Genomic DNA, 72,089 nt, shown 5'->3' with positions numbered 1-72,089 from the left:
TGTTATCTGATCTGTATTGATAGCCATGTCTTGAAATAATATTGTTTTGAATAAACCGTTTACTTAATATATAGTATGTAAGGTTACAATATATATTCATTTTAGGAATAAAAAAAAAACTTAAATTATCATGGAATACCGGAAAACCATACCCAGGTCATACATACAATTATCACTCTTTACCCATCATCAGTCATCCATCCCTCACCCATCTGCCCCTGGCACTGGCACTGGTACTGGTTCAAGAGCAAGGGTCACTAATTCTCTTCAACTTTGAGGAAATAATAAGTAAAGTTTATTTATCTTTCCTTCTAATTTTTCGACATTTTAAAACTACTAAGGGACCTTGGGTATCCCCACTACCATCAACATCAACATTATTATCAGAATCTTCATCATCATCATCACCCATATTTCTATGGATATCAGTGTCATTAATTTCACAAGTATCTCTATTGATCTTTGCATATCTGAAATTATACTTAATATTATTAGTATTCATTTTTTGGGAAGATGCATTATCATAGTCTAATGCACTGTACAAAATATATTTCTGTAAACGTACTACTGCCTGTTGATGTGTAGCAGCAGTTAGTGAATCAAACACAGTAAGTAATTTGAAGTGTAATTTAGTGGCATCTCTAGAATTGATCTCTTTGATATCATGATCACAAATTACAGTGTCCGTCAATTTTCTAACAAATTTGTAAAATAATTCACTACTTTACATGTTTGCTTTTTCAATATAATTTACCATGTATAAGCTATTATTATCTATATACTTTTTATTGTTAAATTGAATATGTTTTCTTAACTTACCAATTTCATTAATAAGATATTTATAAATTAACTTTTGATCCTTCCGGTCTTGTTTTACCATTAAAAATGTCCATAAATTTGTTAACATTCTAATATATAATATTATGTATTTATATTCTAACGAAAAACCTTCATTTTTAGGTATTTGTTCAATGTATTTAGACAAATATTGTTTTAAAGTTTTCATGTCAAAGAAACGAGTATTAAATTTCAGTTTGAATCCTGGAAAGCCCAATCCAGCGATTTGATATATTTTTCTAACTATAAAGTTATTTTTATTGGATTCCGATTGAGGGAAAATATAAGTACCATTGTTTTGAATACCCCTTGGACGAGAAGAAGAATTGAGATTTCTATGAGAGGGGGCATTTATTCCACCCTTCTGGAGTAGACCATAAGAAGATTTATTTCCATTAGATGGACCAGGATCACTGATCTCGTCTACTTCATCTTCAATATTATCTTGTATGACATTTCTATGAATTTCATCATCTTCTGTTGGACTGTTTCTATCTTCTCTTACTTTGGCTCTTTTGAATCTCCTAATTAATCCATAATTCATTCCCCCTTTTTTTACTGATCCTAATCCCTCTCCTGTAAATATATTAAGTGAAATATAGTAATGAATTAACAATCTTAGTGGTATTTCTTGTTTTACTGTTAACAGTGGGAAAAACTTTTTATTAAAATTACCAGTTGAATATGTTTTTGAAATTCTTATTTGGAAATATTTTTCTTTTCCATTACGATTTTGTAAATTAAAAACAATTAATTGACTCCTAGTTGAACTGGACATTTATTTTATACTATTTATTTTTATATATTTTATAAAAAAAAAATTATTTTTTAATAATTTTACATACACTTTCTAAATTTAATAAAGTCGAATCATCCAAATTAAAAAAAATTAAATCTTCTGTTTTTATTTGTTTTTTAATATCATTGAAAAGGTTTTCTAATTTGTTATGTTTGTTATTATTGTTTTCTCCATTTTTTGGAGATTCTGTTTCAATTTGTTGTTTAGGGGACGATTTATTATTTCCAGGTGAAGAAAACATTATATGTTTTTCAGTATATTTTCATTTCACACACACATATAAATATAGAGTATATATATATTTTTTTTTTTAATACCTGTTTAATTTAATTTTGAGTTAATCTAGCAAGATTTCTACCATTTATTTCACAATTTTGTTCACAAATTCCCTCTATGATACTAATAGTTGGTTCATTAATTGGTAAATGGGATTGTGGAATATTTGCCAAACGATTGCTGTTTATTGGTAGCCATGATACCTGGTATACGTTTTCAAAAAAAAGATGAGCATCTGCCAATGAAATATTTTTAAGGGCCTTGGGGAAACTACGCAAAAGAACTGATAGACGATGTAGGGTAATAAACCCACTATATGGTTTCTCTACCAGATGGCACTCTTCCATTATTTGGGCTACAATTCCACGTTCTGGTGAATATAACTCAGTTCCCTCCATAATGTTAATTGGGAGTGTGAGAAAGTTAACATTCTGGTTCATTGATACAAACCAGGGCGAATTGAGTTTATCATGACAGTTAGCATGAATAAAGAGTGCCATCATTCCTTCAGTCAGACGCTTTTTCTTTCGATCATCAGTCATGAGATGAAATTGGGGAAAAATTGAATATTGAAATGACGTAGGCACTTCAGAATCAAACCGCGCACGGAATGAAATGAAACGAAGTCGTTGCATCAAGGCTGAGTCATATTCGCTGAAAGTTGGGCAATTGTTGCCAAACAAAAAAATAGGTGTTGCTAAATTATTTGTATCCCCATCCATATAGTTTTGACGAATCCACATTGGGGCATGACCGCTCAATTGCTTTAAAAACAGAGAATTAAGGGTTTTAGTCGTACTCAGTTCATCCATGTACCACATTCTAACCATTTTTCCACCTCTTCCTAAATCATGGGTCCGTTCTTGGAGACCCTTATGAGCTGTATGTACTGAGAGAATACCTGTCAAATCACCAAGAGTTAGAGTAAGAGTATTTAATAAAGCAGTTTTTCCTGAATTTGAATCTCCAATACCCAAAGTTATCTTCTTGTCATTTTGTCGATGGCATGCTTTTACTATTAGTGAAAAAAAATAAATCATAGTAGTTGCATCATAGCAAAAGATCTGTGCTAGTGTTAACAAAATATCAACTAATTGACAATTATAATTAGGTTTCACTGGTTCACCAACATCATCTTTTCGTATAAACCGTCCATTTACCTTTAGATTTTCTTTTAAAATAGCATCTAGATGGTAAATACTTTCTTTGATTGGAATTTTACGATTTTTTATCCCATGACGGCATTCTTCAATGAGTCTATTAAGAAGATCTTGATATTTATTTTCTATATTAATATTTTCTGAAACTCGGTTTAGTGATTCTAAAGAAGTAACCATATGTTTTAGCACATAATATTTGACAAGTTGAGCTAATCTATTCATACCATCATTCCAAAATCGATCTATAAAGTTTATATGATATTGTTCACGACTAAGTAAGAGAATTTTATGTTTCTCTTCAACTGTCAACTTCTTATAATATTTCTTTTTTTCGCTTTCGTAATGTAGAATATCTTTTAATATTGGATTACATTGCTGCATAAAAAAGGTACATTTTGGTATGTGATCTAATAGTTTCAATACTTCACTCCAATCATAAATAGTTGGTCTTGTATCAGAATTTGTATTATTTGATGATTTGTACAGGGGAAGTGATAGGATATAAAAAATTTGGTTCATCTCACTACTGCTACTGCCGCTGATGATATAACATTGAGAAGAAGCAATAAAATATCGAGGTATATCCAAGATTTTCATGTTTGCATAAAAACTCTTTATAGAATTTAGAAGACTATTCTGAATAAGACTTCGTTTCTTGTAATTATTATTATTATTATTATTATTATTATTATTATTTGTAGAATCAGTAGTTTTTTTTTTACTCTACCTTTGGCTGAAGGAGAAGGAAGGTTTGAGTTTGAATTCGATGAAGAAATTGATGAGGTTATTGATGGAGAAGGTGACAACGGAGGAGGAGGTGGTAATAAGTTGCTGTTGGATTGTAGTGGTGTTGGTGGTAAGGTAAGTGAAAGAAACATTTCATTTTCCAGTAATTGTGGTTGTTGTTGTTGTTGTTGTAGTATGCTATCAATTAAAATAATTTGACGTGCAATGTAAGCTAGGTCTGGTGCTAGTAAAGAAGAATTTATGTGATTATTAGCTACAGACCACTTCTTAGTAGTATTATCCCAAACATTAATCTGGCTCGAATTCTTATCACATATAATAGGTTTATATATAGCTAAAAAAAATTTATATTCCGTTACACCAAAATTCTGTAGGAAAGAAAAAGCTATTATAATCCGAGGAATTTTAGTAGGACGTGAATTACTATTAGCTGATGGTACTACCCGATAAGTGTCACTGTCAAACTCTTCCACATTTATATTCATGACAAAATCCAATCTTTGAGAATCAATTTTTTCTACTAGATCAAAAGCTTCTTTCATTGATACCACATCACTAACAATTAGAAGATTTAGAAGACACAAAATTATCCAATCTTCTAATTCTTCTTTTACTTGCTGGTGTTCCTGATATCGGTTAAGAAGATAGATGATTTCATAAAGTGGTCCAGTATCTAAGTGATTAAAATTTAAATCTCTAATTATTTTGGCTATAAAATAATTGTAGTCAGGAAATGTCATTCCCAGGGACTTTTGACGGATCTTTTTAACATATAACAATGCTAAAAGATACAAGACAGTGTGAAGATGTTGTTTACTCTGCAAACATAAACGGGTTATATGTTCAATGGTAAATGGCTGAATTCGTTTCAAGAAAGAATTGGTATCTCGACTGATATTGCTACTGGCAACTGTTCCGCGAATAGATGTTTGCCTTAAAGGTTGAACTGTAAACACTTTTTCAATACGATTTGCTGTCATTTGTATTTTATCGTAGTCAAAGTTTGCCTCAGCGTCATTGTCATTTGTAAGAAGAATCAGGTAATGCGGAATTTCGTTAATATGTATAAAACTATTTGGATATTTTTCAAGTATAATTAAGAGTTGGTTATTCTCTTCTTCTTGTTCCTCTTGAAAATGAAGAGATTTATATATAGAAAGTTTATATTCCTTACTAAGTGTAACAAAAAATAAACCCACTATAATTTTATTGATAATATTGTTAACATTGGAAAACATGAAAAAATCTTCTTCTGTTATATCTGGTATTTTTTCTTCATCTCTCTCCCTAGAATTATCATAATTTTCATATATAGTAAAATAATTTTCGGCGTCATCAATATTTTCTTTGTTTTGCATAAATGTTTGAACATTTTTCTGAAAAACAACCAGAGCATATGTATCATCATCCAATCCGATAATAGTTGGGAATCCTCTAATGGATGAAGGTTCATGATATTTACAGATATTAAATAAGTCAAAAACTTCACCCATACTTGATAAAGTATATGAGGGTGGTGAGTTTGACATATCGTAAATATTATTTTTGTGGAAAACCGCATATGGTAAATAAGTGCAGTCCATTTCGTTTAAAGGTGTTTGCAGTTGAATTTTTTGAGAGCCAAAAATACTATAATTGGTAGTAATATCTACGAGGGTAGGTAAGAGTTCTTTACATGAATTGGACATTAGGGCAAAATCATAATAGGAAAGAGTTAGGTGGGGTATTTCAAGATGAAATCCTTGAGTAAACGTTTGTGATTTACCTAAAATATAAATTGGTAGCCAGTCTAGACCTAAATAATAAACAATATGAGAAACAAGTTCATATATGACATAATTTGTATTATAATAGATCTGTCCATTAACAATGGATGTTGTTAATTGTAAGGATGACCCTGATTGTTTAAGTGTTAGATATTCTAGGTACTCAGCTGTCGATAAACGAAATGATTCAAGAGTACACATTTTTTTTAAATCAACATCCAAGATAAAATGTATATAATCTAAACTAGGTAGACGTATGACATGGGAACCACTTATAGTGTTTGTCTCCCAAAATCTACGATATAAATGATGAACTGTTCCATTTGTTAATAAAATCAAATCAATTTCTCTTTTCCCACACATATCTGTTAGTGATCCAAAACCATATAAACTCGTCTTATTTTTTCTTGATGAAGTACAACTTATAGTTTGAAGATCACGAGTTATTTTATTAAAAGTCCCAGTATTGGGATTGATATGTGAGTCTTGATAAGTTCGTTTTAACGGATCATAATTTTGAATAAGTGGATAAGTATAATATCGATCATTCATTTTAAAGAGCAACATAGTGAAATTGTAGTATACTTATAGATGGGAAAATCATTTTTTTTTTTTTTTACTTTAAAATAATATACATCCGTCTTTAGCTAATAGGGAAGCTTTTGTGAGACGTTGGTCGAAAGGAATTTTGGTATTGACATTGCTCACCGATATAGTGTCCATTATCCATACAAGCACATATGGTGGTTATTAAATTAGTTTCCCCAACATAATTAATAGGAAATCCTCCATTTAAACATTTATGATCAGTGTCATAATTACAAACACTATTAATGCAAGTAACTCCTAAAGAAGAAGAGCAAAATGTTTGACAGTCTTCATTTTTCTGGCATGCTATATTGTTAATAGTACAATCCATCTTTCTTGTAATCTTTTCATATGGAGGGTGTGACATTAATATTAAATTAGAGTCTATCTTTGGATTATTACTCATATTTTTCTTATAAATGTAATTTAATATTATTGAATAAAGAATTAAACATATAAATATAATATAAAGTTTCATTATTTTTTTCTGACCACAGATAACAGATAAAAATACATTCGCCAATTGAACAAGACACTTTCAATTACTAATTTGAGTATGTTAAGAGGTGGGCGTTGTTTTTTTGTATTTAGTTTTCGATCATGGATAATAGCCCATTCTAAATTCCCCATGATAGATGTTGGAAATGGCATTAATGTTGACAATATATAATTGACTAAAAGACGTGTCAAACGACCATTTCCATCTGAAAAAGGATGGAGAGTAAGCATTTCTAGGATAAACCATGAAATTAATTTAAAAATCCATTCAAATTCTTCCTCTGGCCCTAAAAATGTGAATATTTTTTGGGTCAATGTAAAATTGTAATTGTCCAAAATAGCCAAAATACGATTTTCTCCATCCTGAATTGAATGGATATGTGGATAAACATACAAACCCTTGACACTTGTGTTATTACTAATCTTTGTACAGCGTATATTGGTACTTACATAACCACATTTTTCGGGTGATAACAATCCTCTCATTAATATTTTGTGTAAATTTAAAACACAAGTTTCAAGATCAATTAAACCTAATAAAGTGTACATATCCTTATCTCCTACTATCTCTTCCTTAATCTTTTTATGACCTCTAATGAAATTTAAATATTCTATTGCTCTTAGTAAGTTTCTAACCTCTCTAACTTTCCAATTAGTGATTAGAGTTTTCTTCTAGTTGTGTGGCCAAATCCCAATATTTTCATGTTTCATTAAATTAGTTAAAAAACCATATTCCGTGGTTTTTTCAACTAACCCTTGAACTTTTTTATTATTATCTAGACCTAAATATATTTGTTTAAATTTATTAATTTCAGATACTTTATTTTTTAAGTTTAGGCTTAATTCATATGAAAAAAACATCGTTTATATATTTTTTAAAAAAAGTTAAACAAGCATAATATACTATTATTTTATCTTTATGTTAAACGAATAAAATAAAAAGTGACACTTTTTTCTTTGTTTTAGGATTCGGATTTACTCTGTGAGCACACTGCACAACCTAAAAACTACAAGATGTCTCAATGCCAGTTGTATACACATGCATGATTCTCCAGCCTGTGGGATTCTTCTGCTTTATTGTTTTCAATGGCTCCAATTAAGAACAACGTGAATCGTCGAGATCCACTCCCCAGTGTGCCACCAACCACCTTTACATCAGAAGAACAACTCTATGATGGTCTCCCTAAATATTTTATATTAAAGGGGAATCCATCTGTACTCTAGTATAAGAACACTGACTTATGTTCAAGAATACCATAAGAGAATAAAAAAAATTATCTCCCCATCCTATCCAGAATTGGAAGATAAACAAAAATATAAAATATGGATAATTAATGATCAGTTGGAAAAATTATCCACATTTTCTTACGTGGATAATAACAATGGTTGGTACATTTGCATAAAATGTAATGGCATATTTATATCATTCCAGAAAATAATAGATCATGAGTGTAAGAGAGCGCCATTTGTAGTATATATAACTACATTAGATAAAATTAATGAAATATTATATATAATAAAGGCAATGAAAAAAAAGGATAAGCATGATGATGATGATGATATCGATGATGATGATAAATCTTTTGAAGAGTCAGCCTTTTTATTTAAAACCAAGTATGAAAATTTAAAGACTCAAATATCAAGAAATAAACAAACTTTCATACATGAAGGGTTTAGATTGAAGAATGAAATCATTCCAATTATGGAATGTAACTGCTGTGAAGTAAAATTCCCACTTCCAAAGTATAGAAATAATATACTGAAGATAATCGACTTACATAAGAATGAAGTGAAACCCAAATGTTCTGCAAAGAATATGAATTTGACAGAATCTTTTAAAATAATACTGGAAAGTTTACATTACATAATTAAGAACCAATTTCAGTATAAGAATTGTGATATAGATAAGAATAGATTATCCAGAATTATCCTACAAAAAATAATTTCATCTGGTTTTATACATCAAGATAAACGGGAAGTTTTAGAAGACTACTTTTTAGGTATACAAATCAGGAATTTATTCAAAAACGAAGGAAATGGAAATATTCTTCCCTCAGTCACTAAAACTACAACTAACATTACTGAATCAGCAACTACATTACAGGAGATAAATAATGATAATGATGATAAGGATAATGAAGATGATAGAAAAAGAAGAAACAGCAGAAGTAGAAGTGGCAACAGAAAAGACATCCGCATCATAAGAGGCAGCAGCAGCAGCAGAAGAATCAGCATCAGAAGAGACAGCAGCAGCATAAGAATAGGCAGCAGCAGCAGCAGCAGTAGAGGCAGCAGTAACAGTAACAGTAGTAGTGATGGTGGTGGCAGTGGTAGTAGTAGTAGTAGTAGTAGTAGTGGTGGTGGTGGTGGCAGTGGTAGTAGTAGTAGTAGTAGTAGTAGTAGTAGTAGTAATAGTAATAATAATGATGATGATGGTGGTAGTGATAACAGTAAAGAAGATAATAATGAGCATGATACAGGCAATAAGGAAGAATTAGGGTCATTGACAAACAAAGATTTAGATAAATCTGCTACTTCTACTACTACTTCTACTACTACTTCTACTACTACTACTACTACTACTACTACTACCACCACTAGTGCCACCACCACCACCACCACTACCCTGACCACCATCGTTGCCACTGCTGTTGCTGTTGCTGCTCCTGCTGCTTTGGAATCTGATGATGAAGAATCAGTTTTGGAAAATAAGGTGAAGAAAAATATAACAACATTTAAAAGAATTGCAAACAAAACTCAGGAAAATGGAGTTCATCATGTTCAACAACAACAACAACAACAGCAACAACAACAACAACAGCAACAACAACAACAGCAACAACAACAACAGCAACAACATAGAGAAGAAGATTTTTTGGATCAAATTCCTGATTTCATTGATGCCCTCTTTCCCTCAGAAACTAACACCACAAGAGGAGGAGAAAAAAATAACAACATTTATTTGCCATCTACTTCAAGCTCAAATTATCAACTAATATCAGAAACCACCAATTTACCAGCAGCCAATTTGAAGTGTAATTATCATCAACCTAACATACAAATTGAAGAAGAAGAAGAAGAAGAAAAAGAAACAGATCTGACTTATATAATTGATAAATATTGTAGTAAAACAGGTGAATCAATTAATAATGATTATCAACAACTAATGGTGTCGTTTCCTGAAAATACAATATTAAGTTCAGGTTTGAATGAAGATGCATATGTTAATCAACAACAACAACAACAACAAGATCAACAGTTTTCAAATACCTATTACAATGCACCTCCAAATTTATATCATGAACATTCATTGACATTCCTTAATCCAACAGTGTCACCATCTACCTCAGGAGCAGGAAATCCATTACCCACTTTGGGTTTATCTCTAAATACAATTTCAAGTTCAGATTGGAATGAAGATGTATATGTTAATCAACCACAACAACAACAATTATTAGTATCTAAAGATCAACAGCTTTCAAATACAAATACAAGCTACAATGTACCTCAGATACATGCTGATGGAAATTTAAAGCATGTACATTCATTGCCACCAACAGTGTCACCATCTATCTCAGGAGCAGGATCCACATCTGGAAATTCATCATCCACTTTGGGTTTATTATCTCTATTTCTTTCAAACCAAGATGAGAAAATAACAAGGAAGCGGAAAAAGGAAGAAAGGAAAAAGAAAAAGAAGGAAGAAAAGAAAAAAAAGAAGGAAGAAAAGAAGAAGAAGAAGGAAGAGAAAAAGAAAAAGGAGGAAGAACTTTCTGCAAAGCGAATAAAATATTTGGTTATACAAACTATAAAATAATCATTCCCAATATTATCTGAAGAACCTCCAACCCCATTGACTTTGTCAGTCTCCTCCTCATCATCATCATCATCATCATCATCATCATCATCATCATCATCATCATCATCATCATCATCATCATCATCCAAAAAAAGAAAAAAAAAAGAAAAATAGTTGTTAAAATTTAGTTGGTTTTGATTGTTAAGGTTTATAAAATTTTCTTCATTGTCAGTAGGATTTATAAATAAATAAAAGAAAAATTTGAATTAGTTAAACCATGTACTGTATATATTTTTTAGTACAAATTAACAAATTTATAGATCTACTAAAGAATTGGAATCTGCTAAAGCTCAAGTGCAACTATAATAGTATGAAATATTTTTACCATATGCAGCAAAAATAGAGCTGTATAGTCCTTCGAATGTAGAAGCTGGGTGTAGTGGAGTTTCGAGAATATAATAAGTTTTTTTGTTACAAAAGAATAAAATGAAACCTTTTTTCGAGGAACATTTTACTTTCATCCTAGACTGAGAGAGTGTGCTAGCCAAAGCTCCTCCGTTTTAAAGCTATTTATTATACATTATGGATGTCTTAATGATTGAACTATTGGTTTTAGTTGAAGCTCTGAGGACAGAATTAAATTACCTACGGGACGAAGTACAGCAGTTGAAAGAGCATCAGGCGAAAAGAAATGAGGAGACCAGCTTTAAAAAAACACTTGGAAAGTTGTTAAGGATAGAGGTCTTAAGAAAACTTTGGTAATAAATTATCTATCAGCTCACCCACAAGATGAACTTCATTCAGATTACAGTGCTTAAAGTAACAGTTACCTAATTTTTAATTAAAGCTCTTCTAACCTTTGATATATATTGATGAAAATATCCTTGAAAAAACAACTCTTCTAATAAAATTTTAATCATCACAAACACTTTATGACCTCTTGTTCTTTTAAGCTTTGTATAACAGCAATTATAAAAACTTAGCCCAGACTTGTCACTGGCTGTGCTTGTTCTGCCTGACTTGTCATTGGGTGTGCTTGTTCTGCCTGACTGACTTGTCACTGGCTGTGCTTGTTCTGCCTGACTGACTTGTCACTGGCTGTGCTTGTTCTGCCTGACTTGTCATTGGGTGTGCTTGTTCTGCCTGACTGACTTGTCACTGGCTGTGCTTGTTCTGCCTGACTTACTTGTCACTGGCTGTACTTGTTCTGCCTGACTGACTTGTCACTGGCTGTGCTTGTTCTTCCTGACTTACTTGTCACTGGCTGTACTTGTTCTGCCTGACTGTGACTTGTCACTGGCTTTATTTACTTAAATCATTATTACCATTGAGATGTTGAGGGTAATTATAACTGTATATAATTAAAGTCAGAATCATCCTTTATTAACTTATTTACCTTAAATTAAACCTCACATTAGTACAAGCCAGGAATTTTTTGGGGGTGCCTAATTTTAAAAATCAAAACTATTAATAATGTCATCAATTCTTATTATATATTTCTACACAATAATAACTCCAATAATCATATGTCTATTCTCATATAAAAATGAACAGTAGACCTAATAAAAATGGGCACACTAGATGTTTGTACATGAATGTATTTTTCATTTAAAACACTTTTAATAACCATAGGAAAGTTGGAACCAAACATTATCACTAGTCGTCCTTTGAAATTTTTAAGTATACTAACGATAGTCATATAAAAATTCCCAATTGGTTCATTGATTATAAGTATATTGGCATTTGAATATTCTTTATTAATACAAGTTTCTTTAACTATATGCCTAATATACCCAGTTTGGTAACCATTTAACTGCAGTTATATACTCTAATCTTTCTGTGTTTTCTGTTGGAATAATGCTCACACCTCGATTCAGCAAAAAACTCTCAACCCATCCACCACGAGCATAAATAGACACCACAGTGTCCTTTGGGTTTATAAAACTCATTATTTCATCAAGTTCCTTCTTGGTAAGTATATGCTTTCCAAAAATAAAAATGTGCTCTTGCCAATAACAATCGTTAGCATAATTACAAATATTTTGAAGATGTTCTAATCTTATTTTTGATGCACAATTTAAGACAGTAGATTTCGGCTGGAAATAAGCAATCTCACCTTGCCAAGATAATCGTTCATCTTCAGAAAAGAAAGATGAACGTGGATAACCATCTATTGGTAGTTCAGGGTGGAATTGAGGTGAAAATTTATTATTTATATGATGTCCCCAGAATGGAACATGTGCAACTGAAAGATCTTGCAACAGAATGTGATCTAAATCAGCTTCAATATTTACTAACTTAGGTAGAGAGGATTTCTTTTTCTTTGGGTGTATCATTAACATTATTAAATGTAAAAATGCACCATGAAATAAATCTGTTTGGTTGCCTTCAGGAAATTCTTTGATTATTATGATATATGTACTGTAAAATAGAATAATTAAATAAAATAAAGTTAATATAACCTGATAACAGTTCATATAAAAAAAAGGAGTAACATTAATCCCATACTTAAAACCATATAATAACCATGTACTCCATAGATTAATTTCCACATAAAATAAGTAATCATTAAACATGCTACTAGAAATAAGGCATTTGTGTCATCTATAGTACATATACCAATTCCTAAGCAGAAATATATAACTATATATTGAACTTGCTTCCTGCAAACTTCTCTGTTTCTTTCACATATTTGGCAAAAAAGAAGTGCAACAAAATTAACTTCTCTAAGCCCTGAATAATACCAAAAAAGACCACAAAGAACTGTCCACAGGTTAAATATGTGTGTACTATAAACATCATCTAAATACAGTTGAATTTCATATGAAAGTGGTTGCCAAATGAAATCTTCTAACAGCAACATCATGATGATAATGATGATGATGATGGAAGCCAATCAATAAGTCTATTCTTACTTAAACATCCTGTAGACAAAAGAAAAAAATATGATTTAGATTATTTCCACACCATACAACACATACATACATAAATCAGCGGTGTTTCTTATATTTATAGACTTCCCCATCTTTATATATATGAAGATCAATAGTTCAAAGAATATCCCCTAAACATTCTAAATTGTTTTCAGATTTTGTTTTAGGAAGGCAGTTTAATCTTTTAAGATTTTGTTTGGGGAGAGAACAGAGAAGAATAGTCTCTAACCAATTTACACATTTAAATTTTTTCATAAGTAAATTATACAAATTATATATAACAATTCTTGTTACTTCATCGACATATTTTACAGTAGGTGATCGATTATATACATTACTTAAATTATCTTTTAGGTCATATATATCGGTATGGGACAGAAGAATGGGTTTAATACATCTTTCATTCAATATAGGTTTTCTAATTAGAGAATAAGGTATTTTTCCTTGTATAGTCCAAATAGATTCCATAAGAGCCCATCCTTGATATCGTAACGTATTTTCTAAGAGAATAATGTATAATTTGATAATATGAATTCTTTTTAGGAGTTTGTATAAATAATAACTGAATTGTCTTTGAATAAAATCAAGAATAAATTCACATCGGTAATGATCCCATTTTCCATTTATTATTAAAAACCCAATATTTTGACATATATCTATATATGTGTCAAACATAACTGATATAATATTATTAAATTCACTATCTAACATATCAAACATTGGCAAATAAATATGCTTTATATTATAATTATAAAGATTAATTGAATAATTTAATATATCAATAAAATATTTACCAACTAAAATTTTAACTTGTGAATCAGTAATAACATCTCCCATTATTTTTTTATTTAATAAAAAATCAAATCGTATGGTAAATAAATTTGTTTTTTGTATACGACTACACTCAGGAACAGTACTTACTGTGATTACAGGAACAGATGAACTGGTCTATAAATCCTCATAATTTGCCTGTTTATATACCTTCCATCCCAGGTATACAATAATTACTATCTCTATTATAATCTCATTTGTGTTATTATTATCTTTCCATAAAATATAGTGAGACTAAGACGTGGAGGTAGGGGAAGGGGGATGGGGGTGCATCCAAGAATCTCTCTATCAAGTCGATAATATGGCCAGATTCTCGACGTCCTTATTTTTGCAAGCGTCCATGAACACATCATCTTCTTCATCAGTGAAGTGTCGCTACTGCCATCCTTGACCCCGACTCAAAACTTAATTTAACCCCCAAAAAATATAAAAATTGGTGTTCTATGATAATGTATAAATACTATAAACCTCATTGAGATGGTAACTAAAATACAAAGTTAGTTGGTATAGTTTGACAACCTGTTGTAACATATCTATATTTATAATATAATAATTAATATATGGTCAGTTTAAATGTACATTTGTTTATATAAAATAGGATGAAATAAAATATTAATATACAGTTATTCCTCATCATTGATATTTGCACATTGAGCACATATTAAATCAAAACTATTAAAACGTGTAAATCTTACCGCTACCATATCACACCAATTGATTTTTTGTTTTAGAGCAAAATATTCATCCTTTAGAGATTTAGAACAATGAAGACAGTAGTGGCATTCACTTATATTAATTTCATTAAGTGTCGCCAATTGTTGTCCAAGAATTGTATTAATATCTTTTTCAAATGAATTATTCAATTCAATTTCCAATACATCAAATTTTAAATTGTTAGTGATTGTTGCAATCATTATGATGTTCACAAATTACATCTTTTCCTTTAAATAATCGAACTAATGAAAATGTTGGCATAGTTTGAAATGTTATTAACATATCTGTATAAATGATATAATAATTATAACTTGGATGATATTCACCATTAAAGGTGCATTTTGTTTTTAACCAAAATATAAAATCTGGTGTTCTATGATAAGATAATGCATAGGCACTATAAATCTCACTGTAAGTTAACGGAGGTGGTAACCAACAATTGCATTCACCATCATATTCATGTCGGTCATATTAATTATATATAGAGAGAACATCATCTAGAAATCTTTGAAAACTCCCATCTATTGTAATAACACAAAATTTTTCCATATAAGAATTACAATAATGGTCATAACAGTACATATATATACTTGAAATAGATGAACAAATAACTAAAACATTGTCTTCACAACTCCTTTCTTGCACCTGACACATTTCAGTACTTACAGGAATTATAAAGTTACATAGTCCCAAAATACAATACATAATCCAACATAAATCCTGATTCCTCTTACTTACCATTAGTAGATATACATTAATATTTAAATTATAACAGGGTTTATTTTGTTCAGATAAAATGTTTCTAAATTTGATTACTGAAATTTCTTTCACTTTTTTTCTCCAGTCTTCCTCCCTATTAATATCAGAAGAATCTGGCATAAGCACCAATACATCAAAAGAAAAAGAATTAAACATAGAAAATGAACAAATAGCATTTTGCGGTAACTGTTGTACAAGTGGTGATTGTGGCTGCGATTCGATAATTAAAAATTGCAAAGATGAATGCCGCTTTACTATCTTCAAAACTATACTGACTATATCCACTCCAGGAACATAATCGACACGTGTAATTTCACCTTTACTTGGAACATGATTGATTAGAAGGGCCTGTTCACAATAATATGTTTGTTCTGACGATTGAAGAATTATATTTTCTGTCAGATAGAGTGCAGAATGTACCTTATAATGATTAATATTAGATTGCTGTAAGTTTTGAAAAGAAAAAAGAAAAATAACTGTATATCCATAAAAAATATCCAGAACAGTTGACGTGGGATACATTCGAAGACAAATATTTAACAATTGTAAAATTTCATCTGTATCCCGAGAGAACATTGTCATAGCTGTCACTAAAGACCACACTTTGTTTTTGTTTATCATACCTTTTAAAGGATGATTAACACTCGTCATTGTTTTTAATGTTGATGTAAACATAGGATGATCATTCAATAACTCAAATAGTTCAGAGTCTTTTTTTTCTTGACCCATTTTCGACCAGTTATTCATTTTAGTCTCGATCATCTTTAGAAGGCCTCTCATACAGTATCTTCCATCGGTTATGTTGTATTTGATGTAACATAATTATTCCACAATATAGGATGCATTGTAAAGAGACAAATTACCATCTTCATTGCTATGTAGAAGTGGACTAGGGAAAAGAGTATATGAATCCCATATTAATCGATGATAAAGAGTGCGGAATGGCATGTATGACGAGTCAAGAATAACATGGCTCCAAATTTTACAAACTCTGGAACAAATAATTAAAAGATGACGATATGGAACAAGTGCAAATATGTTTTCTAATAACACCTGTGGTAGGGACGACATTTTTTGGATTAGAGTTTGCATCAACACCTGTTGTATTACAGTGTTCAGTAAGCAAAACAGTAAGTAATTTAAGTAGGGTAGTAGTAGTAGTAGTCTTTTTTTTTTTTTAATCAGGGACTCAAATCTCTTTTTTTTCAACTATCCATCAGGGTGTTTGTGACTGCTGTCACATCTGCACACGTTCAATGTTAAATATACTATCCAATATCATTGGATACTAACCAGAAAACTAATCAATATCGACATAGTATAGAGTATATAGTATAGTGCTGGATACTGGAAAACAATCCAACATTGAATGACTCATTCAACATTGAATTACTCATTCAATATTGAATGGTATTCCAATATTTAATATAATATCCAATATCACTTAATACTGGAAAACTACTCAACAGGATAAAAACAATAACATATTTGACTTTGGTTGCATAATTACTTTATTTTTTAAAAATATCTGAATTAAAAATCATATAAATAAAAAAAGAGAAAATTAAGAATGAATAATCTACTGTCAACAATTATTATGTTAATAATATTAATTATTTTCCTAACAGTTATAGTAGTCATTAATTCACGGAAAAATCTAAAAATACTAAAAAATTATATAAAAAGGAAAACAATTACAATTCCATCAGCCATGACACAACACCAGAGTCCATTGAGCTAATACAAGATGTAGGAGGAGGAGTGGGAGGGGAATTACACAACGCAGGAGTAGTGGGAGGGGAATTACACAACGCAGGAGTAGTGGGAGGGGAATTATACAACGCAGGAGAAGGAGTAGAGTTACATGATGCAGGGGAAGGAGGAGCAGAAGAATTACAAGACGATGGAGAGGGAGGAGGAGGAGGAGGAGGAAGAGGAAGAGAATTACAAGACACTGGAGAAGGAGGAGAATTACAAGATGCCGGAGAAGGAAGAGGAGGAGGAGGAGGAGAATTACATGATGCCGGAGAAGGAAGAGGAGGAGGAGGAGGAGGAAGAGGAGGAGGAGGAGGAGGAGTAGGAGAATTACAAGATGCCGGAGAAGGAAGAGGAGGAGGAGGAGGAGGAGGAGAATTACATGATGCCGGAGAAGGAAGAGGAGGAGGAGGAGGAGGAGGAGGAGGAGGAGGAGGAGGAGGAGGAGGAGGAGGAGGAGGAAGAGGAGGAGGAGGAGGAGGAGTAGGAGAATTACAAGATGCCGGAGAAGGAGGAGGAGGAGAAGAAGGCGGAGTAGAATTACAAACAAGTGAAAATGAGTCCTCTGGCGTTCCTCACGTCATCAGTCAAATGGAATCCGTCGAACAACCTCATGAATTACTTCAAGAATTATTACAATCCTCCACAGATTCGTCTGAACTTCGAAAATCCCAAATGAAATCCAAACTTATAGAATCATTATTCTCGCCATTTATCGAAGACATAAAAACTTATAAAGGTCTCTTTATTGTTCCCAAACCACCAATTTCGTATAATCCTAAAACTATTACTGAAACTGATAAGACACTAATTCAACCCTTTAAGAAATTCCTTAGTTATTATGATGAAATCCACAACTTTACCAATGGTTATTCTGCATATTACATAAATAAACTATATACAAATTCTAATATTGATAGGGGATATTATACAAAAAATCCAATTATATTAATATTTCCATGGAATTTCCATAATTTCACACCTGATATTTATACAGATCGACGTGAAATAAAAGACGTCAAATTAAAGAACAATTTAGATGCATCACGTAAAAAATGTCGAAAGGAAGGAAAACTATTTTACATGAACAAATTGTTGATATCATGTACCCATGCTGCAAGTCAAGATATATTTAATTGTGGATTTTATTCGGACAGTTTCCCAATGAAAGAAAATTCACTACCCCCATTCGTGGTTATGAAACTTGAACTCGAAGACGGTCATAATGAGGTGGAATGTAAAATGTTAGCTAAGAATATTAATTCCTCAGACACATTTGCTAGCATTAAATTTAACATTTATGTGGAAGTCGAGAAAGAAGAACAAACAAAAGAATCACATGGAGGAGGAGAATTACAAAATGCAGGAGAAGGAGTAGGAAAGGTAAAAACTTCACAAACAGTAGAAGGAGGAGGAGGAGGAGGAGGAGGACGACGAGAACCACAAACAGTTGGAGGAGGAGGAGGAGGAGACCCACAAACAGTTGGAGGAGAAGGAGGAGGAGGAGGAGGACGAGGAGAACCACAAACAGTTGGAGGAGGAGAAAGAGGAGGAGGAGGAGGAGACCCACAAACAGTTGGAGGAGGAGGAGGAGGAGGAGACCCACAAACAGTTGGAGGAGGAGAAGGAGGAGGAGGAGGAGACCCACAAACAGTTGGAGGAGAAGGAGGAGGAGGACGAGGAGAACCACAAACAGTTGGAGGAGGAGGAGGAGGAGGAGACCCACAAACAGTTGGAGGAGAAGGAGGAGGACGAGGAGAACCACAAACAGTTGGAGGAGGAGGAGGAGGAGACCCACAAACAGTTGGAGGAGAAGGAGGAGGAGGAGGAGGACGAGGAGAACCACAAACAGTTGGAGGAGGAGGAGGAGGAGGAGGAGACCCACAAACAGTTGGAGGAGAAGGAGGAGACCCACAAACAGTTGGAGGAGGAGGAGACCCACAAACAGTTGGAGGAGAAGGAGGAGGAGGAGGAGGAGGAGGAGGAGGAGGAGGAGGAGGAGGAAGAGGAGGAGGAGGAGGAGACCCACAAACAGTTGGAGGAGAAGGAGGAGGAGGAGGAGGAGGAGGAGGAGACCCACAAACAGTTGGAGGAGAAGGAGGAGGAGGAGGAGGAGACCTACAAACAGTTGGAGGAGAAGGAGGAGGAGACCCACAAACAGTTGGATGAGAAGGAGGAGGAGGAGACCCACAAACAGTTGGAGGAGGAGGAGGAGAACCACAAACAGTTGGAGGAGGAGGAGGAGGAGGAGGATCACATAGAACCCCCCACCGAAAAAAAGATAAAAACAACTGGATTCAGTTTAGTGGAAGAAAACGTATTTATCTTGACCCAGACGCTGGTCTTATAGAGTCATTTTAATTTTATTTACTCTGATATATAAAAGGCCCGGAGATTTTATATACTCTGGTATATAAAACGTCAAAAAAGTATATAAAACTATCAATTGAATATAAAATTAAAGGTTCCCACCAGGCTTCTGTGCTGGCTAGGGTTCAAGTCTCCTGGTGGGAAAGTGTTCTCAAGTTGTATAACTTCACTCTCGTGTTTAGGAGAGTTGTGAATCAAGCATAGACATAGTGTTCTCCCATATTAACAGGGACTTGATGAAAAACGTAAAAATGATAGTCATCTTTAAGAATTATTTGACTCTAAAATTCAGGGATGGTCAACTTCTTGGGCTGCTCCCAAGAGAACTGTTGCCGTCCAAAATGTCCATAACACGACGTATCACTGTAAATTGGTCTCTTTAAGCCCAGCTCCTTGACAATATGTCCTAGTCGTAGATCAAAGTTGTGGTTAACAATCTTCAGAAGCTGTTTTGATGTGTACTGTGAGGTGCCATAGTGGAAGATGCTGATGCTTATGGGGTGCACAACACTAATGGCGTAAGATACCTGAACCAAACAGCGTCTACATAATTTGTTTTTCACCAGTGACTTGGCAACCCATCGGGCGGCATAGGCTGCTGAGCGGTCAATCTTTGTGTAATCTTTGCCAGAGAATGCTCCCCCGCCGTGAGCGCCCCACCCACCGTAAGTGTCAACGAGGATTTTCCTACCAGTTAGCCCAACGTTACCTTGAAGTCCACCCATGATTAATTCTCCGCAAGGGTTGATGTGGTATTTCGTTTGAGTATCTATATATTTTTCAGGAATAATGACCTTGATGACCTTCTCTATAACCTCGTCACGCAAAGCTTCGACAGTAATTTGTTCCGAGTGCTGTACAGAAGCGACAACAGTGTTCACTCTTTTGGGAATAACAGCTCCTTGATCGAAGGCATACTGGCATGTGACTTGAGTCTTACAGTCAGGTCGCGCCCACCAGAACGTCCCATCTCTTCGCAGCTCTGCAATCTTCTGATTGAGACGGTGTGCCAGCATAATAGTTAAGGGCATGCACTCATCGGTCTCATCAGTGGCATAACCAAACATCAGTCCCTGGTCCCCTGAACCAGTGTTGTCATCACTGCGCCCGATGTGTACACCATTAGCAATCTCCGCACACTTTTGCTCCAGGGCCAGAAGAATATTACAGGTCTTGTAGTCAAAGCCCTTTCGTGAATCATCAAAACCAATTTTCTTAACAATATCACGCACAATTTGTTGATAATTAACTTGGGCCTTGGACGTAATCTCCCCACAGATCAGGATCATACCAGTTTTGGTACACGTTTCACAAGCAACTTTGGCGTCAGGGTCCTGGCTAAGATGGGCATCAAGCACTGCGTCGCTGATCTGATCGCAAATTTTGTCGGGGTGGCCTTCGCCTACGCTCTCACTGGTGAAGAGGAACGTCTCATGATCTCCATCCATGCTCTCAGCACACTATCCTGGGGAACGAAAATGTTACTTCTAAGTACTCTTGAATTTGGGACCAGGTTTCCTTGGCTAGATTTTAACTAAATAAAAATCCGTTATGTAAAGGAATATTATTAAAAACATTGACCTAATTGTGTGAAGAGAGAAAGAGAGAGAGAGAACGCAAACCTGGTCACGTGGAGAGAGAGCAACTGAGCAACTGTAAAGCAAGTGTGCAGCTGCTCTGTCTTATAACAAAACTGTGAGTCAAAAAAGAATATGGATCAATTATTTTATTTTGAAATGATTATAAACCATTAAAAAAAAACCATTATTACTCATTCTAATTGGAAGAGTGAATGTATAATTTGGTAACCTGTAATCCTTAACTCTTTATGAACATAATAATTCCATCTGGTGAAAGGGATAATAATAATATTGTGTTAATAATTATAGAAGTATTTATTAGTCATATATAAAAATGTAATAGAAGGAACAATAAGATTTGAAATTCAATTCATATATTTCCAACCAGTCTCCAAGGTAAACAGCCTCTGTCAAATGGTAGATAAGATACATTATAAATCATCTTTATTATATGTTGTTAACAAAAAGCTGCTGTACGTGTGGACATTTGTATCCAAGATGTTTTTTCTCTATTATTAATTCTCTCCCGCAACCACCACATTCTCTTTTTTGGGGGGTTTCATAATGATTGAGATGACGATGATGTTCCCTAATAATACTTCTAATTTCTAGAAGAGTCTTGGGTATGAAGTATTCAATATGGTCTCCCTCAGCGCCTTCAGCTGCCAACACATCTGCGCGTTCATTTCCATAGATTCCAACATGGGAGGGAATCCACAGGAACTTGACAACTCTTCCCTGGTTGGTTAGTACCTTCACAACTCTCTTAATTTCAGCGACTATTGAAAGATTCTCGTCCCGATCTTTATTTAGGCTTTGCAGTGCTGCTCTCGAATCGGTGCAAATCACTGCACCAGTAGTATTCTGTTCAATAATATACCTTAACGCCATAGCAATGGCAGTTAACTCTGCTTGTGTTGAAGAGGTATAGTTCTCAATGCGCGCTTTTTCCTCATTTTTTGGTGGAAAAAATACATCATCCTTCTTAATTACCGTGTATGCTGCACCCGCCCGGCCATTAATAGGATTAGATGACCCATCAGTGAAGATTTGATCTAGTTCATCTCCAGCTTCATTATAAATTTCCTTAAGATACTTGTGGCTTATTTCTTGGGGTACCATGTTGGTTTTTTTCTTTACCATATCATTGATGATAATCCTGCACGAGTCATTCAGGGGATCCACCCAGGGAGGTAATCTTTCTACAGGCATGAGCTCACGAGCTTGTTGAAGTAGGTGAAGATCTTCAAGGTAGCCGACTGCTCTGTGATGCCATTTTTTGCTTCTCTTGTTTCCCCCTGAAAGTAGCACAGCTCAATTTTTTTTTAGCCATGTCATTATAATGGGGATCTCTGGCAATCCTAATTGCAAGCTTAGCATTCAGTTCCACAATTCTTTCTTTAATACTGGGAAGGGATAATAACTCTTTTTGTAGATTGAACATTTCAGCAGTTTTTTTCTTTGGAACTCCAAGAATGATTGAAATGGCTTCATCCTGTATGCTTTCTAGCCTATTCATATCACTTTGTGAATAAGTACATAAAACAGGTGCTGCGTTGTCAATGACGGAGCATACATAGTTTGTGTACATCATTTTAAGTACAGCAATAGAGGCTCCATGGCCATCATTCCAAGTCATAGCTTTCAGTTTCAGTTCCCTGAGTCGACTTTTGCATGTTCCTATGATTTGATTGAGCTCCTCTTTCTTTCCCTTGTTTGAGCCGACGGTGACGCCAAGGTACCGATAGTGGTCAACCCATTCAAGTGTTACACCATTAATTTGCAGTTCTTCATTTTCTCTCCGCTTGCGATGGGAGTATGCTTTTGTCTTGTTTGTGGAGAGAGTGAAACCGAGCTCAATACATTTCCTTCCAAGGAGTTCAATGGCCTGTTTTATTTTATCAAAGGTGGGAGCTTGTATTAGGACATCATCTGCATATCCCACTAGTTGTGTTCCTTCAGGAAAATCAATATTGGCAATTGCATTCATAAGTACATTGAATAGTGTAGGGCTTAAGACTCCTGCTTGGGGGGTCCCGAGTTCCATATTCATTGTTCTTGAGATTGCTCCATTGAAGTAGACCTTAGCTTTCCTCCCTGTGAGGTAGTCTTCAATCCATTTCATGAGTCTCCCCTTGACACCCATACATGCAAGCTCGTCCAGGATCGCAATTCCCTGGGCTTTGTCGAAGGCTCCTTTTATGTCAACAAATACAGAGTACCTAGCCGTGTCATTAACCAGGTAATTAATTATACAATTGGCTGTGCTCCGTCCTTTGACATATCCATTGACTCCTTCCCCAAACCTACCTATTTTGTGTAACAGTCGTTTTAGGATGATCTTTTCCAGCATCTTGCAAGTACATGACACGAGACTGATAGGTCTGTAATTGCCAGGGTCATTCGGTTTTGGTATGGGAACAATTTTGGCGTGTTTCCATTGTGTGGGCAGAACTCCATTTAGGAATGATTTGTTAAACAATAGGAGTAGTGGATTCCCAGGCACTTCACACAGTGCATTAAGTATGTCGTAGGTAATGCCATCCTCACCAGGTGCTGTAATTTTACCTCTCTTAACAGCCGCCCTTACTTCCTGGGCTGTGATAGGTTCTCCATATTCGTCCTCACTAGACTGTGCTCTCGCTATTCTAGTTCTTCTGTCATTCTGTAGCAGGAGCTGTTCCATGACGATTTCCGTTGAGAGGGAGGATGAGGATGCTGCCTTACTCCACATGTGAATTAATTCTTCAGCTTTACTCTGTGGATCTTTGCCTCGAGGCATTTTCTTCCGAGGGGGTCTTCGTCGAGGCGTACGGCGCTGAATTCTAAGACAACTTTCAATTTGGTGATTAAGGTCATCAACAAATGTATCAATATCTTCTGGGATTTGGTATTCCCTGAACCAGTCATTCATCCTGTCTATGAAGATTGGCTTCATATCTCGTCTGAGTGATAACCACCTTCTTCTTTTATTTGACTCATTCTTTCTCAAATTGTTCATGTCGACAAAGGTAATCAGTGTGCCCGGTGGTCACAACATAAACTTTTGCCCAAGGTATATAATATGCTACTGACATCTGTGTCAAGTGAATTGAACAGGAGAACATCCTCTTTTATATCCCTCTATAAATAAAAAAAAATATTTATTTTAATTTGTTTTCTTTTATTAATCCAATTATCCTTTAATTATCGAACATTGTAATTTGTTAATTATATATTGTTTTGAATGGGAAAGATGCTTACATACATACATACATATCTCAAAGGCATAGATTAGTTTAGTAAAGTTACTACAAAAAATTCAATATAATAGTAGTAATTAGGTTACATTTGTATACTACAGGACTTTCAGTTGTGTGGGCATAGCTAATTTGTTTCCCCTTAGCTGGCAGAATACCACCCCCCTGCAACAGCATTTGTAGGATTCATGGGGCATAGATAAGACCAAGGAGTATGCTTACCTCTACAATTACAACAAAATGGAAATTTTTGTTTCTTTGTACACTCTTTAGAGTCATGTTTATTACCACAGTACTTACACCTGGGGTCGTACTGACATTTCAAAACCAAATGCCCCCAATAATAACACTTCAGGCATAATTTTGGCTTCTCTTGGTATTTTGAAACTTTTCTATAGCCTAGTCCTTGTACAAAATTTTTTTTAGGAGCCTCACCTTTTATTAAAGCTATAACCTGACTTTGTTTTTTATAATGAACAATGTTTCTCTTTACCCAAACAACACTGTCATTGTAAAGGAGATGATCGGGATCCAAGTAAGTTGGATATTTGAAAAGTATGACCTTTGTGAAAAATACCTTCTTCTGGAACAACCTATCACAATATTCTGAAAGCCATCTGTAGTTAAATGTTTAACTGCCTCTTCTGTTCCAACTGTGATATATGGCTGCTGAAGACCCTGACCCTCCTTGAACACTGGTTTAAAATCTGAATACTCCATAGCTAAACGTACAGTCCACACCATCTTTTCATTGAAGTTCAGTAGGCATGTTTTAGGAAATAACAACCGCCTCCTTAGGCAGACCGCCTCAGTCATTTCAATAACACATAAGTTACTCACTCTTATCACTGTAATCGTTGAGAATCACTAATTCACACTGTATATTTAGCTATTTGTTTGATTACTACTACTACTACTAATTTCTGTTGATTCAAAAAAAAAAAAAAAGTTTGCGGCACAGGGGCATTTGGTATGCTCAATGTCCTAAACTTCCTCTAACAAATTAGGAATAAATATTCGTTCACAAATTAGTTGTGAAATTTGATCTCTCTTTTTCACAATAAAATATACTTTAGAATAATTGAAGAGAACCACAGAAACATTTCACTATCAATGACACCACCCCTAACATCAATGTGATTAAAAACAAAAAAAAAAACAAAAAGTAAGACCAGATCTTGGAGCTATTCTTCATAACAACCTTCTGGTACTTTTACTTGAATATCTATCTTGATTACACCTTTTCCTTGTGCTGGCACAGTGACATCGTAGGCAGCACTGAAGCAAAAGGTAGATTGTTAATTAAAATATAATAAAATATATGTGGTAATTAAAATATATTTAAATATAAATAAGTCATAAATTAAAAAAAAAAAGTAAATTCCAACTATACCTGTACAAGTCATATCCAGCAGCTAGTGTAGATCCAAAATGAACATAATATATGCCAAGAAAATGTGGTGGTAATAGAAAAGAAGTTCAGGTAGGAGAGATATATATCTGTGTTTACTCTCACTCCGACAGAATTAATAATCTCATTAATATTTCTACTCCTTTTATATGTTCCTTGAGGTGCCAGTTACCACCAGAAACAAGTAAAAAAGTTGTTTAAAGATTTGGTCAATGTTCCAATACACTTTTTAGTTTTCAAAAAACGTCTTAAAATGAATGTCTGGAGTTATCAAATCTAAAGCTGATATATCTTTGGTAAACTGTTCCAACAAATGTTAATCCAGGCTGGTTATGCTTTTAAATACAGTTCCACATTCAAAACAAGTAAAAAAGTTGTTTAAAGATTTTGGACTGATTTGCTGTTTGTTTCCACATATATCATATTTTTTTTCACTATTTGTTTTCAAAGGCTGAATCATGTGTATTGATTTCAAATGTAGTGTCAAGTTATATTCATCCCTAAATCTATTCCCACACAATTGACATTTTAACCGTTTTACTCTGTGTGTTCCCATATGTCTAGTCAAGTCGCATTTTTTAAGGATTTTTTTTCTACATACGTCACATGAAAACCATTTTTCTCTAATGTGTTGTTTGTTTGTTTTTTCACATTCACTGCACTTTGGAGTTTTACCGGTATGAATTGTAAAAAGGATAGTCTTCTTTGTATGAGTTGTGAAATGGACTGTTAGTGTTCTTATTGTACTATATTTTTTTCCACATACATCACATAAAAAAAAGCTGTTTGTTGTATGGGTTTTTGTTTGATCAAGTGACATCTCTAAGAGAATTATCTCACTTCCACCTGAAAATAAAATAAAATAAATTAATTTATATAATTATTCTGATTTATAATATATACATTGACTCTTATTACATTATAGTAATATGATATACTTTATTTTTATTACTTAATAATTAACTTTGTTATAATAGACTTAAGTAAATTATACAACATACGTATGGGGTTGAAGAAACATTAAATGTTGAATGTGCTTTAGATTGTGTGATTGTTGTTTTACTACTCAGAATGAAGTGTCCATGAAGTATGGCGAACCTGTCATGATTTGCATAGCCTGGCAAACTCTTTTATATACCAATCCAGTCAGACTGATACAGACTTGAGAGGCTATAGTTACTTACTCAGTTATTTGTGACGTATTTTCATTATGTTTTTGTAATTATTTAACTGATCAATAACCATTTGAGAATATATTTCTCTCTCTCTCTCTCTCTCTCTCTCTCTCTCTCTCTCTCTCTCTCTCTCTCTCTCTCTCTCTCTCTCTCTCTCTCTCTCTCTCTCTCTCTCTCTCTCTCTCTCTCTCTCTCTCTCTCTCTCTCTCTCTCTCTCTCTCTCTCTCTCTCTCTCTCTCTCTCTCTCTCTCTCTCTCTTTTTCTCCTACCCTATGGTATATATTTATATATTTACAATGAAGGGAAGAGAAGAGGATGGCTCACTGGGATGTGTTTTGTCAAAGAAAAACCCAGCACAATAACACTGCCTGAGTAGTAGGTGACTACCCTCAACAAGAAGAGCAAGGGTTTATTTAGACCTGCTCTCTCTCTCTCTCTCTCTCTCTCTCTCTCTCTCTCTCTCTCTCTCTCTCTCTCTCTCTCTCTCTCTCTCCAAGTGTTAGTTTAAAATATTATTTGTTTCTTCAAGTCAATCTTCATCTAACAAACAAGATGTGGGAAGTAAGTCAATCAATGAAAATGAGATGATGTGTAAAATTCACAAAGTTTTGGCTTTGTTAATATTTATTATGTTGATATATTGGTGTTATAGTAATGGTCAGATGGATAACGAAGACATGATCAATATAATATAATGTTAAGACAAATTGTCCTAGTGTTAGGTGGTTACCTAACTTTGAAATAAAATGATACAAAAAGTTTTTGCCCCCCTCTATACTACTAAATTTTATAAGATAGGAATTAAATAAAGGATATTTAATTTCTATATCTCTTTTATTCGCTCTAAATAAACCTTTTCTCTATGATCCTTGTCAAATATTCTTGCATCATTTAGAATTTTTGAAGTGTTCACACATCGCATCTTGAAACGATCCTGATCTGCAGCAGCTGTGTTCCACATTTTACCATCTATTCTAGCTTTCTGATAGGCATATGCCCATACATATAAATATCGTATCGTTATATGTGGATTAAATTGAACTTCCTTTTTCATTTTTTCTTTTCTCTCCTCCATTATCCTCTATTTGACAAGTACACGTTTAGGTTCAGGTCTGAAAAGAAAACATAAATAAAGAATCACACTCCCACGATGATTGATTGATTGAATACAGTTCCAACAACCAACACCCACAATACCACCAACATCACCATCATTTTATAATTATCTGAAAATGACCAAAAAAATAGGTCTTTGTATATTATAAGCTCAGAAATATATATATAATACAATGTTAAATAACAAGATTATGATTTTTTAATATAAATAATGTAAATGTCATATAATACCTTCAAGAGATGATTTTGAGGATTAGCTAAAGATGCACGTTGGAGTAACTCTTAACCCAGCTTAGACCGACTTATCTCCTCTCCGTCCCTTATTAGAATGCACAAGATAGTGTGGGTATCTCTCTTACATCCTGTCATCATATACATTACAATAGACTTGCCCAGCTGATAAATGGACCGACTCAGCCGGATTTCCTTGAAAAATCTATGTATGATTTGATTTACATACCTTATTTTTTAACTAATTATCTTTTTAGTAATAATATTTAAACAAGTTAGTATATCATGCTTTACAGTATTAAATCCTACATATAACAAAATAATCCCAATTTTATTAAACATTTTTTTTTTAAATCTCTGTTAATTTGTTCAATGTCTATATAATGAGTAGGACCTTGAATTTCTATACCTAATTGTAAATCTGAGAAATATATATCAATTTCAAATAGTTTGTTATTTTTTAATAGTCCTCTTTTGTTTATATCTACTTTGATATTATTATTTTTTTGTTTTTTTGTTAAATGATAAAATATAGATTTATATACACGATTTTCTAATTTACTCTTAAATTTTCCCAAAGGAAAATACCTATATTTTTTATTCATAGTTTTTTATATCCCATTTACAATAGATTTTTCTTTATAAGAAAAAATCACTTAAAAAAAAAAAAATATGTTACATTTTGAGTAAGAAAAAGACATAGGTGGGAATTTTGAATGTATATAATTGAAACCAAAAATGCATAATTTTCAAATAAATAACAACAGCGATGATTTACAAGAAGATGATGATGATGGGGTTTCTGGTAGGCATTGTCACTGGTGTGTGTGTGTGGATAAAGTGTGAGTAGTGGTATCTATGATTTTCCCAAATTTCATCTTAATAATGTAAGATAGATACTTTTTTTATGGTACTTGCACTTGGCTCTCCACCCCATCCTATCTGTGATTAATTTCGTGAAACCATTATAAATATACAGATAAAGAATATCTTTCTCTCATTCTATCACAGATTACAATGGATAAGCTGGTGCTTGCAGCAATGGCCTTAGTGGTGTTGTTCTTGGAGGCGCAAGTTCTGGCGGCGGTGATGATGGCACTCTTGGATGCACTGGTCCTGGCGGTAATGGTGATGCTCTTGGTAGTTCTGGTCCTGGCTGTGGTGGTGGTGGTGCTTTTTGAGGTTCTGGTTCTAGTAGTGGAAGTATTGTTCTTGTAGGTCCTGGTCCTGGTGGTGGTGGTCAAATTGCTTGAGGCCATATTAGGACAACCCCGGGGCCCAGCAACCCCTCGGTCCGGTCCGCAACCAGTCACCCTTTTTTTTCTTACAAACCCGTCATGAAAATGTTCATTCCTCTTACCAATCACACATATATCATATTGTCGAATATGGTAAAAAAATGACAAATTAGCTAACTAGCTAGTTAGGAATATAATTTCTAAACTGTATTAATATGAAGTATAATAATAAAAATTATTTATAGTTATGGATTTCATTAAATCACAATGATTCCTCCCCGGACAACAAACCATCCACCATCCTTCTTCTTCCAGCACAAGCGTACTCCTGATTATACTTCCAAAAAACTTTCTTCTAACTTTTGAATACCCAATATAATATTAACTGTTTTAAGTGGATTCGCTCGAGATTTATCTGGGCGATGTCGGCAAACCTTTATAATGTTTCTGTTGTTATTTAACAACACCTCATATATCTCACCATCATGAAAATTTTCAAATGGTAATGATGGGGATATTGATGGTTTGGATATGCTTAATTCCCCTTGAAAGAAAATGTAATAAGGTGCTAAATCATTTCTAAAATGGGCTCGTAATACTTGTAATATATTCATCCTTTCTGCAGCATTAAAAGCCGTAGAGACAATGTCTATAATGGCAACTGGTCGATAATTATGTACCATAAAGGAAGATGAATTATTGTTTATAGAGTATAGATCAGTTTCTACTGTAAAAATGAAATCGATCAAAGAATGGAGAATATGTTGGGGTATTAAATGTGGATGTGATGTCGATAACATCAGAGGATTTGAAATAACAAAATGACTTGGGTAAAAACGTAAAATTCCATTATTACCATCCAACTTAGGGAATATATAAACAGGAGATTGATTCAAACTTTCAGACAGAGTTGGATGATGGGGAGTACTATCTTCATGAACATGTTGATACATACTAAGATTTAAAGGAAGTTGAGCTTCTAATCTCCAAGAAGTATACCAGTAAATTGAAGTTCCCGAAGGCGGTGATATTGTAGGTACACCCTCAGTATTCATTGTTAAAGCAGGTCCTGTCTCACTTTGTTGTAAATCTTCTGTTTCTAAAGTGAAAGGAAATATTTGGGTATGATCATTAGGAATGTATCGATGATATAGAACTGTTTTGGTTGAATAATCTAGGAGGTAAGTTGTTTTTATACAAAGATCACTTCCATCAAGAAAGCTAGCCATACCTACTAACATGCTTTCCCCACTGCTATCATCACTACTATCATGTTGTATATACTGGGCATCGTAAAAAGATTCCCCTTCATCACTAATATAAACAAATTCTAATGTGAGGGAATCTAAACGAAAAACAAATTTTTTGTCACGGAATTTCTTATATTGAATAAAATATCTATTCTGTTGTGGTTCAATAATTAGGCGATAGTCTCCAATCCGCATTTCTAAAACCCTAGAAATATATTGCATGGATAGTTCACCCAAGGGAGCTAAATGAGCTTGAATAAGTGGATGTGCAATATCCACATGACGCCGACATTCACGTTCTTCTACAAAATGAGTATTTTTACAAATTAAATTTTGGTCAGTATTCTGTCCTACCCTCATTATAGCCTCAGATGAAATAGAAATTTTATGAGGGGGTAGGTTACGATTAGTCTTGATACATGAATGTATAATTTCCGTAGCAGAATACAATTTACCATTGTTTTTAAACATCGAATATTTATGAGCTGCATAGGCCATTAAAATTTTATTTTGTAGAATTTCTCTACCATTTACAAAAATAGCATTTGCTAATATTTCATCGATTATTAAATTACATTTAACTTTCATTTTCGGGTTTAATTTTAATATCAATACAATTTTGAATTATCCAGTTATAGACTAGTATACTTGAATGTTTAAGACACTCTAACTGCCGTTCAATATCGTCGCTTGATGATTGATGTCTAAGAAAATATTCAAATAAAAAATATGGATAACTTTTAGAATTAACTAGCTTAGTTAAATCTTCACAGAGTTTTATTCCATAAACTTCTGTAATTATTTTATGTATTGTTTTCAAAAGGTATTTCAAAACGGTTGAATGGAAGGAATTGAAGAGTTTGATCATATCTACAGTTTCATCGTCCTTTAATATTGGTGGTAACTGTATTTTTGGTTTTTTGGGTGATTTTGATTGCATATGTTGATTTACAATACTATCCTTAATACGATTATATTCATTATGAAGAGAAAAAATGTTTAAAACTGCTTTCCCTAAAATTTCAATTTTAATTAATTCATCCTCTTCATTTGATAATATATGTTTTTTTTTTTTTATCTTTCTTTTGGGTGATGGAACAGTTGACAATGGTACATTTTGACTTCTATTATAATAATAGTCTAATATATTATTAGTAACAGAATCCAGTAATGTATTTACAAATTTAGAGGGATCTTCTTTCATTTTTAAAACAATAAAATTACTATCCACATTTTTATCAGACCCAGAACCTAGATTACTTAATGGTTCAATCACCTCCTGAACTATGTCATCGACAAAGTCTTTACAAATTTGTTGACGTTGATTCATTGTTAAGTTTCATAAGACTAAAAAAAAAAAGAATTAATCTCCTTTTATGCCCTTCTAAAAAAAAATACTATAGAAATTTAGTTTTCTATTTACCATTCCAAATACAATTGTTTAGGACAAAATTCCAATAAAACCATGATTATATATGTTCGTTGCCATTTATTTAAATTTTTCAATTGTATTCGACCAAACTGTCGAATTTTATATTGCTTACTAAAATACAATATAACTAGGATGTGGAATGAAATCAGTCTCTCTATTTTTTCAAACTCCTTCTCTCATATATTAAAAATATTTCTATCAATCTTAAAGTACTATACAAAACAGTATGTTATCATTCAAATAGCTATTGATTGAGGTGCTTATCAGAGTCAGTCTCTGAAAAATCTTCAAATCAAGTAACATGAAGAAAAACACCATAACTAAGTATTTACAATCACATATAGTAGGGAGAAGAGCGGCTTCTATGAAGTTCGGAAAGACTGCTGTTGGACTTTACATCTTTAACTTCATCTGTTCACCAATCCCTGAAAATTAAAATAATGAATTTATGATTTTTCAAGGATTTTCGTAAACCCATGAAACCAGGAACATTCATTTTTAATAGCTTAATTTTCAACAAATTTCAAATAATAAATATATTTTGATGTCCAAAACTAAAACTAAAATACAAATTACTTACCACAACCATTTCCTTCTGATAAACTTTCTGTGTCTGAATTCAATAATATCAGTGACGATGAATCTTCTTGGTTCTCTGGCGCAGGGAGAGGGTTGTACTTATCTGATTAATATTGCTGTTGTTTGATGCTTTAGGTAAGGTTGTGACGAGCTGAGATGTAAGGTTTTTGGATAATGAAGCTGTCGATTGAAGGTGAAGATCATCATCCTCCCATTTATGAGGGGATGAAGGTGAGGCAGAATTGGTAGTTTTGTTAGAGATATATGGAGAAAGATTTTGGCACCTTCCCTAGCCCTCACTCAATGATGATAACTTAGAAGATGAGAAAGAATATTTGCATTAAGCATCAAATAATAAACTTTAACTTTCCTCATCGTATCCCTTCTGCCTACCCACCACCCACACCATCCCTTCTTTCTGCAGCAAGTACACACTCGTTTGGGTTCTACCTAAATAATAAACTTTACTTTCCTCATTATATCCTTCCTACCTACCTACCACTCACACCATCCGTACACACACTCGTGGGTTCTACGTAACTTTTTTTATACTATAAAAAATAGGAAAACAATGACATTGGACACACTAAGTATACCACCCAATTTAATCCATGAAAATTCTATACGAACAAGAAAAAGAAATCTCACGCAATCTTCATCACCATCGAGAGAAAATGAAGATCCATTAGAGACTGAAATTATAAGTGACCATCAAAATGCTGCAATAGAAACTGAAATTCCTTCTTTAAAACAGAAATAAGATCATTAAAAGAAAAGAAAATAACTTCATACATAAATTATCAGATGGAAAAAATATTAATAATAACTATTTTTATTCTATTTTTAGTAAGTCTTTGGGAAAATAATTGGATTTTGGGAATAATTATTTTACTAACTATATTTTTGATTAAACCTATCCTTAGTAAAATAATAGCAGGATGGCTCATTGATATTTCAAATCGTAACGACTAAAAAAACAAAAAAAAAATACATAATTGTTTATAGGCCAAATTAAAATTAAATTGTTACACTTTTATTTTATTTACGTTTTAAGACTTTTGTTGTAATAAAAATCTCAACAAAATCTATTTACTATGTATTTCAATTCCAGGGATAAAAGATACTTACAATATATATTTTTTTTTTATTAACTAAAATATAAATTACATTTCATTTTCATATAATTATTATATAATAATGATTAACACAAGAGGTATTTTCAATTATCGGCATCGACAATGGGCTTTACCTGGTGGAAACCTTAAACCCTGTCCTAAATGTTCGATCATTGATTCAGCCGATGCTGAATTAGAATTATTTCTTAGACACAGTCTCTACAATAAGCTTCAAATCGAAAATGATAGTTGTGAAAAGTTATTTAAAATTTACCCTGGCATAACATTTCATCTGAGTAATCAACCATATCTACTAAAATCCAAAAGTGATGAATCCCAATTTATAAAATATTATCTAGATCGCAAATTGGTACTAGGGGTAGGACTACAACTTCCTGAATGGGATAATGACAAGCGACTAGCAGATTATGCCAAGTATAATTTTGCAGTGCCTGTAATGAAAAGTGGTCAAATGTGGCAAATGTTGGTAGAAGATCCTGAGAGACCTATTGATTATGAACAATGGAAGTGCTGGCAAAGTAATCGGCTAATCCCCCCAAATACACATTTCCCGTTTAAATGTCTTATATGTGAAAACTTCCCCTTTGACGTTTATCCGGGAAATTTCATTGTGAGTGAATCTGTATGTTCCATCAAGTCGATAATATGGCCAGATCGTCGACGTCCTCATTTTAGCAGAAAAGAAAAAGCAGTTATTATTTATGAAGAATCTAAGATTAAAAAATGGCCTTTTCTCTCTTCCTATATAAACCGGGATATTAATCATTTAGGAAATATGGCAATCTTTACAACTGGTGAAATATTTATTAATTGTTTTTTAAATCTAGCTATACGCAAAGTAAATGCTACACTACTCCATAACAAGGTGGTTAAAATTTTGAAAGATCTTAACCATTCACTTTCTCAAGAAAATTTAACAGTTTTAATGGAATATTATCGATTAAAAAGGAGCGATGCTAACAAAAATAATCTTAAAATTTTGGAAAATTATACATCCAATCATAATAATAATAATAATAATAATATGAATGAAGGGAACAATGGTATAAGATTAAAATTATCAGGACCACGAGTAGCTATGATTGCAATTAATCCTTTGAAAGTTAAAGCCACTGCTATTCGGTGTGGTCATATTGATGAGAGTATTACGCAAACAAAAATATTAAGCAATTCTGCAAGTATAAATACTTTAAATGAAAATAATGGTGGTAATTCATTTAATAATAGCGGAAATAATGAATGGAATAAAATTGGTCGGTTTAGTCGGAATTATTCATCTAATTCATATGCCAATATATGTCTGGTGGCATGTGGATTACAAAAATTATTGCCTAAAGATTCCAAAGCCAAAGAGCCTAAATCTATAACGGTAAGTGAGGTCGGTTTCATTGATTTACTCAATACACCTGATACTCCTCAACGATGTGGTATCATATTAGAAATGATACCTGATGTGATAATTGCCTCTACCAGCATGTGTAATTCACAACCTGATAAATTCTTATTTACATATCTCCCTCAACTAAGACAAGTGGGAAATCCTTCACAACTTGATCAGTTAGAATCTAAATATGTCTATATAATTATTCATAATAAACTGTTTAATTTCCCATTAGATTCGATCAAGAATGGTTCTGCAGCTCAACATTTTTTTCCTCATTTGCCTCTAGTTCAATGGGAATATGTTTGTTTATTTGGAGTAGACAATTTATACCGATTTGTTCAATATATTTTGAAATTAAATATCGCCTGTATAGAATTATTAGAATACAAAAAAAAATCAACTGTGGATATGCACCAGTCTGCCACGTATGTCTTATAAAATTTTACCCAATGGCCAACTCTATACGTCTAAGGAAATAGACACTTTTCAAATGGAGGCTAATCCATTTTTTTATTTACCACCTCAAATGCAACCTCAGATTTTTCTCAGAAAAGAAAATAGTGATCTCAAAGAGGATTTTGAATTACTCTATATTGGTTATGACCGGGAAAAAATACCTAATATTATGGGGCCAAATGCTCGAGCGATTAGCTGTCCTAATGCTGCCCATCCCCCTCGAATTAGTAACAGTCTGCAATCGTATCGTCATTATGCTGGTATTTCTGTCAATACTCATTCTGTAGGTGAAATTCATCAAACGACAGTTATTCATACATTATACACAACATCTCGAATGAGTAAACTTTTACCCATTCCTTGTCAAAATCCTATGGTGGCAGTAGTAAACTGGCACAATCCCGAAGACAGTATTACAGTAAAACAAGATAGTATAGACCGTGGGTTATTTTCAGGTGTTTCTTATAAAACATCAATTGTTCGATATAATTATGGATCAGGACAGAATGCACTACCAACTTTTTGTCAGACCTATTTTGATCAGCATACCACACTTCAACGTGGTGTTCAGTTGGGAATTTTAAAAGGGGTTAATCCGAAGTGTCAAGAAGATAATAGTTTTCTTAATTTTACAAATGGAGAAATAGAATTCGTTCACATAGATGCCAATACTCTTGCTCTTATTTGGAATGGTAAAATTGGGGATTTAAAAGAGCCTATATATGACGATTCTGTTCCAGTATCCACAGGAACGAAGAATGGAAAAGGGAGTCGAAATGACTACCGAGTTACAGTAAATGATCCACACCACCCTTCCCTTGAACGGCAACAACGGTTGAAGAAATCTCAATATTCTTTAGCTTTTAAAGAACATCATCCTAATTACATTACATTTAGGTACTTTAAAATAGATAGTGTAGATTTACCAGTACTACAAAGTTGGCGTTTTTCTCTGATAACAGTGTCACCATATATACCATCTTTAGGTGATAAGTTACAAACACCCACTTCACAAAAAGGTGTAATTGGGCGATTAGTTAGTGAACAGGATATGCCTTACATTAAATTAATGAGTCAGGGTGATATGTTTTCATCAAATGTACCCATTGATGTTTTAGTTAACCCTCATTCACTTAAAAGACAAGCTCCAGATTTATATTGCAATACCTTTGATAATTTGAATTACATGGATGCAGCTTTTACTCTCACTTGAAAATGTTATTGAACATCTACAGTGGGGTCGAAAAACTTGAACTGGAATCCTTATGAATCCCTATACGGGTGAACCATATTTAAATAGAGATAATGAGCCAGTTTTAGCTAGTTTATATGAAGGTTCTTATATGTGTGTTACCAATCACCGCGCAAATGCTACGATGCACACTTCACGAGCAGATGAAGTTGTATTTTCTGAACTGACCGGAGCACCAGTTCGAGGACGACGTGGTGGTCTTTCCACAGGACCCATGGAACTTGTATCATTCCGTAGTATAGGAGCTGCTCGAATTCATACAGAATTGACTCAAATACGCTCAGACATGAAACACATTGAATTGGAAACTATTCAAAATAATGAAACAAACAGAAAAAAATGAAAATGAAAGTGGAGTTATCTGTGGATCAAAATACCTTCAACGTTATCATGACGATTTAATGTTAGCAAATATTAACTTAGCATACAAATGTACATCCATGGTAAATATTGAAGAAATTTAAAAAAAAAAAAAAATATTGTTATTGTTAAATATGCTTGTTTAATAATATACATTCACCTAAGCCTTATTATTTATTAAACTGACTCTTTGCCACAGGATAATAATTGTTGTGACACTAGTAAACTAGCTCTCTATAACTGCAGTGATTGGAAATCACCTCAGCCATAAAAAACTGGCTCTTTGCCACAAGGAAAAATAACTGCAGTGACTGGAAATCACCTCAGCCATAAAAAAAACTGGCTCTTTGCCACAAGGAAAAATAACTGCAGTGACTGGAAATCACCTCAGCCATAAAAAAACTGGCTCTTTGCCACAAGGAAAAATAACTGCAGTGACTGGAAATCACCTCAGCTATAAAAACTGGCTCTTTGCCAGAAGGAAAAATAACTGCAGTGACTGGAAATCACCTCAGCTATAAAAACTGGCTCTTTGCCACAAGGAAAAATAACTGCAGTGACTGGAAATCATCTCAGCTATAAAAACTGGCTCTTTGCCACAAGGACATAACCTGTGTTAGAATTGGAGTAAGTGAAGAATGTGTGTTATGCAATCGGTAAATAACTTTATTCTTCCTTCTACTTCTTCTTCTTCTTCTTCCTCTTTTGCACTGGGGAAGCCGGCAGAGTGACTGACCAGAGAGACAGAATCATACGTTGCTGATAGAAACAGTCCTGTAAAACAGATAATAAGGCGTAAGTAAGGTTAATATTTTGTGTCTCTTATATAGAAATTACCACTTGATTTGTGTTATCTTACTTAATGTGTCTAAGAATCTTGTCATAACTATTGACTTTAAATAAACTTTCAATTGGAGTATGTGTGTATATATGGATGACTGATCTTACCTGCAGCTGATTGTTGGTTCTGATGTCCAACAATGAGGTTATTATTAGCAGACATCTGGATGTAATCGGCAGTGTCCCCCTTGACCTTGATCTTCTCGGGACCGACCATTGTGTCAGCCTCAACTCTCGTGGAAACTAGTAGACACAAGACTATTATCTTGAATACTTCCCCTTCCATACTCTTCTGTACATATACAAAACCCAGCACGAGATGCTGTCAGAGTAGCAGGCGCCGGCCCTGTCAAACGTGTATGAGCAGTATATTCTTATTATTCTACTGCAGATAATTAATTCTCTCAAATAGCGGGTGCTGTAGCTGTAGGAGAATGAGTTTTCTTGTAGGATGTTGGTTAGACTGCTGTGGTTTTGAACACTGTGGTGGCGACACGCGCCATCTTATATACAGCGAGGTTACCTCAGCCAGACTCCAGGGCGTCCGGTTGTGAAGAACACTTTCCACTATCTTTTTGGTCGAGTTTTATATTAAACTAAGCTTAGGTTGACTTATTCAGCTTGTCTTATCAGCCATAATATTTATTATTTTTTTTAGATCAGGTGACCCAGAGTACATCATCAACATTAAGAAAGAAGTACCCCCTAATAAACTTCGGTCACACTTACTTCACACTACCATCCATGTTCACTGGTCCAGATCCTAAAAATCGTGTATATTATTACTCTTGTTAACTACTGATTTTAAATCTTCCACAACTCTTAGATTTTCAGGACCTTCAGTGAGTTTGAGTATATCAATCTCTTTATACAGTCTATTTCAGCATCACTACAAAAATTATACAATTACAGAATGCAAACTATAACTAATCCTCTGAGATGATAATATACCTTTATCTTATAAGATAAAACTATAAATTATATCCTTTTCCCCAATTTGAATTATATCATAATGAGTTGTGGATTACAGATTACTTTTCTCCCTGAACACCAATTATTCATCTACTAACTAGGATATAATTCAAAATTTAAAATAATATACAAACTATATTATAATGTTATTGATGAAAAGATTTTTATCACATCAGTTGCTAAAAGAAGATAATTAAATTTTATTTTCACCACACATATATATATTTAAGGAATCTGATATAGATTTATGTTAATTATACTTTTGTATAAGAGGAGGCAGGAAGTTCCAAGGCAATCATAATAGTCATGGTATCATCCAAAAAAAAAAAAAAAAAAAATTGTCAAGAAAAAATGTATCCATAATGAGAAATTCTTCAGAGAAATAATTACAGACAAAGTGAAGAAAATAGTGGACATGCTTATTAATGTCCATGGTAAAGGAGATAAAATGATTTATAACCTCTTCAATTTAGATAGGTATTGGGAAAAAGTATCCACGGTTCCTTTAACCCAAAATACTTATGTAAACGCCTGTTTGTCTTACTTGAGAGATCCAGTGCACACATATGACGCTCTCATCAGAATGAATGTTTTATCTCATAATGAAAAAGGTGATTACATGTTTGGTCATCCAGTAATATTACATGATAATCATCTTGCTGGACGACAGCTTCTAATTAAACGTTCTCATGTGGATGTGATTATTGGGACTGTGACAACTGAACAAGGATTGCTAAATGGTATCTATAATACTGGTCCGATTACTTGCCAATCAGTCACATGTAGCTTCCGTGAATATCTGATAGCTAAAAAATTTTATAATAAATTTGTACAAAATTGTATTTAATAAATCAAATTATAAAAAACTGAAATGTATTTTTGTTATGAAGGTATCCATCTCTTTATACAAAGTAGCTACATTCCAACATTCGGTTTCAGTATCCCCAAAATTTTATCCTTTTCCCCAGTTTGAAATATTTTCATAAACAGTTGAAGATTTTAGGTCAAAAAAAAAATAAATAATACATTCGCTATTATTCCAAGAAAAAAAATGCTTTATAATCATTTCTAAATAAATGGATCCATATTTTTGGCTGTGTTTGGCACAAGCCAGCCATTGTTCGTAAATTTCATATTCTCTTGTTCAGCTGACACAGTGCTGCATCTGCTCTAGGCAACCAGCTAGCTATGTCGCAACCTTATTATTTAGAACGGGAACTTTAGTTTAGGTGGACGTCACCATGAATTTAATGAATAGTTCAGATTGGAGAATTATCAATTACCACAATACCATCATTACAGCATGAGGCGATTTTTTTTTTTAAGTAAAACGAAAGATATAATTAGTTAAACCAAAAAATATATTTCATTTGTTGTTTTATAAATCAAAGAGATATATATTTTTAATTTCATTTTTAATAACTCCTTTACTCTAAATTATTTCAGATTAAGAAAAATATACTTTAGTTACGTGACTAATTAAATTGCGACAAATTGGACAGTTACTAAGTTGTAAAAGACACAATTCACAGACACAAAAATGTTGACAGGGTAAAATGAGAACACAACGTTGTTTATCTTGGCAGATATTACAGCGTGTATTCATTAAATTCTTATCATGTTGACAATCGGATGAAACTGTGAGTTGTTGACGTCCTAAATTCTTTATAGTAAAGCTCAATATCTGATCACATTTGGGATCAGATATACAATAATGTTACGGCCCTCTCGGGACGCAACGGGGTCCTTACTCTGATGTTGTTAGAGGAAGATATAATGTATCCGTTCCCAAGCCAGTAGTGGCTATCAAGGGATGAGATCCGTGACGTAAGTAACTTAAAGGGAGTAGGGAAAGAAAGTTAAGAACTTAATATTATACTTATCACCATCACCGATTAAATATACATATAAAATCAGAAAGTGCACAAGGGGAGGGGTATTAACACTATACAAGGGGATTATGCACAATATAGTCTTCTGCAGAAGACTCTGGATCAAGAAGCTAGGTGCTGAGTCTGCGGTGCTTTCTTCGTGGCCTCACGACGTGTCCTCTGAGAATGCTGAGCCTACCAGGGCCACAGGTCAGCCAAAACGCAGGTCCACTGGGGGCACCGTCGTGGAGGCCGTCAACCACACGTCCAGCTGGTCTGCTGGCCGGTACTGAGCCACCAAGGCTGGTACGGCCACTCCACGAACGATATAAGGGGTACGCCCTAGACAGGAGTCTCGTGTGATATCACAAATCACCCTCCTGTCTTCAGTACCCCAGTGGATGATCGTCTCCAACAGTCGGTCCCGGGTAAATCCTTTCACTGCCACTCCACTGGCAGGCTAACACATCACAGTGCTCTTCCGGGGGAACGACGTCACAACAGCTGCAGCAAACTTCACAGTATGGAGACTGGCTGCCTCGGGTAGACTGACTCCACTTCCATCACAGTGGTCCCAGGTCGGCTCTGTAAGCAGACACGTCATCAATAACCGGGACACTAATACTTACGGGCTCGGGCACAAACACCTGACGTATCCAGTCCATAGATGGCGCTGTCGTCGGAGCACCACCTCACCAGAGGTCAGGAGCGGCGGTGTAGAGTGCTGAACCAGACTGGAAACTGGTCCTCGAGGCCAGTACACGCTGTCCTCACCAGGTGTCGTCGTCCGTTTGGCGGGGGTTTCGGGAGCTGACCCACAGATGGCGTGGTTGTCACTGCTCCAGGCTCGGACGTTGGATCCGGGTTCGTAACAAATAAGTAGTTGTATTAGGCTCATTATAAGTCCTTGTTAATGTTACTGTGTCATTATTCATTGAGGTTAAACATATATTTCCAACTTCATCTTTTTCGTTTTGATTATTTTCTTCTATGATTTTAATCCTTTTAAATTTTCTTTGGTTAAAATATAAATATCTTGTTATAAAAGCTATAGCTTGATCATATGATTTAAATGATCGTTCATAGAGTATTACTACATCTTTATATACTCTTTTAACAATATCGCGTTTGTAACTTTTAGATAAAGTTACTAAAATATCTAATTTGTTCATCATTTGCATAATTATATCATTAGAAAATATTTTGGGGGGATATTTAGTGATTGTAGATGAACGTATATTTTTAATAAAATCAGGCCCTTTCATGATCAATATATAATAACATTGTGTTGACCAACGCCCATGTTCTATCCATGGATCATGACCTTCTTTCCAATTTCGAAAATGCATATTGCAATAGAAACAGATTACTTCATCTCCACGAGGTGGTTTTTTATAAAAAAAACCCAGCTTGGGCTAACTCTTTTGAGCTGGGATGTTTTATTGAAAGTGGCCACGAGTCTTTGAAACTAGACAAGCGAACTCTAACCTCACTATATTTTTCATGATGTGGAGTTTTATGCGAGAGTATCCCCTTGGGTAATTTGTTTTTTTGATCTAATTCAAATTCCAAATCTTTATTATACTTAATATACTTGGGTTCTATAAGATAAGATGAAAATTCAATAGGAATATTACCTACTGGTTCGCCCTTCAAAAATGGACATTTAGGGCTTATTCTCCTATGAAATTCACTAAGTTTAATAGTGTTGTTATTTAAAATGAGTATTATATCTTCATTGAAATAATCGTCATCATTTAAAATATCATCCCAAGAATTTACATAGACATAACAAAATGCACAAGCGCATTCTATTCCATTTTTCAGATAGAAGAAGTCATTAGTTACCAACTCTTTGGGCTTTGGGTTACTTACAGGCCAATTAATAAATGTTTCTAATCGCTCTTGCTCGTATTTTAAATCATTGTCTATACACAGCATCTTTTATACTGATTAATCCTTGTGTCTTTTCTTCTATATATCAACATAAAATATTTTTTTTTTTACTGAATAGTTAAAATAGCTTTTATTTCATCACTAGTAGTTAAAAAATGTATTTTTAATTTGGTTGATTCTTTATTTTTTCTTAGTAAACCTACCTCCACATATGAATTTATATTAAATATATTTATTGGCAGAGGTTTATAATTATTATTATTATTATTATTATTATTATTATCATTATTATCTATTACATATATATTTGCTTGATTTACATTAGCTTCACTAAATAATTTTTGAACTAAAATACTCACACAAGCCATAATATTTTTCATATCTTGATTAAAAGGTGAGGAATATGATGATGGGGGAAAAATATAAAAAAATTTATTGCTTATATCGATTAAATCTGGAATAGTTTGCCCAGATATATACTGCATATTAATATTTTTTTATATACTATTAATGAAACTTGGTTCAACTAGAACCATACACACAAATCCACATTCACATTACAAAGTAATATATATGACACAGCATAAAGTATTCTGTGATAACATATGCTATTGACCTCAGAAACATTGACAGAGTTTATCATGTTATGAATTCAACAAAAATCATCTTAAATAATCATATAATTATTTATGCAACCTTTATTTCCATTTTCTTAATAATAGAAATTAATTTCTCCTTGTTTCTAAAGATTTCCTGATAAAGTGACACTTTATGTTGAAGAACTTTGTTTTCTTGGATCAGATTATTCATATCCAGCACAAGTTTTTCTGTGGTCAACGTATTGGCAAGTAATTGATGAACCTGTTGGTGGGTCAAGATTAAAATACGGGACCCTTTACTTGCAAGAAGAATTTCCTTCATTGTTGTTATGGGTTGATTTTCTTCACTTGGGTCTTGGGGACAAGGACGCTTTTGGGAAGTTGAAACAGTCTTTACTCCAATCTCGTTTCCTTGGGAAATTCTGGTACGTCCATAGGTTCTGGATCTGGCGGGTCTGGTACTACTTCCAGCATTTTCTTGACCTATTGCTCCAGTTGAATTTACTCCAATGTCGCTTCCTTGGGAAATACTGATAGGTCCATGTGTTCTGAGTCTGGCGGGTCTTACACTTCTACTGGCATTTTCTGCACTGAGTTCATGGGAAGTTGTTGCAACAACAGTCTGACCTACTGTGGAAGATGATGGAGTTGCCGCTCCAGTTGAATTTACTCCAATGTTGCTTCTTTTAGATAATTGCTGTTGTGTTCTGGGTCCTGCTAATTTCGGAGGCAATGGTTCCACTCTAACTCTAACAGCGAAAGTAGATGTTCTGCCTAAGTCTAAACAAACCGAACCATCAGTTATTCTGTTATAGCCACTGCCTCGGACACGTACTAAAGACCTTATTAGCAATTTCATGTCAAATTCATATGGTGCAACCATTATGAAAAACACTGTGCGCTCTCTTATTTTATATGATCAATTGTTATCCACTTCCCTAGAAAGAAACTTCCAACAGACAAAGGGTGGTTGTAGACCAGTTGATGGATAGGTTGGTTGGGTGGCTGTTGACCAGTTGATGGACAGGTTGGTTGGGTGGCTGTTGACCAGTTGATGGACAGGTTGGTTGGGTGGCTGTTGACCAGTTGATGGACAGGTTGGTTGGGTGGCTGTTGACCAGTTGATGGACAGGTTGGTTGGTGGTGGTTGAGCAGTTGATGGACAGGTTACTACCGTGAAAGAAAAAAAAATATTTGAAAAAGAATAAGACACATACACACATACATTAGTATATTAAATATCTCTGTAGCTGAGAGAGCCATCTATAATAACCTTTCGATATGATGCGGAGCCTGGCCAGAAGGTGTGGACCTCTTAGCAGGAGTTGAATAAGACTAACTGCAGTGTTTCCGTCGCCACCTACCATAACTCGCTTATCTTTTGCCCTTCTAGCCCATCCCCCAACTCAGCATTGTTGTATATTGCAGTTGTGACTCAATAATTAGAGAGTCGCTTAGTTGAATGCCGCCATACCATCTTCAAAACTACACTGGCTATAACTTCATTAAAGTAATCGACATATATAAGCTCACCTTTACGATGGATGTAATTGTTCAGAAGCTCATGTTCATTTTCATAATAAATATATTTTTGTGATAACTGAAGAATCATCATTTTATACAATTGCCATTTTGATATAGGATATGACATAAAATAAAGCTTGAAAATATCAACAATTTTTTCGTTATTTTTTGGGAATTGCCTGCTGATCTTCCTTAGACTAGTACCACGTAAAGTCCCAGTTCTGACTAAGCACTGTGTCAGCTGAGCCATATATAAGTATTCGTGGCCGCCGGCCATCCACTGACGGCCAGTCACACACTCTTCACTGCTCTTCCAAAGAAAAAAAAAAAAGTGGTACGAAAAGCTCTCTTCAGAAAGAACTCACACTGTTTCCTCAGATGGAATTAGAATGTAAGCTTATTCCTCATACAAATATAATATGATATTATTTTTTCTCAAAAGTATCAGATCTAGATGAAATCCAAAACAATTAAAATATACCTTGTCATTTGAAATCTCGGTTAATTACAAGGTTAGTAATGCCTGTGTGAAAATTGGCCATACCACCAAAGATCCTCATTGAGTTGATTTGGCTTATTACACACTGGAGAATGGTGGCAAATCTTTACAAACTCACACTTACTATGAACTTGAACCCCTTTTCCAATCTCTGATGTCTCTTATTTTTTTTTTTTTTTGAGGGGGGGGAGGTATTTACAAAATTCCTTTCTCTAATGAGTTGACTGCTTACCATCGACATCCTCTTATTTATTTTCAACTATTCCTCCCCTTATAGTGTTTATATGTCTATCCTTTAGATTCTTTTTCTCTGTTAATGCCTCGACTTGTCGCCTGCCTTGAGTCTTATCTTTTGTCCTTTCTTTTGCGTCTTTTAAGTTCGTTTTATCTCTTTTTTTGTGTGGTTGTTTTCTCAACAGTTTCAGGCGAAGAAACTTTCTGAGAGGCGATTGCTTTTAAAATGCTGTCATCACCCAATACACTTTCGTACTTAACTTTTAGGTTTTTAAGGAACCACGATTTTTCTGCTTCCATATTAGCCTCGTGTAATAACGCAATCGATTTTAAATTCTTCTTTTCGTTATCGATAGACACTATTTGATTATTATCCTCATTGTTGCTTATAGAATAAGTACCATTTATCAGTGTTAATTTACTAATATTGTATAGAATTGGGAAAACGGGTGCTATTTCTATAGCTTCATTTATCATCGGTATGTTCAATATTTCAGATAGCATATCTCGGTGGTTATACATTTCTCTTGAAAAATAAAGGTTTAATTGAATGGAACGCCGAAGAATATTATCGTTTATTACCGTGACAAGATTCTTATAGAACTGGGCGCAGAATATAAATTTGAAGATATGATTTGAAAGTGAAATAAATAATTGCATCATTTCAGATTTCGCCATTTCATTCTTGCAAAACATTTTTCTCATTGAGAGTTTTTCGAATGCTGATCTTAAATACTTATTGTTGCATGTCCCGGCCAAGTAAGCATCGAGCTGAGTAGTGACAGCTTGGATGATTAATGTGAATTTATTCATTTGAGTTTCTTCATATTCTATGGGGTCCACCGAAGTCTCATCATGGTTAATCATCGACAAATGCATTCTTGTCTCACTTAATTCTGAAAGCATTTGTTTGTTGGAATCCTGGAGACTAGCATTTGTCTGTTGAATGGTCAACAGGTTAGAAGTTATTGTTTCATTTTCTTCTTGTAAGGTCTTAACATGTAAATCATTTTGTTGTTGTAAAGCCAGTATTTCATGAATATTATCAGAAGGGGACTTACGAATCACGTTCAAGATAATGTAATAAAAGCGTTGTACATTATTTGCATTCAAATCTTGCCTTATTTCCTTCTGGAATAATGTATATAGAATAGTAACGAATGCATAAACTTTTATAACTTCCTCATTCGTTCCTTTATGATCTTTTTCCAGGTCAACAATTCGTTTGGTTATAATTTCTTTAACTAAAACTATTGATGCCACCGCGTCTATTAACAATTTAGCAACATAATTAGGTTCGTCTAATTGACGTTTTAAATGATCATTTTCATTTACATAAGGTATTATTTGACGTTCGTGTTCATATACTGTTTCATCGATAATATTAGTTTTAAATTTTTCTAATATTTGATTAAATAAATTTCTTTCTTCTTCGTTAGTAAAAATATTAAGAATATTATTATTTTGGTGTAGATCATTATTATTAATATAATTTAAACGGGAAATCCTATCTTTAATGTCCTTTTCACGTTCTTCGTGAATGTAGTTATCACGTTCGGTATTTAACTGATGAATGAACTTATTTATTATTGCTTCAATTTGTGATTTTCCTGTTGCTTTCGATTCATTATCATCATTTAAAGGAAATATGCTTGAAAAACAATGAATTATATCGCTATTCGATAATGTAGGTTTTGTATAAAGTCGCTCTAATGTTTCAATATTATATTTATTTGCTTCATTTATATTCTTTACTAATGTATTATATTCGTCATACTTTATTTTTTTAGAATTTTCACAATCTAGTAGTTTTTGTTGGCATTCTTGAACATAATGGTTTTGGGATACTAATAAATTATTATATTCTTCTTGGTCTGATTGTTTATCATAGTTGCATTTTTGTAAGGCTTGTTGGCATTCCAGAAATTGCATTTTCTGGATCCTTATATCGTTTTCACATGCAGCTAATTTTAGTTGATATTCCTTAAGAGACATTAAATTTATATTTATTTTCATATTTAATTCTTCTTGTTGTTGACGACTTATAGTTAATTGTTCATGTGCACTTTTTAGTTCCTTTTCGAGTGCAACGTATTTTGATCTTATTCTAGTATTATTTGAATTTATTAAATCGGTTAGTTTTTCTTTTTCATCAGCTAAGTCTTTTATTTGTTTGTCTTTGTCTTCGGAGATATGTTGAATTTGTCTATCTTTCTCATTTACCAAAAATGCATATTCTGTTTCATACTTTTTCTTTTCATCATCGTATTGAATTCTAAGCTTCATTAATTCAGTATTATTTCGATCTTCTAGATTATTTTTCAATTTATTTTGATTATCTTGAAGAGTTAAATTTTCCTTCTTTAAATTCTCTATTTCATTTTTTCTTTTTTTTTTGAGATATATACAAGAGTTGTTACATTCTTGTACAGCCACTAGTACGCGTAGCGTTTCGGGCAAGTCCTTAATCCTATGGTCCCTGGAATACGATCCCCTGCCGCGAAGAATCGTTTCTTCATCCAAGTACACATTTTACTGTTGTGTTAAACAGAGGCTACAGTTAAGGAATTGCGCCCAGAAAATCCTCCCCGGCCAGGATACGAACCCATGACATAGCGCTCCCGGAACGCCAGGCGAGTGTCTTACCACTACACCACGGAGACTGCTAAAACTGATAAAAGACTTCATTTTCTTTGTCTCCTAATTTCTCTGTAAGCTGCACAATAGTAACTTCTAAATCTCTCACATTTGTATTTAAATCTGTTATTGTGGCACCTTGATATCCACATTTAATTTCTAATTCACTTTTTTCATTCTCGCATTCATTACATTTTTTATTCAAATGAGCTATTGTTTGTTTTTGTTGATTCTGAATCTTAAGAGGATATGTTTCAGTTATTAATTTAATATATCGATCAGAGATAGTAAACAAATGAAGCATTTTATTCAATAATAAAATTATTCTTTTATCATCATCATTCACAACAACAAAATTGTTAATAAGAGTTTTTATGAATATACGTTCTCTCAAACCCGAGGAACCATTGTCTGGGAATGTTATAGTATTCAAGATTATTTTAACAATTTCACTCATTTTTTTTGTTAATTATTGATTTAATATAATTCTACGATCAGCTGACAATTACCTGATTCTCATAGAAATTGTAGGGGTCGATGATGGATTGAGAGAATTAATTGGAGGAGGAGGAGGAGATGGTGGGTGTGTTGAGTAAGTAGGAGGAGATAGTGGTTTCGGAAAAGGAACTTTTTTGGATGCTCCATTCCCTTATACCCCTTCTCAACATAGAAATTTGTTTCTCCTGTTCTTTAAACATTTCATACAAAACTGACAAATTTTGTTGAATAATATGGTTTTCATGTTTCAGCTTATTAATATTCAGCAATAGTTGCTGTTGTGTTCTGGGTCCTGCTAATTTCGGAGGCAATGGGTCCACTGGAACTGTAGCAGCGAAAGTGGATGTTCTGCCTGAGACACATACTAAAGACCTTGACAATTGCATGTCATCAAATTCATATGGTGCAACCATTATGAAAAACAGTATGTGCTCTCTTATTTTATATGATCAATTGTTATCCACTTCCCTAGAAAGAAACTTCCAACAGAAAAAGGGTGGTTGTAGACCATTTGATGGACAGATTGGTTGGGTGGTTGTAGATCAGTTGACAGACAAGTTGGTTGATTGGCTTGACTAGTTTGTGGAATGGTTGTTTGCTTCTTCAGTTCCGCCAGAGATTGAATAGTACTGCTTGTTTGTTCACTTTCACTGTCTAGAAAGTTATATCAAGAGGTAGTATGTAGTGTAGTGTGCTTGGATTGCGACTCTACCACTAATTAATCTATAAACTGTGTTCTGCTGCAGGCTACCTTAGTGACACTTTTATACTACCTTAAAGACAAAAAAAAATAGAAATATGTATTTTGAAAGGATACACACACACACATTGGTATAACTAAACTACAACTTTTCCTCATCTGAGATTATATCTGGGGAGAGGAATAATATTTCGTCAATAATAATTATAAGGTATTTATTATAGGAATAATAGGATTTGAAATTCATATATTTCCAGCCGGGTTGATAGATAGGATACATTATGTTATGTAAATGGTCTAAAATCATCCTTATTACTGTAGGTGTGGACATATTTTTGTATCCAACACAACTTTCTTGACAATGATGTTTTCTAATTTCTTAGAAGAGTCTTGGGTATGAAGTATTTTCAATATGGTCTCCCTCAGCACCTTCAGCCACCAGCACATCTGTACGTTCATTTCCATAAATTCAAACATGTTAGGCTTTGCAGTATTGCTCTCGAATCATATCATTATCACACATCTAAAATATTCTTTACTATGATATAATTGCTTTAATAGTATATTTTATCTCAGCTCTGCAAATTGGACATGTGGATATGTTTGATGCACATTTGAAACAAGTGCATATGTGATTACAAGGTAAAAACATTAACTCACTCTCCTTCTTCATACAAATCTTACACTCAATCACTCTGTGTCTAATTGTACCTTCTGACTTTGGGAGAGCGGCAACTTGATCAGTTATTCTACCAAATAATGGTTGTGGGTTAGAATCACCAGACATTGGTGGGCTTGCGACAACATCAACTTCAGTCAATGTCAATTCATCAACTATTGTAGATTCTACTTGCTGATTGGGGTAAGAAGCCAACTCAGTTCCATCAGACATTGGTTGGCTTGGGACAACATCAACTTCAGCCAATGCCAATTCATCTACTATTGGCTGTATTAAAGTTGTAGATGATTCTACTTGTTGGTTTGTGTCAGAAGCCAACTCATTTCCATCAGACATGGGTGGGCTTGGGACAACATCAACTTCAGCCAATGCCAATTTATTTACTAGAAGTTTTCTAACTTCGTCTTCTATGTACTGCAAGACTGCTTCAATAAGTGACCCAATGTCAAAGAAAGGTAACCCCTTCTCTTTGAGTTGATTATGATACGTTGTCATCACATGATCTTCCTGGAAACCCATTGAAATAAGGTGCTTAGTTATGTCTAGTTCCTTAATAAGTTTGTGTTGATCTTCATTGATATGGGTTATTGAAGGGTTTGTCTCATAAGGTGGCCTTTCCCCTTGAACCTGAAAAAAAAATAAAGTTAATGTTACAAATGGCTTTTATAAAGATTACAATAATAATAGTCAACCTTCATTTCAAGTTACTGTAGCTGACATACCTGATCAATGAATTCTTTTCCTTTCATCAAGAAGAGGAAGGTACACTCTGGGTACCAGCGAGCATGTTCATCCCAAGGTATATCATCAGTTTCCCAGTTTCGAAGTCCATTCCCACAATGATAACAGCGCACATGATCACTTAAACCACAATAGAAGAATCCAGCTTCTGACAATTCAGTTGGTTTCTGTGTTACACGTTCAGGCCAATTGTTAAAGCTTGCTAGGCGACTTTCAAGTGTTAAGTAGTCTTTTCGCTTGGCGATGGTATGCTGGTGAACTCCATTGTCTGTCATAGGACTTAGACCACAGACATCTATTCCTTGTCTATAGGACGAATTTTTACTATTTCTCAGTGGAACGGATTAACCCTCGAATTTTTCATTAAATATCAGTGGAAAATTTCCCACTGGTTGGTTTCGAATGAATTGACAATGGGGAAAGTGCCGCTGATGTTCGCCTCTGGGAGTGTCTCCTCTTTCCCAGGAACCAACAATGCCTCGACAAAAGACACAAGCAACGTGGTCATTTGTTCGCAGATAGTAAAAGCCATCACGAGCCAAATCAGATGGTTCTAACCATTCAAGTGGCCAATCTATGTAGGTATTCAAACGTTCCTTTTCAAACCGTAAACTGTCATATGAATCAAACTTCTTAGAAATAGATCTTTTCACGTTCTGATTAAATGTGCATTCTGGTTTCTCTTTCTTATGTAAAGCAATGATTCTATTTTCATCTTGGTTTACGTTCGTGGCATCAATTTGAAAATGGCACATTGAACATTCTAAAAGATTTGCTTTATGAGTATAATAGAAACCCGCCTTTGCAAGTACATGACTGTTTACACTGAAGTTACAGTCCTTAAAAGTCTCCAAACGATTTTTTTCTTCTCTCATTGCTATGAAAACAAAATGTGAGTGTTGCATTAGACTGACTAGTTAGTGACTGAGAGAGGCATCTCTCTCTCTCTCTCTCTTTATATAATACACAATCTCCCTCCCCCCTCCCCCCCTCCTCCTCCTCCTCCTCCTCCTCCTCTTCCTGTTGACTCATGGACTTAAAATTGAGACTATAGAGTTTATCAGCTGAAATCCATTACCAGATCCCTTAGTAAAAAGCTGAAATAATGGTAAGAAAAATATAGGGAACCAAGTGGAAATTCTGTGATAAAAATAGAAATTTTAATTGTGGAAGTTTTACTACATTTTTTACACTACTACCTAACTACTTACTTATTTTTATTGATGAACACTTTATATATCATGTGTAAATCAATACAAACTCCAGTCTAAAAGATGTCATCCCTACCACAGGTGTTACTAGAAAACATATTTTAATTAATTGTCCCTAGTCCACTTCTCGACAGTAATGAAGACGGTAATTTGTCTCTATAGACTTCTAAAGATGATCTAGATGAAAATGTGTAACTGAGTTGGTTGTCTTCCCAATGCCTTCCACTGTATAATAAAGTTAATGGTAACTAACCACCTAATTCTTCTTCTTCATCATCTTCAAAATTGTCGGTCAAATTTTTTTCAAAAAGAAACCTGCTCCATATTGTTGGAAATTGGGGCCTAATATCTTCCACGGCAATATGTTTTTTTTCTACTTTTTCATTTAGCCACTGTAGAAAACTTGTCCCCATTTCCTGAAAGTAATGATAATTATTTATTAGTGTTATAAATCCCTTATTTTTCAACCTAATTTTTCAAATAATTAATTTCTTAAGAGGGTCTTTTTATGAAAACAAAGTAGGTAGGTGCTTTACCCATCATACTCACCTTACATCTTTGTAAAATATAAATCGAGAACTTGAGCCATTTCTGAATTTCATTTAGTCGTAATTGAGTTAAGTGAATATTATTCTCTAAACTCCAATTTTGCTTGTTTTTTTCTTGGATAAAAAACAATAAACTGCTTTTTCCCTCAAGGCTCTAAGTATTACATACCATCTTGTTTTTACTTTTATCATTCCAATTGTTTCTTCATTCTCATTTAGAAAATAAAAAACTTCACCTTCTTTGTAAAGATCACTTCGCACCTGTAAAAATAATTTAATAATATAGTTTCATAAAAGAAATTGTATTGAAAAATGTGACAATATAAATTGGCACTTCCTTGTACAATAGACTTTTTGTTTGCCTACCTTATTCTGGTGTTTCACTACATCTTTAGCTTCAATTATTGAATAGGCAGGAGATGTAAAGCCTAATGCCGTAAACAGGTTGAGTGTGAAGTGTGGAGGTAATGCAAGAAGGCTAGTCTCTTCATATTCGTTGTACAATGGAGTAAAACAGATAACGTTGAGTTGATGCTTATCCAAGTGACTGAGGTTAACAATATGTTGGTTGTCAGGTTGAAGAAGCTCACACAGCTGTACATTTAGTATAGTGTAAGATACTATATACCAAATGTCGATTCATAATATCCATATTATTCAATGTATCCCACAGTGATCTGGCCACAACTTTAGCAACAACATAACGTTCTCCATCATACCGCTCAATATCTTCCCTTTCTCCAATTAACATATGAACACTTTTACTCCTAGTAATTAAAAAAAAATTACCATTAATGTATCTGCCACTGAAATGAGCTGATTCACCATTCACTTTAGTCATACAAACTACTTTAGAAGTAGTAGTACTGAGATCTTCTAAGCAATATTGTTTCCATAGATCATTTGTTTCCGGTTGTTTATCATCCTCATCACCAATACCACCAGTAAATTTTTTATTGGCAAAGATCACTAAATCAAACTGTCCCTTAAACTCCAAGAGTGTTACACCACGAGGAACATTTTTTCGAACTTCAGGATCATTGTTGTAGATTGTGTCATCAGGGCCATAGCAGTTGACCTTTATATCATGAAGAATAGCAGGGTCATCTTCAGGGGATAGGATTCCATGTGGGACATTTGCACTTATTCTTTTTATCTTCTTTTTTTCTTTCAATGTTTTTAAAAGATTTTCATACCTACAAACAAAAGAAAAAAAAAATAAGAAGTAATAATTTATTGGGGTATGGATATTATAAAAATATATATATGATATATATTATTAACATATTATAATAATGATACTTACAATTCCGAAGACTTTAAACTGTTTTCAGCATAGCAAATCATCTTCTGAAATGATGCTCCAAATGTATCTGGAAGTTTTTCTTTCATCTTGTTTTGGTATATGTTATCAAGGGTCATCATTAACATATTTATAGAAAGTGGTGAATCCATAGTTGTTGTATATGTCAACAATTAAATAATATTAAATAGTTATCACTATGGACATATGCATGCTGCATCAGACCACTTAACACTGAGGTAATAATACTGGGCATAACGCTTTTATATACTTGAAGGCGATTTAACTCACCCCTACCCCTCCTCCTCTTCCTCCTCCTCCTCATCCTCCTACTCCTCAAGTCAGAATTTGAAAAGATAGATATAAAAGAATTCAACTGTCAGTTACAACCCTAGTCCTGTGCTGTATCTAGTGAGTCCACTTTGATAATATTATAATATAATAAGATAATATAATTATATTGACTTAGTTTGGGTAAGGTAGGGTCTTGTTTGGTCTTACTCTAATTATTAGTCCTGCATCACCTTATACTATCTTAGATAAAAATGTTGATTGATCAGTTAAGTTACATATGCCTTAACATATTTATTTTTTTTTTTTACATTCACAGATTTGAAATAGATCACCATTATGACTGATATTAACGAGACAACAGCAAATTTTGAAAATGATAAGACTCTGAGTGAACCCAACCCTACAGGCAAAGCAATGAACCCCAATGAAATATGGGAAGCTGAATCTGTAAAGACTGAACCCAACCCTACTAACCCCAATGAAATAAGGGAAATTGAATCTGTAAAGATTATGTTAATAAAACTTGAAGAAATACTACTAAAGTGGGGAATAAAATATGAATTATTCATGAGACAAAATAATGGAGTCAAGCTTGAAAATACCTATCAAGTGATTTTGATGTCGAAGGCCTCATCACAGGAAAAAATTGAAATAGACCATATTAAAGTAGTATTTCAAGATGATGAATTGGTTTTGTTTAATGTGTGTGATGACAACTTAAGTTACCACCTGAAAAAACACAAATATGTTGTGTGTGAGTATACCCTCATCCAATTAACTATCCGTAGTTTTTTTAAATATGAAGAAAAATTACCCACTACTTTGTACATACGAATTTTTAAAGATGAATGGGCATCTAGCCCAGCGTGGGATACTCCAAACCCACCTTCACGTATCTAGACAGTCTTCACAATACCGACATATGACAACTTGTACTGACACTCACCGGAACTAGTGCCAGCCATACTGACATTATCATCTTACTTTTTAATTATACTACATCTGTTCCCATTCTGGGCTCACTTTTTATTTAGTGAAAAATTACAGTGAAATTAAAAGGTGCCCCCATTCCCCTACCTATGTACACTAGAATAATAAAGGCAAAATTAAAAAAAAATAAAGCAATATATTTTATAATTCATACACACTTTTATTTAGTGAAAATTACAGTGGAATTAAAAATGAAATGAGGCAGCCTTCAACTGTTCGAAAGTTTTTTTTTTTTTTAAATCAGCAATCTCCTGCCAGAGGTTTGTATTCTTCTTCTTCAGGTCGGTGATGTACCCACGTTAGTCACTATGTCAGTCACTGTGCGGAAGTTTTGAATAACATTGGCTCTTTGGTCCCATTATAAATTAATATGACTTCCAAGTGGTTGCACATATCAATTCCTCAAAAGAAAGGCGGGTTGTTTCAGCCTTCCAACTCTTTAATTTCATTTTTTAAATCATCAATCTCCTGCTTGAGGTCGGTGTAGTTCTGCTTCAGGTAAGTGATTATTTTTAATAACTCTTGCTCTATCATCTTCAATAGTGTGTTGTTCTGATTGATGTCGGTGTTGTTCTGCTTGATGTTGGTGATTATTTTGCTGATTAATTGTAACAACTCTTGGTCTGTCTTCAAAAATATTGTCTCATTCTGCTTGATGATGTCGGTGTTGTTCTGCTTGAGGTTGGTGTTGTTCAGCTTGATGTCGTGGATTATTTGTAACAACTCTTTCTCTATATTCAATATTAGTGTCTCCTCTTCCTCTTCCCAGCATAGTTTCAAGGTTTTTTTCAGCGTATCTTGTGTCATATTCTCCATCCTGGGGTTCATCTGAGGAGAGAGCATCTCGGACAACTTTTTCTTTGGAAGAGCAGCGAAGCTGGCCATCAGTGGATGTAATATAAGAGTGAGAGTGGTCGGCGGCAACGAATATTTATATATATGGCTCAACTGACACAGTACTGCTCCGGGCAACCAGCTATTACATTACTAGGTGGACTTCGCCGCCATGAGTTTGTTCACAAGGTTTTCAACACTTTATCTAAAATATCACTTTTAAAAATGTTGACTTCAACCTTCAACGGTCCAAAATTTTTTATTAAATCAGTATTCTTCTGCTTGAGGTTGGTGGTGTTCATCGTTTTTTCTAATCAATATTCTTTTGATTGAGGTGTATTGATGTTCTCTCTGTGACATCAATAAGCATTGTTTCAATTTTTTTTTCAGCGCAGCTTCTTTACCTTAACTTGTGGGCGACAGAAAGTTATGAAATTGGGGAGTATGACTGCTACGGGATGCCCACTCACGGATGCGATCCCACTATTGCTCGACACGGGTGCTTTTGGCTGCTGGGTTGAAGAAGTTACGTAAAAAAGTGAATTTGAATTAAAAATTGCCCAAATACTAGAAAAAAGTGGGGGCCTGGGAGCCTTTTGGAAAAATTTGGGTTGGGGTAGGATAATAAAATAAATTAATTTGTGGAAATAATATAATATATTCAGTATCTCATTCTTTTACCTTTTTTTACCCCAATTATTTATTTAGAGTGACTAACAACTACTACTATTTTCTGATTGAACTGTCCATTCATGCTTATTTTGTAAAAGTATTTTCTTGGGGAAATAAGCCACCACAATGCAGCCAACAACATTCAGAAACCGGTTTCAAGGTTCTGCTATACAGGCATTCCTCATTTTATTCTCCAGTCTGTGTGATTTTATCCATGATGGCTTCTATCTTCCATTTAGTGTCTGTCACTTCGACATCTCTTTTTGGGAAGTTGCGGAGCTGTGTAGTAGCAAATAACAAAGACATTAATATATTCTCTACCGAATAAATTTTAACAGAGCATAGGAATTCACAGATTAAAAAAAAAAAACTTTTAATCACAAACAAATAAATAACGTACAACTGAAATTAATCCTCTTATTAGTAAAGTTAATTACAAATACATACCTGTGCCTGTTGTTGTTTCCTGACCGAAGACACGTTCCTCCACATTCTCCTGCTTCTCCCATTCCTCCCCTCACTTGGTGTCATCATCTCCATCTGAAGACCATGGCCATTTGATTTTTCTAGAATCAAGCTTCCTTAGTGCCTTTTCTTTCTTCTTCATCTTTCTCTTTATGGCCTTATTTAGTACCAAGCCCTTTAGTTTGTCAATCAACCGGTCACTTTCGAATGCGTTTGAGGACGACGATAAGGACGACGATGAGGACGACGATAAAGACGATAATGAGGAAGAAGATGAAGAAGATGACCTTGCTTTTACCGTTGATTCAACCAAACAAGACATTTGCTCAAGTAAGACAGATGCAGCTTGACCTCTTTCAGCTTGTTCTTTTGCTTCTCCAGAAGAGTTAGTAGTTATCTCGAAACCCTTCATCAGTTCGGAAACAAGGGGTGGGGGAGGATAGAGGGAGGAAAGAACGAATAACAATAAATTAAAATTACTATTATAATTGTGTTTTACTGTAGTATAATGAATAAAAAATCAATCTCTAAATGGTAATTTACCTGAAAGAGACATATAACTACAAGTCAATCATTTTACACTATACTCTCTTTATATGTTTCCAAATGGCTTAGGAAGTGGTATATTCTGACTTGTTCCTTCAGCTTCGGCTGTACCTGATCATTGCACACATAAGTAGTTAATGTAGGTACTATAACAATAAGAAATAGAGTGTGTGGTTTTTTTTATGATTTGATTCATAAACTGAACTGGTAAGGAATTGATTATTAAAGCTTGTTGTTATGTAATTCTTGATGGACTAGATGACTGCATATGGATCAATAGTTAAACTGTAATGATGCCCGCCACTACCCTACTGAATGATAAACTGCTTAATTTCAGTAGACTGTACACCTGACACTGGAGCTGGAGAGAGAGCAAGGGTTTGTGACTCTTAAATAGGCAGAAATTCTCCTTTTATACCACTATCCCATCCCCCTCCCTCCACCATAGGTTGCTGAATCAATACAAGTTATTTTCATTAATATTTTCTATATTTTTATTAATATAGGCCGATTACTAAATTCTAATTCTGATTATTTTGTTAGATCATAAACACATAATTTAATGGATAAGTAGTATATAATCAAAGGCTGAATGTTTTCTTAAAATCTTTCTATTCTCTTTCTCTCTTTTTTTGGAGTTGAGTTAATTTGCCTACTCCCCGACCTGCTACTCCTTTTTTTAATTTTTTTATTATTATCCCCTCCCCCCCCCAAAAAAAAAGTCCTTTTTATCATCCTTCTTTTCGTCTAGCATTATTACATCCTCTTCTATTTCCTTTTCAACCTCCTTCTTTTCTTCTAGCACTATTGAACTAGTGTCATTTATTGGTTTAATATCCTCATTCTTTACCTTCAACTGATGAACTGGGGTCATTTATTGGATTAATATCAACTTCCTCTTCCAATTGCTTTCCATCTGTTCCTCTCCTATTCATGAACTGTTTTCCTCTTTGATTCTTTTTCAGAGTCAATATTTCATTTTTTCGTCTGTCTTGGGTATTTAATTTTGATCGTTGTTTGGCATCTTTTTGTTTTGTCCCCGAATCTGTTGTTTTATATGTTTTTGATGTTTTTGTTGTTTCCTGTGATGAAACTTTCTGAGAGGAAATTGTTTTTAAAATGATTTCATCGCCGATTACATTTAAATACTTCTTTATTATTTGTGTTTCAATAAACCATTTCTTTTCTTGTTCAATATCATCACTGTTCAATAATGTAAGTAATTTTAAATTGTTATCCTTGTTATCAATAGACACTATTTGATTTTTGTAAATTTCATCGTCGTTAATGTTAATTTTTTCTCCAATCAGTGTTAAACCCTTAATATTATATATAATGGGAAAAACAGAAGGGGTTTTAATAGCTTTCTTTATATTTTGGAAGTTTAATAAAGCTGTTTTCATAGTATCGATGTCATATAGGTTTTGTGAAAAATATAGGTTTAATTGAATAGAAGGCATAAGAATTTTATCGTTTATTACCGTAACAAAATTTTTATAGAACTGGGCGCAGAATATAAATTTAGAAATATGATTCGAAAGAGAATAGAATAATTGTTTCATTTCATTTTTGGCAACACTATTCCTACAAAATATTTCTTTTACTTTAATCTGATCGAATGCTAATAACAAATACTTTTTTCGGCACTTCTCTGATAGGTAAGCATCGAGTTCATTAATAATAGTTCTGATAATAGAAGTGAACTTTTCTACTAGAGTTTCATCATAGTCTGAAGAAACGTCAATTGTATTAATCATCGACAAATGTATTTTCGATTCTTTTAATTCAGAAGCCATGACTAACATTTTAGAATTCATTTCTTTATTTGTTTGTTTTAATATCGATTTTTCTGATTCCTGCATTTGTTGAATGGCTAATATTTTAGAAGTATCACCACATGATTTGTGAATCACTTGCAAGATAATTACATAAAAGTGTTTTATATTTCGTATGCTAAAATCTTTTTTAAGTTCGTTCTGATAAATTGTATATATAATTGTAATAAAAGTATATACCTTTATAACTTCATAATTTGTTTCTTTTGTATATTTGTATAAATCCGCAAGTTGTTCTATTATCTTTTCTTTAACTAAATCCATAGATGCAAGTTCATCTACTAACATTTTAGCCAAATAATTTGGTTCTTGTAACTGACGCTTTAAAACAACATTTAAATCAACATAAGGCATTAATTCTTTTTGGTGTTTTTCTACTATTTCATCAGTAATATTAGTTTTGAAACTATTTAGTATATGATTAAATAACCCTCTTTCTTCCTCGTTAGTAAATAATATATTTGCTATATTTTCCGGTTGTAGATCATTATTATTATAATTACTATTGTTAATAATGTCATTTAACTTAGCCATTCTATTTGTGTGTTCTTGTTGAATATAATTCTTGTGTTCTGTATTAAAATGATCAATAATCTTTATTATTATTTCTTCAATTAGTTTATTTTTTTCACTTGAATAACTATTATTTATAAACAATATATTTGAAAAACATTCAGTTATATCATCATTTGATAATATAGATTTTTTTTTTAAATTATTAAATAATGTATTATTAGAATTATTTATTGTGTTTATATTCGCCAAGAATTCATTATATTTATTTAGCATTTGGTCCTGAAGTTGTTTATAACTTTCTTCTGCTTGTTGATGTTTCTCAAGTTCTTTTGTTTTGAGTGATAATAACTCCTTATATTGCCGTTGATGGGCTTGTTTTTGTTCCTCAAGTTGTTTCATATAGGTTTTTTCTAGTTCATGTTTTTCGTAGTTACATTTCTCAAGTTCATTTTTGTAAGTTTCTTCTAGTTGATGTTTTTCATTAAGCCACTTTAGATTCAAAAATTCTATTTGTTTTTGTTTTTCATTTATTTCTCGTTTACAAGTTTCAGTTATATCAATTTTTATTTTTTTATCACTTTCACAATCGTTTAAAGAACTCTTTAACTCGGTAATATATCTATAACTTTAAGTTAATTCTTCATTTATTTTATTTATTTTTTGTGTTTGTTCAGATAATTGTGTGGTACATAGTTGTAGTTTTTTATTGAGTTCAACATTTTTAGATTTTATTTCAGTATTATTTGAATTAGTTAGAATATGTAACTGTTTAATTTGATTACCTAATTCTGTTATTTGTTTGTCTTTTTCTGTTAGTTGTTTGTCTTTTTCTATATTTCTATTATCTAATTCTTTTATTTGTTTGTCTTTTTCCTCTATTTTATCTTCACATTCTTTTAATTGACCTAAATACAATACTTGGGTTTTCAATTCTTCTTCATATTCATTGTTGTCAATTTCTATTTTGTTTATTATATTTTTTTGTTTTTCTATTTCAGTTGTAAACTTGTCAACTTGTTTATTTAAATCGAGTATTTCGCGTTCTTTTTCTGCTATCACAGTCTCTAGGAATTTTTTTTCCATATTACACTCATCATATTGTTTATTTAATAAAGCTATGGTTTCCTTTTGTTGATATTGACTTTTAATAAGAGGATATGTTTTAGTTATTAATTTTATGTATCGATCAGATAGATCAAATAAATAAAACAATTTATTTAGTAATATGATTGTTCTTATTTCATCATCATCTTTAGCAGAAACATTGTTTAAATAAGTTTTTATATTTATACGTTCTCTTAAACCTGAGGTCCCATCCTCAGGGAAATGTACCATACTCAAGATTGTTTTAACAATTTCACTCATTTTTTATGGGGTGAGAAAAAATACCTATTTTGAAGTCCAATGTTAATTTCATTTATTATGATAATATTAAACTATACTTATATACATTTGTTTCTTTAAAAAAATAGAGGTTTAATAATAATGGAAAATTTTTTTTTATTAGCTTTTAATTATATACAAACTTTTTCTGAATCGAATGGATATGTCCATAAACGATATATCCTATACGAAGCCTCTGCTTCAGTAGTAAATATGGCTAATGGTTATTGTTATGTAGATAAATCGGTCTTTCATTTCCCCTTCAAATGTATTAATAGGTATCTAGATATAAATACAAAAACGAACAAAGATGAAATAACAGATGAAGAATTAAACCAAAATCAAGAAGAATTAAATAACTTAAGCGAATGTCTAGAAACTCTGGTGTCAGAATATGATATAAAATATGTCTGGGTCTATGGAAATAATCAAATCTTATTCCAATTACCTGTTTTACAAAATCTGGCAGTCTTCGATATCCGAAATAAGAACATCCACACATTTAGAGACAAAATAACAATAAATAAATCTTTTAATGAATATCGAAATGTATTATACCGTCGGGGTAATATTTATACATTTCCACCAGTTTTACATAGTATTACAAATCTTTGTCATTTACTCGCCCAAAATTTGATTAATGGATACCAGGATTCCACAAAGAGTATTACCTTCTATACCACAAATAAAAACAGCAATAATGATCTACAGTGTAATTTTCATTTAGAAGGTGAGAGTAGTTCAACTTGTGCTTGTCTGTTGAATGAAATAAACCGCCTTACTCTTATGTTCATATCCGCTAGTCAAGAGCTATATACGACAGAATATAAAGATTACATTAATAGTAATCATAGGGATAAGGAACGAATGTGCCAATATATGGCTGAACGTGAAGTCGAATACAAACTGCAAGCGCTGTTGCTCAGTATGGTTTGGCCAGAGAAAATTCATTGGCAATGTAGGAGAAACATAAATGGAATGGATGTAGGCGTAACAATTCTAAACTCTCTTGTTAAAAATAAATATAACTGGATTCAATGGGAGGTTAGGAATTTTAACAAACATGTAATGAAGCAAACAAGGGTGAATCATCAAGATTCATATATCATAGCAAATATTCTGATCTTTTTAGGGTATGAAGAAACACATAATATATGTAAACTACCATAACAACAATCCTAAAACATTTCATGCTAAGAAGATAATAAAACTAAATTATTTTCAAATGCATGACTTAGGAAAGAACCTGGGACATTGTTTAGCTTAACAATATGAAAGATGCAAGAATAAGGATTTTTTTTTTTCAATGGTCACAAAGGGTTGACATGTTTCATTCCATATTAATTCCACTGTAATTTTCATTAAATAAAAGTGTGCATGTTTTTATTTGTTTAAATTTTGCCTTGGTAATTATTATTCAGTGTATTCAGTGTAGGTTATCGAAAGGGCAGGACTGTATGGGACATATGTTGTTTTCGTTGTGTTTGTGAATAGCCTAGATAAGCTAGATAGTAATAAGTACCACATAAAAGTCCCGGTTCTGACTAATAGCTGGTTGCCGGAAGCACTGTGTTAGCTGAGCCACATATATAAATATCCGTGGCCACTCTCACTACATCCACTAACGGACGGCCATCCAGCCAGCCCACCACACACGCTTTGCTGCCCTTCCAAGAAAAAGTTGTACGAAGATGCTTTCCCAGATTAACCCTAGGCAGAGACAAGCTGAGTTGATTAAAAAATTGAAAAGAATGGAAACACACTTGAAGAAGAAAAGAAAGAGTTGATTTACCTCAAGAATGAGAATAAGATGTTAACACAGAAGAATGTTGTTATCTACCAGAAGTTTCCACCAACCAACAAGAGAGTGAACTAGAAAATAGAATATATAAGGGAGGAAGAAAAAGAAAGAGTTGATTTACCTCAAGAACGAGAATAAGATGTTAACACAGAAGAATGAAGTTTCCACCAACTAACAAGAGAGTGAACTAGTACCTCAAGAACGAGCGTAAGATGTTAACACAGAAGATGCCACCAACCAACAAGAGAGTGAACTAGAAAATAGAATATCCACTATTATTAAAGTGTTTATAATAATAATAATAATAATTTTTATTTGGGGGAACATTGTTGAAAAAACAGAGAATGTGCAGTGACTTAATGTCTAACATATTCAGGGATTTGGGTACCGAGTGATGTCTGGGGCCAGAATTGGATATTGTCCTAATAGCAGCTTTGTGTTGAGTAATTAGAGGACGTAAGTGATTTTGGGTAGTAGAGTCCCAAGCACAAATACCATAGTTGAGATATGGATAGATAAGGGAGTAATAGAGAGTCACCAGGGCAGGGCGTGGTACATAATATCTGATGTTAGAAAGAATGTCCACAGTTTTTGAAACTTTTTTTGATATGTTTAGAATGTGTCCCTGGAAATTCAGCTTGTGGTCAATGAGAATGCCAAGGAATTTGCCATCTAATTTGTTACAAATTTGGGTATTGTTTATTTTGAGATTTATTTGATTAGAGGATTTATTGCCAAACAGAATATAGAAAGTTTTGTCAATGTTAAGGGTGAGTTTGTTGGCAGTTAGCCACAGATGGACTTTATTTAGCTCAGTATTTACTGTGGCATTTAGAGCAAGGGGATCAGGCCAAGTATGCTGCCTTGGGGAACACCAATGTTGATGGGTAGGGTGGGAGAAATTGTATTATTCACAGAAACACATTGGAGCCTGTCAGTAAGGTAGGATTTGAGGTATTGTAGGGAGTGTCCTCTGACACCATAATGATGTAATTTAAGAAGAAGGTTTTGGTGGTTGACAGTATCGAAAGCTTTATGCAGGTCCACAAATAACCCAACAGGGAACTCATTTTTATCAAGAGCTGTATGAATCGAGTTAAGCATACTAATAAGTGCATCGTTAGTGCTTTTGGGGGCCTGAAGCCAAAAATTTTTGACAAGTTTGGCAGGATTGATATAGGTCTGTAGTTGTTAACATCTGTGAGATCACCACATTTGTGGACAGGCGTTACTCTCGCTTTTTTTAGAATATCTGGAAAGGTTTGGAGTTCAAGTGACTTGGGCTAAAGATCTAATAGGCTTTAGGTACAGAGACTGGGGATAGTTCCCTGTAAGATAGTCCTTAATGTCAGTACTGGAAGATGGAATATCATTAGCAAGAACCAATGGAAGAGAAGAACCTATTGAACTCAATAGCAGAATCAGAGGCTGAAAGCTGAGTGTGTGTGTGTGTGCCAGATTTAACCTTGTTTGTGTTAATATGCTATAAAATTTGTGTGAAGATGCTCTGGGAAAATGAAGGAAATCAACCATTCCAATAAATATATTTTTCTAACTACATACATAAATACAATAATTATATTATAAAAAAAAACAGTACCACCCAATTTAATATCATAAAATTGTGTAGTGAGTACAATAGGGCATGAATGATAGATACTACTACTAACCTTAAATATGGCACGAGCCAAGTTTAATTAATAAAGCTTAGGTAGGGGAAAATCAACAGAGGTGGTCACAGCAATAATAACAATTGAGTTGGCCCACCCACATCGGGTGGCCCTGGATGAATTATTAAATAATTAATCATCAGTAGGGGGCCATTTCTTGATATATATTTAGTAAAAATGTAAGGTCCTCAATGAAAGCATTATCTAATTGAGACTTACTAATAGACTCTTGGTAGAAGATAGCATCTGCTATGTCTTCATGCCTGCAAAAATAGGCTGCCGAGTGCAAATGATGAGGATAATTTGAAGAATAATGACGTGCTAAATGTAAGTGTTGATTATACCTTTTACTGGGTATCAGGTAAAAAGGACAATTTCGACATTGACAAGCATTACCCAACAGCCCTACATTTGGTCGGTATTTCTTATACACTTCTTCAAAAGTATCATTTGTTACCTGAACTCCTCGTCCAGAAGCCTCTATTAGGATTTGTGACCTTGTCATGGGGCGCACAATTTCTCTGTGTGTTGATAAATATTCCTGCAACCACAAATCCTTTTTATGTTGAACAATTATATTTTCAAACTCCTTGTAAATATTGAGACAATTCTCCTGGTGAACCCGCTGAGTCACTAAAGCTTGGACGTTATCACTAACATTTGAAGTTAGCCGTTCACGAGAGTCTCTATACTGTAGGGCATGTGCAGTATAAATAAACACGTTGTGTTCATTAAACATATTGTCAATAACGTCTTCCTTTAGACCAACTTCTTTAGCAAAAATTCGCAATGAAAACCAAGATATATCTCCAGCCAGAAAAACATCCCGTAGCTTCTCTACCTTTTTCATATCCACAGCTATGGGGATCTGTTTTAACTTTTCCTTAATATTTTGCATGTCCTCGTCTTTAAAATGTTTTCTGGCTGTCTTCTCAACCTCTTCTAAGGTATAAAAATCCTTAAGGGTTAGGTTTTCTGAGGTCGCAATGTAGTTCTTCACCCATTCTTCTTTAAGCTTTTCATCAACAAGTGTTTTGGCAAAGAAATCAGTGAAGGGTGTGGAATTCTTTTCCTGTTTCTTATATTTAGAAAGGCAACGACCAATGTATTCTAAGAGAATCATCCTCACAACTTTGATAACAACTTTATCCTCTAGAGGAGTCTCATCACTTCGTTGATGTAAGTAAAGTATAAACATAGGTTTAATTAGTGACTCACATTTTATGGGTTTTTCCCCAAAATTTCTTTCAAAACTCTCTGTCATGAGTGCTTGGGCCGTGTCATTGATAAGCACTTGCCAATATTTCTTAAAACTTGGTCGGTGGAGATACCCCGATGTTGCTGTTGCTTCTATGTGTGCAATACGCAATCGCACAAACTCGGGCCTAGGCTGAGTTGGGTTTTCAAACAGAATCCTCATCCAGGTCACTCCTAAAGCTGCCATGTGAATGTCAAAATCAATAATGTATGGATTTTTTGTGATTGCATAAGTCGCACACATCGCATAGAGTCTTGTACCCATTAATGGGGCCATAATTTGGGAAGCATCTTGAGAAAAGATCGGGATTATGGCATTAAAGTTATTATCAGATACCAACTCCACTACTTTGCTCTTTTCTATGGCAACCTGGCTCATGATAGTATATGGCCATTTCAGTATACTTCTAACACTATATGACCATGGATTGATTGTTACAGAGTTACTATGTGGAGCATACACGGGAATGCCAGAGATCGTAAACAGTTTTAAAAACTCATATTTATTATTACTATTCAACATCGTGGGGAAATCTCAATCTTGCAAGTCAGATATAGTGGAGGTCATTGTTACTTGACAATAATCATCTGGATCATTTTTAATGCGCATTATCAACTTTTTTTGTTCTTCATAAATCTCCATGAACATTTTACAATCATTTCTATAATCTTCATCTGAATGACCTTTCATCTGAAGACATTTAGTTTCATATTTTTCACCTCTTACTGTTGTACTCAGAATAGTTTCAGCCAGATCTTTTTCATTTTGGAATTTTTCAGTGGTTAATATTACTCTTATTTTATTAAGCAAGGATCTTAACTCTAATTCATATTTTTTAAATTCTTTTTGTTCTAACCGATCTCGAATAGATCTACTACTGAGTTCCTCACTAGCTTGAATTGATTTCAAAATTCTTTCCATTAAAGGTAATACATCTGAAGGAACTGGTTCTTTCTTATTATTAATTTGAATAATAACCGAATTCCATTGTCGAAATACTTCATTCAACTCAAATAATGATATACGACGAAACTGGGGTGAAATGTGACATCCATTATTACCATATATTAATCTAAGTTGTTTCACTTGTTCTTGTTCACAGGGAAAATATACCCACTCATTCAGGTAGAATTTGTCCTTGGCTATACCCCCTGGCAGTAAGAAACCTTTCACTGACAACTTCAGGATCGGTGAAGTTCCATCAGATATGTATCCACCAATTTTCTTCATCTCTTCCTCTAATTCATCTGACGTTTTCGCCCAGAAAAGTGAAGGCATATTGGTACTACCATTGTGCAAACGCGACCTTATATCCAGACTATACTGAACGGGAAAGTCACATCCCACACCTAACACAAAAACCTCACAAATCTTATTCTCAACCTCATTCATTTTGTCAATAACATGACTTGGCTGAATCAATGTTGTATTATGATGGCCGTCAGTAATAAGAAACACTTTGATATACCTCTCCTTACATTGGTAAACCTCATGTACAATAGTTTGTAGGGCACCAGTCAAATCTGTTTGACCATTAGCAAAATCACTATTTATTAGGTTTGTTTCTGATCGTTTTAATTCAACTTTACTGCCAAACACGAACAGATTCGTTCTCCCTACCAAATGAGGTGCCACATATTCGTTCCACCCTGTCATTACACCATTCCAGTAAATGAACATGGATCCTGACACATCTGCCATGAGAATATTGTAGGTACTTGCTTGATGAGACACATTATTCTTTGGATCCGCTCCCGTTAATAATAAATCTGGTACTTTAGCTGGCATCTGGAACACTATGTGAGTCTTCTCTTCACCTTCGACATTCTTCTCTTTAATAATACAGAGTTCCATTTCCAATATCCCAAAATCATTCATCTCTTGTTCATCATCTTCCTCTATTATAACCATTTCAGGCGGGAGGGGGGGCAACATTAACTGCTGTGTAGATTGTTCTAAAAAAAAAATAAAAAAAAATAAACATATATTAAAATAAGAAAAAAAAAGGTATATTGTAAAAAATGTATATAAACATCTATATATTCGTATTATTACCTACCATCCATTGTTTCCTCTTCTAAAAAGGGACTTGGACTTCTAGATTTGGGGTTCGTTTCAGCTTTCTCCAACTAATTTCCCATTATATCAGTTTGTCTTTAAGGAGAGGATGCGGAGGGCATCCTGACTGCTAATAAACTGAAGGCTCAGATGATATTCAACTCCTTTTATATAATCATACAACATGCACTTCACTTCTGTTTCATTGTCACTGATGTATCCAAGATGGACTGTATAGTAGGCATAATGTATTGTAAGATTTTTCTAAGGTACCTGATGTTTGAACACACATGATGTTTAAATATTTTTTTTTTATGAAGAAGGTTTGAATATTTTTCTTATTGGATTATCATCATTGTCTTCAACATTTTCCATTAATTCTTCATCATGTTCTTTTAAATTAAAGAATTGATTGGCATCGTATTCTGCCTGAACCTTACCCCGATTATTAATAAATTCTATTATACCACACATAATTAAACTTATTCCAGTTTGAACCAAGGCATGTATTATTATTGTACTAGAAGAAGTTGGTTGATAGTGTTTCATATCTTTCATGTCTAATGAAAGAAGCATTAATAATTTGTCAACATGTTCATTCTTGTTATTTTCAATGCGTTGTAAACTAATTATAATCTGCTTAAAAATCAGGTTTATTGACGATAAATACTGAGGATATTTCTGGAGAGCAATGTCTTTAATTTGTTCAGAAACATTTTTAAATAATTGAAAGAAGTCTTTAACATAAGAGTGATCTGATAATATATTTTGTACCAAAGTTATCATATTTATAATATTTTTCAATTCTTCATCAGTCCATATCCTCTAGATTTTGATTACCAAATTCATAAATAAATTTAGACATTTCATCATCATTGTTTTTAGGAGAACATTTTTGTTGAATGTATATTTTCAATAGATATCGTCGTAATTCTTTATTATTCTTTTTCACTTTATAATCAAATACATGACTATATAAACTACCTCTATCTTTTTTGGGGAAATGTGGTCTAGGAGATGGCAAATCTGTTAGTTCTGGTTGTTTTTGTTGTTCTAGTTTTGATTCTGGTTCCATTTTAGGTTTAGGTCTTGGTTCAAGTTCAAGTATGGGTTCAGGTTCAAGTATGGGTTTGGGTTCTAGTTCAAGTATGGGTTCAGGTTCAAGTATGGGTTCAGGTTCAAGTATGGGTTCAGGTTCAAGTATGGGTTCGGGTTCGGGTTGTAAAGAAATTTGTGAAAATAAAGGTAATGACGATATTGAATCTGAAGATAGTATTCTTGAGTAATCATCAGATGATGTAGGTAAATATAAATTACTATTAATAATAGATTCCATTTTTATTTACTAAGGTAATAAATGTACATTATATATTTCATCAAACCCCCAAAATATCATAATATTTTCAATGAAATTAGAATCTCGATGGTTGATTGATTTTTCCGTCATAATAAGCTTAGAAAATTGACTAGTTTGCCATTTAATTAATTTATATTTATCTATATTTTTCCTTGGATAATCTATTAGTTTTACTGACACATAAATCCCATTTTCATTTCTATAACAGTCCCAATGAAATTTTTCGGGATAAATCATACTGAGTAGTAGCGTTTGTAGTTTGAATTCAACTTCACGTCCAGCCATGAATTGACAGAAGCGTTCATTGTGATTTGGATTGCATTTAATATATTCTTTGTATTCGGTTAAATATAGATCTTGACTGGCGGATAAAAACATGAGAATGAGGCGATTTATTTCATTTAATAAACATGCACACGTTGAATTGCTCTTGGTGGCTTTGAAATGTAAAGAACAATGTAAATGTCTACAATCTGGGTTCTTTTTACTATCTGCATAAAAATTAATAGTCTTCAAAGAATCTTGATATCCTCTAATTAGATTTTTGGAGAGCATTTGACAAAGATTAGTTATACTATGTGAAGGTGGTGGAAAATTATTACGTTTATTATAAACTTGTATAGGTCTTGGTATGGAATACTCATCTAATTTAATTTCTTCTCCAAATTTATAGATAGTTGAACTCCTTATATTAAAGACAGTAAGATACTGCAATACCGGTAATTTAAAAAGGATTTGATTAATTCCATAAACCCAAGCATATTTTACATTAAACTTGGTTACTAACAATTCTAGGCACTTATTCAAATCATCATCGTCATCATCACTAATCATTTCATCTTCATCTGCCTTTAAATGTAGAGATGTATAAATATTTTTAAGAGGGAAATGAAAAGCTGATTTATCTACATTACAAAAACCATTAGACATATTTACTACTAAAACAGAAGCTTCATAAAGAATATGATTTTTATAAAGACGGGGATTATAGTAACTATCATTTGGTTCATAAGATGTTTTTTGAATGTAGTTGAAAGCTAACAATAAACAATTATTGTCCATTTTATATATATATATATTATAAATGTTAGAAGATTGCATGTTATATATAGTATAATATATATTTAATTATTTATTTACATATTTTTTTATTTATATATAAACGATTCGATTATTATTATTATTATTATCATCATTATTATTATTATTAATAATATTATTATTAATATTATTAACTGCAGCATTAGTCGTAGCAGTATCGATAGTAATAGTTGTACCAATATTATCAATAGGGTTATTTGTAATTGTATTAGTAAGTATATTATTATTATTATTAGATATTGATAGAGAATTATTATTTATGGTTGGTGAAGCTTCTTTAGATGCCAATGGGTAAGTGTGATCTTCCAAATTAGAGATTGTATTTACATTCATATGACGATAACGGTGTCGTAGGGGCATTCGTGCATTGCTACCCCAGTGAATACTTTCATCATTTGTAAGCAATTGGTTAACTTCACCAACGCCACCCTCACCACTAAATTCTTCATCTTCTTCATTTCCACCTTCCATTATTATTTCACCTTGATTAATATAACTTTTTAAAAATTCCTTAACGTTTGAATGTCCTAAAATTTCACTAATAATTTTAAAAGGTAAAATATGATTCTTACCTAATTGTCTTGAAAGACTGTTAAAAGTACGTGTAGCAAAATCAGCTCGGAGTGAATGGAGACCTGCCCCTTTTAAATCTTCTTGAACACTATATTCTTCATTAGGAGATAATTTCTGATTTCTTTCTTTAGCAACTTTCCAAAGATAACTTTTAAAAACTTTATGTGTACTCTGGTAACTAGAATCAAAAATAGGTTTATCCAAATGATCAGCTATATTTGTCCCAGGATATTTCAGTAGAGTTAATCGTAACATCTTCTTATTTGCATAGGGAATGAGGTATTGAATAAAAAAAGTGGAAGCCCCTCCTTTT

The 72,089-nt window shown here is 33.4% G+C and overlaps 1 pseudogene; it reads right to left on the bottom strand.

Annotated features, from left to right (window-relative positions):
* Nucleotides 1-49,677: 49,677 nt before the first annotated feature.
* On the bottom strand, nt 49,678-52,236 carry LOC123747477 (death-associated inhibitor of apoptosis 2-like; annotated as a pseudogene).
* Between the last annotated feature and the right edge of the window lie 19,853 nt (nt 52,237-72,089).

Source organism: Procambarus clarkii, chromosome 55 (assembly GCF_040958095.1).
Source record: "Procambarus clarkii isolate CNS0578487 chromosome 55, FALCON_Pclarkii_2.0, whole genome shotgun sequence".
NCBI lineage: Eukaryota > Metazoa > Arthropoda > Malacostraca > Decapoda > Cambaridae > Procambarus > Procambarus clarkii.
This window is presented reverse-complemented; position numbering and strand designations above follow the sequence as displayed.